The sequence below is a fragment of the Pinus tabuliformis genome, chromosome 3_1 (assembly GCF_031772625.1).
Source record: "Pinus tabuliformis cultivar Carrire ecotype Pingquan chromosome 3_1, CPIR1, whole genome shotgun sequence".
Lineage (NCBI taxonomy): Eukaryota > Viridiplantae > Streptophyta > Pinopsida > Pinales > Pinaceae > Pinus > Pinus tabuliformis.
In genome coordinates this window covers 760610117-760682205 of record NC_142301.1, presented here as the reverse complement: position 1 = coordinate 760682205, position 72089 = coordinate 760610117, and the positions used below count along the sequence as shown (strand labels likewise).

Below are 72089 nucleotides of genomic sequence, written 5' to 3'. Positions count from 1 at the left end.
GTTTGAACCCTCTTTTGAGCGCGAACTCAGTCATGGTATTTCCAGAAAAATATGAAGCATTATCAAATATTAAGGCCGTCGGCAATCCAAACCTAGTAATGATAAACTGATCTATGAATTCAACAATGTTTTCAGAATTAGCTGTCTTGAGCGGAACTGCCTCTACCCATTTAGTAAAATAGTCGGTTGCGGTGAGGATATACCTATGCTGTTTAGAGGAGTGAGGAACGATCTCACCTATTATGTCCAGGCCCCATTGGCTGAATGGCTGTTCGATGTTAACCGGCTGCAGTGGCATGGATGACTTCTTTTGTTTTCCTGCAGCAGTTTGGCAGACTTGGCATTTTCTCACGTGATTGTACGAGTCTTTGAACAGCGTGGGCCAGTAGTATCCCGCACGTAAGATCTTGTGTGCGGTGGCTTCTCCAGCATAGTGTCCACCTGCTGGTCCATCGTGGAGTTCCTGCAAAACCTTTTCGGCTTCAGTTTTCTCAAGACATCTAAGAAGCACAGAATCATAGTTTCTTTTAAATAAGACATCATTTACGAGTTGGTATTGTTTAGCTTTTAACCTCAGGGCTCTCTTTTTTATGTGACCCAGGTGAAATGGGGCATATCCGTTCTTTAGGAAATAAATGATGTCAGCATAAAATGATTCTGCGTCGTTTAGGCTTACCTCATACGCATGTACCTCTTCAGGTGACTCTTCGGGGATTTGCGATGCTCCAGCTAACATCTTGCAGAAGCCTTGGCCTCTTACGATGTGTGCCGGCTTGATTTCCAGGTCGTATTCTTGCAAGGCGGTGATCCAATTCGCTCTCTTTTCGCCCACGTCTTTCTGAATCAGGAGGTTTCTTACCGCCGGGAATGGTACTATGACCTTGGTATGGGCCTTTAGCAAGAAGGGTCTGAAATATTTGACTGCTTTAAAGACGGCATATGCCTGTTTTTCTACGTCCGAATATTTCAGCTCAGCACCTTGTAAGTTTGAGCTAAAGAATGCGATTGGGGCTTCTGCCTTTTCTTTGTTTGCCTGGGTCAAGATCGCAGCATAAGAATGCTCTGAGGCAAACGTGTATAAGACAAATGGTTCTGAAAAATTTGGGGTTGCTAGGGATGGAGCGTCGATGATGGCTTGTTTGATTAAGTTAAACGCTTCGTGCTCGTCTAGACCCCATTTAAAGTTTGAATTCTTTTTTATCATTTTTTGTAAAGGAGAAATAATACGTGAAAAATCTGGGACAAATCTTTTCACAAAATTGATCTGTCCTAGAAAAGATTGCATGGTCTTTTTGTTATGGGGCATGGATATCTCGGAAATTTCTTTGATTCTGGCAGATTCGATGTGAATGCCCGATTTGGACACTATGAATCCTAGCAATTTTCCTTCACTCAACGCGAAGAAAGATTTCTTCGGGTTAAGCGAGATTCCATACCTTAAACATCTTTGAAAGATTTGCTTTAAATCTCTGAGATGGTCGCTTCGTTTTTTGGAGTACACAGTTATATCATCCAGGTAAATCACTACTGATCTATTGATTAACCCTTTGAACGCAATATCCATAGCTCTTTGAAAAGTAGCGCCGGCGTTGATCAGACCGAACGGCATCTTTCGATACGCGTAGGTACCCCATTTAGTTCGGAAGGTGGTTTTTAGCTGATCGTCTGGGTGTACCAGCACTTGATTATATCCTGAAAATCCATCCAGGAAAGACATCAATTCTGAGCCTGCTACAGCCTGTAATATTTGCTCCATAGGTGGGAGGGGAAAATTGTCCTTCTGACAGGCTTTGTTGAGATTCCGGAAGTCAATGCAGATTCTAATATCTCCGTTTTTCTTCCTAACAGGTACCATATTGGATACCCATTTGGAATGTCTAACCGGGAAAATTATTCTGGCTCTCAACAACTTATTCAGCTCAGTTTTTATCTGATTTTCCAGGTTGGGGTGGATTTTTCTGAGCTTTTGTTGGACGGGTTTCTCGTTATCGATCATAGGGATAGTGTGCTGAATGATAGAAGTGTTATAAGTTTTCAGCTCATCGTAGTTCCAGGCAAAGACGTTCTTGTACTGTCGTAGAAGACGGATGTATGCTGATTTTTCTTCAGGAGATAGGCCTTGGCCTAGATTGACGTTTTGGGGTTTCTCGTTGGTTCCTAAGTTCACTGATTCGTAGTTCAGAGTTGAACTGTAAAGTTTGGCATTAGCTGACCTTTTGAACCGACTTTTTAAGTCATACAAATCTTCTAATTTGACCACTGATTTGGGTATAGCGTTATCAGTGCTACTTTGTTGTATTTGGTGGTCATGACAGTCCTCGTCGATTATCTGGTTTGAGTAGGATCCTTCGGAGGTAAGGAAACTTACGATGTCTGGGTCGTCGTTGAATACTCTCCAGTTGGTGATGTTGTCAGGAATAGACGGTTTAAAAATTAATTCTATCGAAAACCTATCTGGACTAAAGTCTTTGGAGGGAATGAGTCTGGAGGCTACGTTTGCTAGCAGGTCTGTGCTTGCATTGTGAAGTCTTGGGATTGATGAAATATTAAATGCTGTAAAATGCGCAGTGAGATCTTGCACTAAAGATTGGTAGTGCTTTAAACGACTAGACAGGCAATGTATGGTGTTACGTACCTGTTTGACGACGATCTCGGAATCTCCAAAGACTTGAAGATATTTGACGTTGGAGCCGATTGCTTTGTATAGGACTTGCACCAAGGCTTCGTATTCCGCTGTGTTGTTCGTGCAATCGAACTCTAGTCTGCATGTGAGCATGGTCTTATTTCCGTCTGGGCTAATCAAGACGCATCCTGCTCCCGCTCCCTCGTTGGACTTAGAGCCATCAAAATATAATTTCCAAAATAAAGAAGTATTTACAGGGTTATCTAAGAAACTAACACATTTTGAATCATCAGTCTGGGAAAAGTTTTCTACTTGGGACACGACTGAATTTTCTAAATATGGTGATATGTGAGCATTGAAATTTCCAAGGAAAGAGTCTACCGAATAGTTGCCTATGATGCTGCTGTTGTATGCTATGGCTTCGTTCTCTCCCTCCAGGTCCGTCACTATGTACTTTTGGTGCAGTTCTCGTTCAACCTTTATCTGATTTGGCTTCCCGTTGAAGGGTAACCACATGTGCGACCAGTCAGTCGAAAAATATCCGTGGAGCTTCTCGGACCAATCCCTGCTAAGAATTAGACCATAAAATTCAGGGATGTCAGCAACTAGAATATCGATGACCTGGCATACCTTGGGGTTGGACGATAGTCTTATATTCACTTGATTTAGTTCGCCTATCACTTCGACTTGTGATCGATCAAGTTGAACTATGCGTACTGCGGATTTTTGCGGTTGAACATTAAGTTTGGCACATATTGACTTGGGTAGAATATTGGTTGAAGCACCAGAATCAACCAAGCAGTTATGCACGTTTCTGTTAAAGATCTCGTAAGTGAGTAGGAAAGGGGGAGTGTGAGATCTAGACCTCCCTCCAATCAAGGCGATGTCATTTGGATCGACTTTATTGATCACGTTGATCGGGGGTCTTCCTACATTATGAGAAGCTATAGCTGTAGGTAGAGGCGCAGTAGGTACGGCGTGTAACTCTTTCATCATGATCTTCTGTTGGTGTTTCAATTTGCTCAGCTCGTACAGGGTGATATTAGCCCTAGTCTTCTTCATGTCGTCGATGATGTTATACTCCATTTCATCCGACACTATTAGTGTCTTTGATGGAGGCGATTGCTCTGATTGGACTGGGCTAAATGAGGTCGCTTTAGGGGTTGTCTTCTTTGTTGCGACCTTTTCTCTTGCTGGAGGGCTTGCGCCCTTCTGTTTTGGGGTAGTCTGGGGAGGATCAAGTTGATTTCTGCTTCTTGTACTAACGGGAAGTGCTTCTTGATCTTTCTCTTGTGGGAGGATGAAATCCCACATTCCTTGCAGTTCCACCACTTCTTCATCATCGGTATGCGTTTCAGCGATGTTCTCTTCTTCTTCTTCTTCAGATTCTACGTTAGAGACCACGCTAGGTGGCTTCGTCTCCATGGGAGGATTTCTCTTAAAACTCCTAAAAGACTTTCTTGGGGACGATTCTGCTACTTGTTTCCTGATATCAATCATCTCATTTGACATGGCCTTTAATACCTTTTGTAATCCTTCCATGTCGAAAGGATCTTTCGTTTGCTTCTTCTTGGTTTCTTCTTTGAAAGAGATTTTCTTAGATTTGCGCTCTTCGATTGTAGATCTCTTTTCTAGGGCTACTACGCGTCTTTCGACTGCTAATGCCTCAGCCAAATTTTCGACTAAGGTTGTCTTGCTTTCCCTATCTACGAAGATGGCCAAGTTTGAAGGTAAGGCAGTGATGTACCATTCGCATCTTACTTCCTCGCTGGGTTGGGAAGCAGCGGGGATTTTATTGAGGATCTTGTTGAACCGTAAGTTAAAATCTTTAATGGGTTCCCGAGCCTCAGCTTTAAGATTGGACAGATCATTGATCAGTGTCACTGTCGATCTATCATCGCCGAATTTAGTGAGAAATTGATTTTGAAAAATATCCCAGCTGGTGATAGATCCGGAGGGTAACGAGAAGTACCATGACCCGGCCGTCCCTTGCATCGTATAGGGGAAGAGTCGGACCACGGCGTCTTCGTTGGTAACTCCGTTGAGATTAACAGAAAGCATGAAATTATTGATATGTTCTTCAGCTAGCATTCCAGTTTCTGGATTGAACTTTGGTAACCACTTCTCGGGATGGGCAGGTATTGGACTCAGGGGTGGAGGCATTAGAACCGCCCCAGGGTTGTTCCATGGAGATTGTGCCATCGCTGAGTTGCTGGTTAGTAAAAGTGTAGAAGATGATCTTTGAGGTTGAGAAGATAGAGATTTTATGATCTTTGACGATTGTGGAGGAAGAGTTGCGGAAGATGGATGAGTGATTTGAGGTGGAGATGTGGGTGGTCGACTTCGCGGAGAGGGAGTTGAAATGGATGAGGTGGATGAAAGAGTCTCTCTGTCAGACTGTTGAAATGTTTTCCTTGCTCTTTTCCTAGTGGGGAGAGGGATTTCAGTTGGCTGAATGCCAAACTTTTCACTCTTCAATCGGGTCAGGGGATGAGCAGGGTTGTATTGCGAAGTCAAGCTGCTTTTAGATTTATCAGATTTCTGATTAAAAATAGAGAATCCCTGGAGTTTACGGATCAAGGTTTGAACTTCAGGGGGATCGACAATAAGTTGTTCTGATGTATCGGGATGTATAGCAGCGGTGGATGTCCGAGCGACTTCCAGTTCCGAGTTTAGTCGTACTGGGGAAGTCGGGGGAGTTGGTGAGGGTGATTTGCTCTTAGAATGGTATTTGGGTTTTGAATTATGTGCCATTCATAGCTGTGCCCTCCTTCTAGCGCCAGAAATGTTGAGGGCCCCGAGGTCGGGTCAACAACAAGGGGGATACCCACCCGGTCCGGAACTTGGTTGGCGGCTCCTTGCCCGTTTGGAGTAGCGGGTCCGACTGGGGGTAATGGGACCAGTTTCCCAATGTGATGGGTGTGTGTGTGTGCGTAGAGTCTGATGGTATTAATCTAAGGAAAGGGGGAAGGATTCTTCTAATCTAATCTTAATTCTAACTGCTAAATTAACTCTATGCTAATATAATCTAATGAAGAAAAATGCATCTAATCTACGCTAACCCGGGGTGTTTTTCTTTTGTTATGCGATCTAGAAAGATTTCTAACAGCAGCCGGTAATAAAGATCATTCAACTGATATCAGAATATAAATCAATAAAGATGAACCATTCTGCATAAGAAGTTAGGCAGAGTAGTTGTGAACAGCATATCGCATAATCAGTTTTCTATATGTTAAACATAAATAAATGACCCCACCGTACAGAAGTGCCAAATGGTAATACAGACATTCATGCAATAACATACAAAGAACTCAGCCACATATCACTTTAGGAATACTAGCAGAATCTAGCCAAGAGATAAAAGTACCATTTATGACTAAGTTCACTAATAAACTTCAAGTAACAATGATTTATTTCTACTTGTTCTAACATCTGCTAAGAGTACAGAAGTGCAACATCAGTAACAGATATTAAAATGCAAACATAAATAAATCTCGATCCATCCATTCATCAAAAACCTCCTCTGAGGGTGCAGAAGTGCATGTTCTGAGGATAAGTTTTTTGACAGATTTCCGGACCCTTCTCCAAAAACCATGAGAAGGGTTAAATACTACTAACTAATCAATATTAATTACATGAAATTAGGGAATCGGTCTCAAATGACCGCCCTTTTACTAAAAGCAACTTTATTTCTAAACTTAAAATCTAATTTCTGACCGTTTCTGTATATTCTCTTTAGTGCTGTCAACAGTGTAACGCTTTCCTGGGAAGAGTCGGCTAGCCGCCTTCTTGTTTCGCTCGGGAGATAAAAGTGGAAATAGCAGGAGCTGGCACTTCCTTCCGGCAGACCAGAAGATATTTTCGAAAACCTTTCTCTAGCTGGGTGTATTCGCCGCGTGTATACTTAGTGTGTCCCAGTTTCTTCTCGAACTGATTTTGCTGTTGCCGTTTTCGGTTTTCGGTCGTGCGGTGGATTGAGTGGGTCAAGAGTCGTGCTGTATGGGCAACTCCCTGTTTCGAGAATTTCTTCTGTTCTTTGTTCCAGGTTTCCCTGAAGCGTTCTCCTTCTCATGCGCTTCTTTCTCTGCTTCACTAAGTCTTAGCTTCAGGATCTTTTCTGAATATGCTGCTTTTGTGCGCCTTTGACTCTGAGTCCCGGATAGTCTAATTTCATCAGTGCCGGTTGGCTGATAGCCTGGAATCCGCGGTTCTGCTGCATGCGGCATCCATTTTGCGAAAGCATTCTCTCTTTGCTGATTGGCGCTTTCCTCTTTCCTTCAGATGTTTCCTGCATATAAACTTATATCAGTTGCGTGTCTTGCAGCCTACGCAAAGGAGAAGTGAAATGAAAAGACTTGACGTGAAAGCATTAATCTCTAATGAATGCATAATTCTGACATCCATCAGCACTTGACTCTTCGATAAATGTAACGCAATCATTCCTAGATACTTAAGCATGCGGTCATTAAATTCTTTCAAGGCGCGCGCTTAATGCATGGGTCTATCGTGTGGTAAGTCTTTTCAGATCGCAGGTCGCAGATCGCAGATCGCTTCCATCGTAGATCGCAGATCGCAAATATCGCAAGTTTTCGTTAAATGGTTACGTCGTATAGCGTAATGCTTGCGATTTGCGATATCGCATATCGGCGATCGCATTGCTCGAAGGTTTTTCTTTTAAGGGGCGCGTGTGAAGTATGCGATGCGATGAACTTCGCATCGCAATTTCGCAACATTTGTTTTTCGCGCTCGAGCTATGCTTTGGCTTTTCCTCGCGACGCGATTTGAGCCTTAGGGAGAGAAATACAAAAACTTTAGAAAAACTATATTTTTGGGATTTTCGTTCAGGGTCCCCTCTTCACTTGACGTTATTGCTAATGTCAAGTGAGAAAAGGGGGGTTGTTGGTGACCACAACAGGAAGTGACCATGAAGATGATGTAGGTATGTATTTTAAAAGGATAAGGAAAGGAAAGCAACATTTTTCTATTTTGGATGGAGATGAAACATCATTGCTTCATAAGTAAAGTCAAAATACACAAGCACAATTGCAAGGACATGTTGGTGAAGAGAACAAAGCAAGATTTGGTCATGAATATGAAGACAAAAAGAATCATTTAGGTGAAATGATCCTAAAATTTGAAGAAGAGATAAAATTTTTGGAGAGGATATTACAAGAACCTAAGAACACAATCTGAGAGGAGGAATGCTTAAAAATGCTTGGCATGGAAGGGGTGCTCATTGCATCCAAGGAAATGAAGGAGAATTTTTGTTTCCAAACTAATTATGTGCATGAAAGCACAAGACAAGTTGAATATGAAGATCCAATATATAGGATATGATTTTTGTTGTTGCAGGAAGAAAAAATATGATATAAGGAGAGAGGGGACAAGTCTGTCCCATAACAATGAAATCCCATTTTATTGCCAGTAGAAGAATACAAACTATGAAATTGTTTTGGAGTACAATCAAGATGTTATAAAAGGTGAACATGAGGATCGATCAAAATTTGATAAGCATGGTATCTTCTATAAATAAAGTGCAAGATATGAGAGTAAATATCTCATTAGGAAGCTAGGGAGAAAGCAATCAATTATTTTACATCTATTTGAAGGTGTGTATGACTGTGGATATGGCCAAATATGAATAGTAACCATGAATTTTTTATTAATGCAAATGCGCAATTTTAGCAATACATTCTAGCAAGGAGGCAAGTTGGATACTAAAACTGAGGAAATAAGGAGGGTGGTTAGTATCATGATCAAGCTAATTGCACAAATTCACATCAACGAATTTTATAGGAGGATGCAACATAAAGTGTGGAAGACTGAAAAAATGGAAGTTACAAAGGAAGAACCAATGTAGTAGTATCAAAGCATGGATGCTCAACTACAACATATAGTTTTGGATCTTGGCTAGTTGTAGACAACAAAAGAAATGCAACAAGAAAATTTAGTAAGGAGTTAACAATGACATAAAGTTTGGGATCTAGGAGGTAAATGACCAGGAGGTCATATTATTTTTCTACTTGGGGATTCTGATGCATGAGCCTCATCCCTGGTCAAAATAATTGATTTAGACCAAGGGTCATAAATATTTTCCAATTGTAAACTTGCGTAAATTAGAAATTAGTAGGATTTAGTCTAAATATAAGTGTCCAAACTCAGAAAGAATATGGGGAATGATACTTTGTTAATTAGTTTGATGAGAATTTTTTATGGCCAATTGGGCATTTACATATGTAAATAACATGTGATGATGGGTTAGATAGTTTTAGAGTGGGGATAGGTGTCCCATTTTTCCAAGGTCTTCTTGAGCTATTTTTCCTAGGTGTAAATATCGAAATATTTCTAGAGAAGAGATGAGAAGCTCAAGTAGCGAGTCTTTTTAAATATAGTATTCTGGCAAGGAGAGAATGGTACATTCCTCTTCCTCTGTAAATAGTATTTCAAAGTTAAATTAAGTTGCACAAGTTGAGAATATTTTAATTGAGAAAAGAAAAGGCTCCCAAGTGCATTGTGATAAATTCATCCAAGAAGCCTATAAGCGTCAATATATATAATTTAAAGGTAAGGAATGAGTACAAGTTTTTTTTTGAAATCTCTTTTGTGTGATTCTATTTGGTTCTTTATTATTCTCTATGTTGGTTGGAATTTTAATGATATCCCATTAATATACATGGGTATAAGGAAGTAAAGTGAAGGGTCCAAATATGAATGGAATCAATTTAATTCCAGTGTTAATAATAATTCAAGCAAGGAAGAAAATTCAATCTAAATCCTTTGCAACTCATTGACTCTATGTCAAGAAGAAAGTCCAGGTTATTAAGAGAGGCATGATGAATTGAGAAAGAGTATTCATGTACTGAGCCACTGAGAAACGTCTTCCCATATCACTATTCTAAGTTTAATTTTGTGGGTCTAATTTTCCAGTTTTCATTCATGTGGGACTTATCGATGGTTCCGCAATAATGAGGGTTGAGCATTGAGTGGAGCGTTCTTTTAAATACATTTCTTAGACTTGGGTGTTTTACCATTTGACAACGAGAGGTCACTGCTCCATGTAACGAGCCAAAGTTTCTTTCCCAACTAAGTCATCAGTGAAACTCCTTCCCTAAGCACTCAATGGAGTGAACCTTTGAAATAAATTTGGGGAATTGAATTTGATTAGGTCATGATATGAGTCGATGGGAAAGAAGAGGAAGTCAAGGAACAATCAAAGTTATATAGTTAGCAGGAGATAAGGTCGAGCCCATATTGCAGCTATACCGTGGGACAAGGAGCGACCTTTGACCCTGAGAAGCTGTGGGTCCAACCCAAATATACCAAGCCAATGTAGTGGGCCTTTGGTGTAGTCAACCTATAGTGTCTTTTCTTTTTGTGTGTATCTCTAAACCTGACCTTGATCTCCTAGTCAGTTCTTGGACAGGTTAGTAGTGTGAGAAAAATTCTCGAGGGAGAACATGATTGACTCTGACCTAATCTTGAGGGCCACGATACATTTTGTATGGAAATCAATTTTGGTGTTATCCTCATGAAAGGAATAAAATCAAGGTGTTAGACCTACACAATAATATATATGCATATGAGGTCTTGAATTGTAGATGCAAGAGGTCACACAGCTTTTGGAAGGGGAGGAAGGGATGTAATTAATTTGGAAATTGAGTCAAATGTCAAGAAGAGTTCAAATTGATAAGAACAAAGGTGAATGCAACTTGTGAAAGGGTCTTAGGTAATCAACATTTGTAGGTTTAGAAGTCTTGGGAAATTTTGGCAGGCCATTAAGGGGAGTTTCCATCATACAACATAGGGAGAAGGACTTAAAGAAAAGCTTAGTGTTTTACAAAAACACTCATAGATTTATCCACTTTTTCTATTTTTCTCCTTTAAACACATAAGTGACCAACAATATGGACTCTTCCACAATCATGTTGATAGGTCTATGGGATAAAACCAGCAAAAACATTATGAAATAAGGAGGGTAGGTTTGTCTTTGCTTTCGAATAAGGAGATGGCTTGTTTATTTTTAAAATTTCATGAATGTTTCATGATGATTCATTCAGGAAATAAATATGGAGCTAGAGATGGGAAGACAAACACAAGCAATGGTTTACGAAACTTTTAAATATTTTTTTTTAATTCCGTAAATATTTCATAATGAGTCATTCAAGAAATAAAGTTGGAGCTACAAATCTAAATACAAACAATGAAAAATAGTTGATGAGCATCAACAAAACCAGATTGAGACCAACAAACACGACTACCAACATACCCTTTTGGATTTAAAGTTGATAGTTGCAGACGTTTGGAAGTTAATTTTTCATATTGTTCTATGAGGTATCAATTACTTTAGCCCAATTCAATACTTCAATTTGAAATATTTTCAAATACAATTATTCTTTCCATTCATCAATAGTAATTGAAGATAAAAAAACAAATGCAACAATAAAGGAGACAATCAACACATCAACAAGAGACCTTGGATTTGGTCAAAGGCCAAGGGAAATTCCCACTACGGGGAAAACCCTTTGAAAATATTATCTTATTAGATTTTCATAAAATTTTCAGTAGAGAGTACAATGAGCCTAATACAATATCATGCAGCAAAAAAACATAACAATATTCATAAATATGTTTCCAGCATCAAAATCTACCAAAGATTTTTTTTTTCTATATGCGGTCAACTGCGGTCAATGGTAAAACATTAGTCAAACTTCTTGGTAGCATGGATCAGGAGCTGTGTGTGTGATTGAATGTTTCTTTTTTCTCCCTTGAGCCTGTCATTCTTGTGACTATGGTTGAATTTTCCCTTTGGCAAGCCAAAAACTGCAACTTAAAAACCCTTAAACATATGTAAGCCTCGGACCCTGTAATTTCAAACCTTTGTAAACCTTTGTTGTCGTCCCTACCTCTTACCCATGCGATCCAATAAATGAAGAAGAGAAGAAGAATATGTTTGGATATTTCCAAATGATCTTGATTTCACTTGTATTTATAGGCTTCCATGGGTGTCCAATCTGTGTAGGGGTTGACCTTGTCTGAATGTGCATATATGGGATTTCCTTCATAATTATACTTTCCCTTATTTGATTTGAGTGATATTTAGGTCGATTTTGGTCCTCTCGAAAATTGGAATTCAATGAAATCATAATATCCATAAAATTACCTATAGAAATTTGGATTTGTCTATAGTTTCATAATTTTAACACTCCCTCTCAACTAGGGAGAATTCCACCTGTCAATATTTGATTTTCAAACATCCTGCCATGTATATTATGTCCCATCTCTACTCAACTCTATCTGATGAAACATTCTCTAATCTAAAGAAGAAGAATCAAGTAGCATTAGATTCCACCCTTAATCATTTTGGAGAGAATATCTCAATCCCAAAATAATATCAGGAAGCACATCTCAACTTGAATCTACATCGGGGAGCACATCTCAACTTAGAATGTCATGGGGGAGCTAAACACCTACAACCCCATAGAGAGAAATAAGTGATATATGGCAGCGCATATCAACCCATCCCATTGCTCACTGACCTTCCCAACAATTACCCTCAAGATTCATGTGGTAGAACACCTGCATCATAATCAGCTTGGGTTGTACAACCTCAAGTACACTCTCAACCCATTAGCGAGACAGGAAGTGGTAATCCTAATAAGTCAAGCTTATGGGTATGATGCTAACTGGGGTATACTCTATAAATACCAAGATCGGGGAGCAACATCTCCAACCCAATAGGTAATAGATAGGGAAGAAACATCTATGATGTTATTGTCCAAAAATCCCTCAACCTTAGGAGCCCCCTATCTTAATTCCTCACCCTGGGAGCTCAGAGAGGAGGGAATAGTTGGCTCAATGTTCTTGATCAGTGATGCCCCTTGTCAGGAGGGGACACATCGATCAGTCCAATATTCTCTTTGAAGACCAAGTAATTCCCTTTCGAAAAATCCTTAGTGAGAATATCTACAATCTGCTCGTCTGTCGAATTGTGATGGAGTCAAATGACTCCTCTCTTCACCAAGTCTTGAATGAAGTTATATCGAATATCTATGTGCTTGCAATTTTTATGAAATACATGATTCTCTACTAGATGGATCCCACTCTTGTTGTTGCAATATCTCATTTCAGTATCTAGGACCTACTCAAATAGCTCCCCAAATAGCTTCCTCACCAAAATGCTTCGTAACTATCCATGCTAGCAAAAATATACTCTACTTTAGTGGTAATCAATACTATGGAATTTTGCATCCTTCTCATTCATGATATCAAGGAAAATCCAAGGCTGAAACAACACCTAGACATACTCTTCATGTTGGTAATGTTTCCTTCCTATTCAACATTGGTGTATCCGTGAAGTCGAACATCTCCGGAAAAGTATCTTAGACCTAGTGTGATTGTCCCATGAAAATGTGTCAAAATGTGTTTGGCAATGATCTAGTGTGCAGGGAGAGGCTCAACCATGAATTGGCTCAATGTAGTCACTGCATAGCATATGTCTGAATGTGTGTTCACTAGGAACATAAAATCCCAATCATCTGTCTATACTCATATGGATTCACCAAATTGGGTCCTACAACTTCTCCACATAAATTCTTGAAGTTCATTTCCATTGGTGTGGGTAGTGACTTGCATTTTGTCACTACAAGTATTTCCAACAACTTCACAATATATTTTCCTCGTGAAATGAAAATCTCACTGGGCCTTTTCCACATCTGAAGGCCTAGAATGTAGTGCATGAGTCTAAGGTCCCTCATCTCGAATTCAAAGACTAGCTCCATATTACACTTAATAATAAGGGGATCACTATTTGTCAAGAATAGGTAGTCAACATATAAAACCAAAATCAATGACGTACCTTGGACTACCTTGAAGTAGAGGTTAGGATTGACATTACTTCTTGTGAATCCCTTCTTAAACAAATAACTGTCCATGTGTGCGTAGCATGCTCTGGGGGCTTGTTTAAAACCATATAATTCCTTATTCACTCTACAAACATGTGTCTTATGGTCATCTACTTCAAATCCTTGTGGTTTTTCAGTGTACACTTCTTCTTGTAACATACCATGGAGAAATGTTATCTTTATGTCCATCTGATGAAGAGTACACACTTGACTTGTGGCAAGGGAAACTATCAAACAAATGATTTTATATTCAGTGATAATTGAAAATATATCATTGTAATCTCCTCCCTCTTCCAGGGATAATCCTGAGCCACAGACCTTGTCTTATATTTCTCAATGCTACCATGAACTCCATGCTTGATATTGAATAACCACTTCGAAGTCACCACATATTTTCCCTTTGATATAGGCACAACATCCCATACATAATTTTTCCTAATCGATTCATATTCTTCAGCCATAGCATATTTCCAAACATGTTCTTTTACGACTTCTTTGAATGTGGGAGGTTCAGCTTGAATCATAGCGCTCATGGTTGCAACATAGCCCTGGTACCTGCATGGATTCTTCCTCTCTCTAAATTATCTTCAAATGGGATCTCATTTCTCATCATCCTATAATGTGTCTTGAAGAAAAAGTCACATCCTCCTGGCGGGGGGATCACATGGAGGAGCATCTAAGGGATCCATGGGATCCATGGGATGATCTACAATATCTATCTTAGATTCGGGCATAGAAGGACCATCCAACATATCCATATGATAATTCTACTTAGGAGGAGGAGGCAAAGTAAGGTCCCTTTATTTTCCAAGGGAAGCATCTTCATTGAAATGTTACATCCTTGCTAATCCATGACTTTCGTTTGACAAAGAATATATATTCTAAATGCCTTAGAATTTTCACAATATCCAACAAACATAACTTTTCTTCCCATGGCTTCCAAGTTGTTTATTTTGTCCTTTAGAACATGAAAGTATTCAGGGAATCCAAAGATTCAAAGATGGATAACATAGGGATTGAAACCTGCAAACACTTCTTTGGAGGTCTTGTTGTCTAATTCTTGATGAGGCACCCTATTTTGAACATATACGATAAAATTTGTTGCTCCTCCCCAAAGAAACTTCGACAAATATTGATCATGGAGCATGGCACGAGTGGCTTCTACAATAGACTTGTTCTTCCTTTCAGCTACTCCATTTTGTTTTGGAGTATAGGGCACAATTGTTTCCTTCTTGCAAAAATCAATGAATTCATTCAAAGTATACTCTCTACCATTGGCATACCTGAATATCTTGATTTTTTTCCCTATTTGATTTTCTATCAAAGCTTTGAACTCCTTGAACATTTTGAAGGCTTCATCCTTGTGTTTCAAATAATATATCCACATATTTCTTAGAAAGTCATAAATGAAGGTGATATAATAGAGATGGCCACCAAGAGAGTGTATAGGAATTAGACCACCCAAGTCTGAATGAATGAGATGGAGGATGTCATTTGTCTTGTTCTCACTGGAGGGGAATGGTCTCCTTGTCTTCTTCGAACTGACACATCTTGTACATACTCCATCATGTTGGGCTTGAACCTTGGGAATCCTTGAGACCAATTTCTCCAATTTTGGAAGAGTGTCATAATGTAGACGGGCCAATCTTCGGTGCCATAGCTCACTCAGATGATTAGGATCATGGACCAATGTTAGAAGTGGTATTCCAGTAACCCTATGGAATCCTTCATATCTTGATCCTAATGTGAATGCATTTATCATAGGTGATCCAACATGTCAAGTAAGAACCTTTCCATTGCTGAAGGCAACCCTCATCCCTTTATATTCCAAAGAATATATTGATACAAAATTATTGTTTAACACTAGCACATACATCACATCGTTGAGCAAAATAGATTCTCTAGAATTGAAATGAAATTTGGCAAACCCAAAACCTTTAATGGGGTGAGTAGAGTTGTCTCAAAGAATTATGTTAGGTCCCTATAATACTAGTGTATTCTCCTTATTATTATTGTTAATGTAGTCCCCTATTGTTATTGTTGCACCCATGTAGCTCCCATATTGTTCCCCACAGAAGCACACTTGTTATTTTTTGTTCCCTTACATTATTATTGTCATGTAGGCTTTGATTATATTGTGACCCATTAGACTCCTATATATACCAAGGAGGTCTTATCATTTGTATCATCCAATAATTGTTCACTTATATAATGTAAAGGAGCTTTCCCCCTCAAAGAGGTGAATTTTTAAGTTGTTGATCTACTTATTCTTCCATTTTGTGAGTTCGTTGCATAACATTTGGGAATGGAGCCTTGGATTCTATGGTTTCGCTTCTTCAAATAGGTCATCATGGAATTGTCACTATAACTTTTTTTCTACGAGGATTCAAAAGATGAAATTTTGACTACGTGGAATCGAAATATTGGTGAACTTTATGTGCAAATTTCAGATCTTGGTTTGCTATATTTTTGGAGATATGATTGCTATCGGGTAAAATGCATGGTGTATGGAGAATGAAAACTACCCTCAAAGGCCTTCCTGGGACCTTCGACAGACTGTAAGATTATCTGCAAATGCTACCAAGTTATACACATGTTCATAGACAAATATCAATTAACAAAGTATGGGAAGAGGATTACCTCAAGTCTCCTTCTAGGTTTGTTTGGAGATCACAATGCAGCCAAGCAGAACTCCCTCAAAGTTGGCTCCAAATCAATTCCTACACAAAGGAAAGGAAAACACAATCATCACATACAACCTTGAAAACCAATATATGAATACACAATGAACATATATTTGCATACAAATAAGCTACTCATATAAACAAGTATTGACTAAACAACTTAATGAACTATGTTACTGACACCATAGAGTAGGGAACACAACCATTGTTTTGTATTAATAAAGGAAGAGTGATTACAACCATCTATTGTATCAGTCTTCCTTTGCCCCTTCTGCTTCTCTCTCTCTCTCCCTTCTTTCTTACCTCTTTAGATATGAGGCAGTTCCCAATAGCTAAGTAGGCTATCCTTTCAAATGCTCTGACCCCTTTCACAATGACCCTCACTTTGCTTATATAGCAATCAAGTTAGGGTTGCCAAGTTCCTCATGGAGTTCACTAGGGAAAAAGCAATGAACTTGCCCTGCTTTTCAGCTCTTTCCCATTTGCCTCCTTTTTTCAGATTAGAATTTCTCCAAATATGTTGATTTTGGATGTTTCCTTGGTTTTCTTGACTAAATTTGGGGACAAATATCTAGATATTTGTGAGTCAATTCGTTCCTTTGACCCTTGGAACTTCCCTTAGTTTCACTAACGTTGTCCCCTGACTAGCAACATGCTTTAGTAGGGTCACTAACGCACCTCCAGGCTTGGTAACAAGCTTTATAAAGCAGGTTGTTAGTGTACAACTAGCGTTAGTGTGGAATCAAGGCCTGTAATTGTGGTATTTGCTTCAGTCATCATGTCTTTCCCCTCTGAGTTGATGAGGAGGTCATTTTGTTGTATAATAGATGCCCCCTAAAGTATGAGATCAGAGGCTGTGACGATGGCCAAAATACTTTACTTAAACTATAATTTTTCTGTCAAAATGAGAGAGAGAGAAGCTTCGGGCGGCAAGGAAAACCTGATACAACACACACACACACAGATATATATATATATATATATATATATATATATATATATATATATATATATATATATATATATATATATAACTGCTAAAATCATGTCCTGAGTCGGGTATTCCCATGCTCAGTAGCTATGTCATAGTATTTTTCTACAAATATATATGGCAATACAGGCCGCCGATAAGCACAATGCGGGTCTAGTGTCATAATAGAATTATCCTGAAACAACTGTCTCCAAAAAACAATATCCGCAGCTTGGGAGAGGAAACAAGGCTGAATGATGCAAGCCTCTACCCAAGGTCTTGATTTCCGCTTCACCGAACAACGTAGATCGGTACATGTGAATATATGCATTGATGTCTAACATGCACAAAATCGTCTAATTACCAGTCGATAATGGAGACCTTTAACAGATGCAAGGAAGGCCACCAATAATGGTGATGGTCTCCAATATGCATAGTGCAATCTAACGAGTGTGAAAAATGTCTTTCGTCGAACACCCATAGAATCGCTTCACCAGGAGCCAATATTGAGAACAACTAATCAAACACAAGGAAACCTGCCACTAATTTTTGCAAGTACCAAGGAACTGAATGTGTTTCTGGGTTATCTTCCTAGATAGATTGTTGAAGTCGATAGGAAGAAACCTGTCGAAAGGTAGGAAATAATGTGTCCTACATCAATCGACACAAAACATGACAAGAATGATTTTTTTATTGAGAAATCTTTTGAGCATTTGGGTCTAAACAAAGGAGGGCATGATGAAAGGATATGTTTGATGGGTTGATGGAGGAAAAAAATGGTTAACCCTTGAACAATAGAAGGCACAACAACAGTTTTAACCAGATAACACTAGACTCATGAACACTACAGAGTGTTAGGATACAAAGATGCAATTACATCAGGGTATATAGGCTGAACTCATAGGATGGTAGGGTTCATATTGAGAGACATAAAAAGGAAGGTTTATCTGAGGGAGTGCCATGTTCAATGGAATGACTGCTGCCAAACCACGCTTTCTAATATATAATACAGTTGTATTGTCCACTTTCCCCGTCTGATTAATTTAATGAGTCTAGAAGGGTAAACTCATCGATCTTTTCATATTTTAAAGAGTCTGAAAAGGACTGTACAAAGAGCGACTCTCTTCCCTATCTAATTAGTTTAATGAGTCCAAATAGGCAAACTTGTCGATTTTTTCATGTTTGAAGAGTCTGAAAAGTATCATAAAAAGAACAACTCTATATCTTGTCTGTGTAATTTAAAGAGTCCAGACTAGATAACTCAGTGGTCTTTTCATATTTAGAGAGTCTAAAAAGATCATAAAGGGAAAATCCATGGTGGTCCCTTTGTCATAGTTGTTAAAAGGGTGCGACAAAAGGTTAATAGTATACCCAAATCAATTAATTTTCCGTTAGTTAATCTATTGAATCTGGATAAAGAGAAACCTATTTTCAATAGATGTCAACCTCATTTTGTTACCAGTATGAGGCAACGGACTAAACTCATTTTTCGTCGTGAATTTTTAATGAGTCATGCGATGACAAACTGAATATCTTCATCAAAATTTTTAATGAGTGAAATGAAGGAAACTCAGGGTATCTTTTTCAGTTTAGTGAGCGAGAAAAAGAGGGAAAAGAACTGCTCATTCCTTCTTCATAGATTTAATGATCTCGAAGGAGGAGAAAAACTCAGGGATTTTTCAATTTAAGAGCGAGAAATGGTCCCAAAAAAGAAAGTGCCCTGGTTGCTGCCGTATATTTTTAACAAGATCGGTAACAAAACCTCGGGGTTTTTCAGTTTAACAAGCGATAAAAGTACCTAAAAGAATGCTCGGGTCATCTTTATAAAGTTTAACGAGCCTAAAGACAAAGCTTGAGATGTTTTCAATTTAAAGAGTGAGAAAAAAGTGCCTAAAAAGAATGCTCCATTGGTCTTTTCAGTTTAATGAGCTGGAAAAAGAGTAAAAAAGTGTTGGTCTGACCATCATCGTATAGATTTAACGAGCTCAACAATGAAAACTCAGAGATGTTTATATTTTTTAAAGAGCAATAAAGTATCGCAAAAAGTGCTCTATTGGGAATTGCATGGAGCTTTTATTGCTTTTCATTCTTAAAGGTACTTTCATCAAAAAGCGGTAAAAAGTATAAAAAGGCAACAATTCATATCATATGGGTTCATGCATGATAAAAAATCATGTACTTCCTCTTTAATGATTTCATAAAGTCATGTCTCCAAAACAAATATAAGGAAATTTTTTGAGCTTTCACCTGTATTATTTTCACTATTTTGAGATTTGTGAGAGCATTTTGGAGCTAAAGAGGAGCAGATTTTCCACAGACCATTGCAGGAGATTCGGGCGACCATTCAATGTGCCGTCAGTCCCAGGTGAAGGCTAAAACCTTGCTATATGCATTTATTAACCTTTTTGGATAGTTTTATGGGTGGAATTTTTCAGATCTGAGGTGCCTTAAAGCCCTGTTTGCGCACTAACACCCTCCAGATGGCCTGTAGGGAGCGTTAAACGCTCTGTACGACCACTAGAGGGTGTTAATCCTCTATGTGCAGCACTGGGGGTAGCGTTAGAGCTGAAGGGCGTAGATAAAACCCTCATGCATGGATTCCTGAAGTGTTTTTGCCCCATTTTGACTGTTTTTAGGGTTATTTTGTGCAGGGTTCAAGCTAAAATGACTCACCTATGGAGAGAACGGGCCCATGATAGCCAGGAATTGCTGATGCGAAATGATCCAACATGCATACATGCATTGTGTCATTGTGGTTTACTGAAGTATTCAAATTTGGAGTTGATGAAAGGGTAGGAGGATTTATTGAGATGGATTATACAGTGTTGGGATGAACACGAGCAAGTGTTCAGGATTGGAGATCAGGAGTTGGCTATTTACTGTGATGACATCTATTTTTTGACTAGTTTGTCATGCCGTGGGGCATAGGCAAACCTCAGCATGGGTAGGCCAGATCCACGATCTACCTCGGAGCTGGTGCAATCCTACTGCATCCTTGAGAGTGGACTAGTCAGCAACAGAGTCCCCATAGAGAGGATAAGGTCTAGGTCTATGAGGGTAGTTTTATGGTTGATTGTGTAGTTGGTGGGGTCAAAGAGTCCGCACGTTGTGACAAAGGCCCAACTGTTGCTTGCAGTTGACTGTGTCTAGCCACAGATGTTCAACTTGTGTGAAGCAATGCTTCGCCAGTTGAAGGCAGAATTAACAGCATGCGAGACTCGTTCCCAACACAGTTTTGGGTACGGTACTATCATAGTCTCATTCTTCCTTGAGATGGTACCTGTTATGCGCCCAAGGATGATCTTAGGTCCCCTTGATCCAAGGGAGCCAAGGCAGGGTCGTTGGTCATCACTCGATCCTCGTACAGGAGGAGGACCGATCCGACATTTCTTCGACAAAGATTTCTTCTAGTGGCTGCGTAGCCAAATTGTGATTATTGATGACTATGCTTATGAGGGCATGGACTTTACTAGTGACCCAGACTTGATGCTACTGCCCGGGACCAACAGGGGTCCTCTAGGTGAGAATTATTTTTCACAATACTTTAAGTATTTTTAGCTTTTGAATGTTTATGTAATGTTTTTATAGGAAAAATAAGTATTGACATGAAACTTTATGCTTAACAGAGATGTGGCGCCATTACGACCTATAGGCGAACCTCACCATATGCGATGAGGAGGCCAACTACCTACTGGAGGGGGCAATGCCGATAGTATCTGCGAAGTTCTGAGGAACCTGAAGGTTTTGACCATGGGTGTCCCCCCCTTCTTATGAGGGAGATTCCTGCTTAGTTGCAGCAGCACACAGTTGGTGTACCTGAGAGTTCTCTTGTTACTCTTTGGAGGGTAGCTAGAGAGGTTTTAGCATTTTTGGAGCAATAGGCTCTTTTTAGCAGGTGTTTTGGTGTAGCCACATGAGTGTTTGTAGATAGGATTTTATAGCCATTTTGTACTTAAAACATCCACGTTTTGGAATATTTTGATGTAAAAGACTGGATTTTGATCTCTCTCTCTCTCTCTCTCTCTCTCTCTCTCTCTCTCTCTCTCTCTCTCTATATATATATATATATATATAGACATTTTTGGTATTTTGATGGTGTAAATGTGTTTTTAAATTTTTTTGTAAAATTTTTAACTCAGTAAATGTTTTACTTTTCATGCATGCTTCTATAAAGAATGAGACAAATGCCAATCTAATACATAGTTAGCTAATGAATCAACAACTATATTTAATTCTCGAGGAACATGTTCATATGTGATTATTTCAAATCGACATTCCAGGAGTTGTACCCTTAGATAATGATGCAACAAGGTTGGATTACGAATGTGATAACAGTTTGTCAATTGCATAACAACTAGCTGGGAGTCTAACCTAACCACCAGATTGGAGATGTCCCTTGATGATGCTTCCATGAGAAGTGAAACGACGGACATGTACTCAGCAATATTGTTGGTGGTGGTGCCAAGAAAGACCCCCCAGAGCAAAATAGTTCCGAATCGGGTGTGTAGATGACCCAAACAGCTGATGCAGTGTGCCGCGTGTGACGATTGGCAGCATCCACATATCCTACATATGCTAAAGGTAATGACGACACTTGCATTGTGAGAAGAATGCATGAGACAAGTACTCGAGTAAATAACAAAACAATCCAATCACACCAAAAAGGGAAGCGAAACTTATGAATACATAAAATTACAAAGCACATGCCCGGTATAATACTAGGCATAATACCTTTTTAGATAGAGCCCATATTTGGACTTCGTAAGCGGGACTCCTTCCTGGTCCCCAGTTCATATGCCCCTGTGGGAGGACTTTATTTATGACATAGGGACCTAGCCAGATGGGTTGAAGCATCCATGCCTCGAAGAGGTAATCTTTTGGATGATAGAGCAACACAAGGTCACCCTCTTGGTAAGAACAAAGCTTAACCTCTTTTACAAATTGGGATTGTGCCCGCTGCTTGTGAGCCTCGAGTGCCAAGTCGGCATCTCGATGGGTTTTATCCAGCTATTTAAGGGATAATAAGCGTTCTTCTTTGGTAGTAGTGCCGCGTAAGGGTTCAACGACTATTTCCAGAGAATGGATCTGACACTGAATAGGTTTTTCATCGTAATAAAGATGGATCTCATGTGCAAAAATAGATGGATGAATGTCAGGCATTTCCTCATGAGACGCACTGAATGCATCATGGGATTCCTTAAATAGGCAAGTGGAGCTCGCAATTTCCTCAGGATTGCAATCCACTCTCATCTGAATGTTTTCCATGATTCCTTTCTTGACAAAAATATTGATGGGCAATGATTTGGAACTGTCGCCCATGTTTCCTTCCACATCCAAAGTTTGGATGGTCATATAGGGTGAGGAAACGATTTTTGGTATGTCAGGGGAAAGGATTTGAAGAGGCATCATGTAGGAGTCAGATATCAAAACATGATGGTGCCAATCCTCCCAATGTTGCTCTCTAAAACTCATGATTTCTTAAACAGCTCGTCCATAGGTAGGAGTTGATTCAGTGGATCTAAAGGAGGAGTGCTTATGGGAAGGGTGGTGGTACCGTCGGTAGTAACCAACATGACCGGAGATACGGATGTGGATTGAATGGCTTGGAAGGCCAATTCAGCTGGTGACAGTAGCATCTGGTCTCCGAATGTGTCAAGGCATGAAGGAGCCGATAGGATCCATGGTTTGGTTAGTTCATGAGGAATAGATGAAAGCATGTTAACTGTCTGTGAAACCTTGGGTGGCGAAAGAGGAAAAAAACCCATGAGGGAAGAAGCCTTCAGTAGATTGATACCTAAACTGACATAGCAGTCAGTACCACCTCCTACTAGGGGTATGGAGCCACTTGGTAATGGTGAATAATCAAGGGTGAAAAAAGACAACTTATCTACTATAATAGCCTTTCCATCCAATGGAAATAGGATGATGCAAAAGACAATAGATACGACAACCATCATGGCATATGTCCAATTGCGACCCAGCAAGAGATTATAGCTGATTTTTTTGTCTACGACTTCTATGTTCACCGTTACGGTTTTCCCATACAAAGTGATGGGGAAAATGGCTAGGTATCCTTTTGGGATAAAGGTGTGGCCGTCAAAAGCTTTAAGGGAGTTCAACGGCGGGGATATGGTTGGAGAACCTAGGGCGAGCCAACATGAAGTTGACACGATGTAGGTAGAAGCACCTTCATCGATGACAGTTTTGTTTATACCTTTACCTTTCAAAGTTATATGCACCTGGAATGAAAGGTGGTGAGAAAGGGGAGGTTTACACTTGTCCATGTCAAAAATATCAAGCATGGAATCCTTTGGGTCCATACCACCAATAGCTGAAAGTAAAGTTTTCCATTATGTTGGGCATGTTTGTAATACTTCAAGCGCCGACATAGATGGTGGCGCTTGTGTCAAAATCTTCTACAATGTTGTAGTGTTGGGCAGCACGTGCAAGTGTATTGTGCATTGTGCATCGAAGTGCTCCTCTCGGGGGTCAAATTACAAGGTCCTCAACCGGCCTTTCGATATGCAAATCGTTGAGCGGCGGTGGGTTTTGACCCTAGGAAACTTTTGCTCTAGGAGTGACAGGATCTCCATAAGGTTTGGCTCCTGTGGCAAGTTCTACCATTCCAAATGTGTAAATGGTAGAAGATCCTTCACCAGCAGAAGGATGTTGTAAACCATCGCTGCCCCCTTGCAGGGGTTGCAGTTGGTTTGCAATAAGATTTTGTTGCTGCTGAGCGGGAAAGGGATTCTTAAGGACAGTGGGGGTCTTACAAGTATCCCTTTTGGCAAGGTATTCGGTGCATTCCTGAAGATGCAGACAACGCCAGGTCTTGTGGCCTTCAACACAGAGTTTGCATGGATATCTGGTGGGGTTATCCTTTTCCTAGTCATTAGGCGCAACAACCTTGTGTTTTAGGTTTGGCTTCTTCGTTGACTGCTCTTCAAAAAGAGTGGCATTTTTCTTATTCTTCTTGTTCTTGCCACTAGATTTTTGCGTAGACTGCACAGAGTTTATCGTAGTGGCAAGAAGAGTAGTCGCATTGGTAGAGGGGTCCACTATAATCTTGGCAATGTGACCACTGATTTGTTTTACAACAGCCCCAGAGGTTGCGCCGACAATGCTATCGGTGTGCATTCCAGGGTACTAAATGGCGGAAGCATTGGGGTTACCAGGGACATTGGGGATTATGTCGTAAAGAGCGCCAAATTGTGAAAATATTAGATCTAAGTGTTGGGCACGATGTATGGATTGGTATTTTGTGACCGCACCACCTAGAGCGACATCTCTAGTGATTTGCAGGAGTAAGGACCTGCAGGACCAATCCATTAAGAGAAAGTTTGGGATGGGAGCATTGACTAACCTCCGCCTACGTCTCCATTCATGTATATGATCAGAGATGTGGGTGGTGATATCCTAACGAAATGAAGTGAGGAGCTTTGTCCCAGTCTCATAGCAGATGGGTAGCTGGAAGTGCTTTAGGAATTCCATCACTAAAGCGTCAAAGGTGTTTACTGATGTGCGTGGTAACTCAATATACCATTTCGCTGCATTGCCAGTGAGGGTGCGGGGAAAAAGATGTAACAGGACACTATCATCCACCATAGAATTTGAAACACACCAGAGATGGTAGGTGGTGATATGGGTGCCCGGATCCTCCCCATTGAACTTTGGGATGTCTGTTGGTATCTTATGTGGGATCAGTGGCCATTGTAAGTTGTGATAGATGGGTTCATTCGCTAGTTTGTATAAGTCAGGTATATCTAACGTTGCCAAGAAAGGTAGAGAGTTGGGTGCTCCCGACTCAGACCATGGTGATGATGGATTACTTGAGGATCTTTGTGCTCCTCCCATCGTTTGGTTCCCCATATTATACATGGGTTTTGGTGTAGCAGTTGATTTGAGGTATGGTGTTATAGAGTGGATTTCCATGAGGATTTTGATACTGGGGTATAAATTTTCCCTAGTATAAGCAGTGCCCCCTTGACTCATTTGAATATGTGAGTAGGGTGCCCCCATGGATTGGTTTGGAACCCCTTGAGGATCCCCACCCAACACAGAACTAACAATTTGTCCTTGATTGACAGAGGGAATTCTCATGTCAATTAGCGACTGACCATGCATGCCTAAGAATGGAGGGGGAACTATTACGTTCCCTACTGGCATGTGCATTTTGGGAACCCCCCAGGTATATGAATCTGGGGGTTTTAACTATACATTGGCGGTCAATCATATTGTTGGTAAATGGGAACTGTGCACATAGTGCCACATTGAGTGTTATAGGGAGCCCTGTATGTGGCACTTGTCTAAGGTATGTAGTTTGACACTATTGGGGTGGAACCCAGCATCGGCTAGGTTCCACTCGTAGAGGGTGTAATATGAGTGGTTGTACCTGGGACAAATGGGACAGCGGGATTCGCCATTACCGGTGTTGTGGTGACTGTCGACCGGGGAAATGGTGAAGGACCAAAAGTGTCCCTAATGTTCCACAACCTATTAGTCGTCAACGAGATAGATGGAAATGTTCCAACTATCGAAGCAAGAAGTACAGGTACCATGGGAGCCAAGACAGGCTCCAATGGATTCGTGAGTGGAGGGTTAAAGGGAGGAAGAAATCCTTTGGTATAGGAATCCTCTAGCAAACTTGAATCATCGGTTGTCCAAACAGATCCCATGTGAGCTCTAGGAGATTGATCCCCCGAAAATGGGGAATCTGGTTTAGTGGAACTCGACAGATCTTCCAAAATGAATGGAGGAAGCCCTAACAATTGTCTGGAGTGACGACGAGTGCTAGATGTAGCCACAGTGACCGTTAATTTTTATCAATAAATTTTATCGTGATATTCGTTAAAGTCTCAAATGATAGCACTCAAGTACCTAAAAAATATAAAAAAATACACTAAATGGATCAATCAACAAATAGAGGGAAATTACCTTGTCTGATAAGTACTGATCACCAGAGATGAAACCCAGTATCTCAATGAATAACAAAAAAGAATGGCCAAATGTATGGTTATGGTTACTCTAGAGCTTTGCCCGAGCCTCAGATTGAGGGTCCAAGTACTCTCATGAAGATGAGAACCCTCCAAAAAACTAAATATAGAGTAGATCCGTCCATGTTAGGTAGCAGGACAGCCCGTCCCAGTCACCTTGTGTAAGTCCCTATAAGTTTGGCCTCTAAAGATACCTCAAATCATAGACACCACCAAGGGGGACATAGTCATAGATAACACGGTGTGTGGGTAGGATACCTGAGTCCCCGACTTAGTTCCAAAATCCCTGAAGGGACCCCCAATACACAGAATACCCAAAGGATTTGTAAGAGAAGGTAGGCTACCTTCACTTACAGTCCGATGTTGTCTCGTATTTTTCTCCGCTTTTACTGGAGTGGTCCCGGTAGTATAAGTGCAAAAGGAATTTTTCTCTTGTTTAATGACACTAGTTTGGTTTTCAACCTTGGGTAGTTCACTCACATTCTTATCACAAGATCCTAGCCTAACTAATGTTTGTTTGCTCAAATAAAGAGTTACTGATTAATTTTAGGTAATTTTTATGTGTACTTGATTATTGTCTTCGGTAGGGGAGTTGACATATGAAATGTGATGAGACTCTTGACTCAATAAATCATGCAAAAACAATGCTTTGAAAAAAAAAATCAATTTGATGCAAACAAGATGTATTCTACATATTCATATTTTTCACATATTCATAGTTTCTTCCATGCATCTTTAGTCTTTCAACACATGCATAACCAAAATATTCTTTTCCAATGTTTCCTAACAACTACTTGAAACCAAAATGAAGCAACTTATAACCAGTTAAACAGAAGGATGAATAAAAATTGTGAGTCTTTCTTTCAGAAAAAATGTTTTTAAGAGAGAAAAAATCAAACTTTTTTCCTAAAAATAAATTTCTAGGACACCAATTTTGCTGACAAAATACAGTTACAGATCTTATTTCAGCCCATGAGAAGATTTCCTATCCCTTTTGGTCCACAGACACAGCTAAAAATCAAGGTATTGGGAGACTAACGCTCTGTAATAGTGGCTACAGAGAGTTAGTAGGCCCACTAACGCTCCCTGTGAATAGGCACAGTGCTTTATAAAGCTCTGTGTAGCCTACTAACCTGTGTTAGTGTGGGAAATCAGTCAAAAAGAGGGCTTTCAAGATCAGATTCTGAGATGAATGTATACAAGCAAGATGCAACAAGATTCTTAGGGGGTCAAAATGGGATTGCAGAAGTATAGGGAGCTCTTAGAAGTAGAGAACCGAGAAGAGTCTGGGTAAACTAGGAACTAGATGTATAGTCCCCAGCGCAGTCGCCAATTCTTCTATAGGGTAAAATGCATGGTGTATGGAAAATGAAAACTACCCTCAAAGGCCTTCCAGGGACCTTCGACAGACTGTAATATTATCTGTAGATGCTACCAAGTTATACACATGTTCATAGACAAATATCAATTAACAAAGTATGGGAAGAGGATTACCTCAAGTCTCCTTCTAGATTTGTTTGGAGATCACAATGCAGCCAAGCGGAACTCCCTCAAAGCCAGCTCCAAATCAATTCCTGCACAAAGGAAAGGCAAACACAATCACCACATACAACCTTGAAAACCAATATATGAATACACAATGAACATATATTTGCATACAACTAAGCTACTCATATAAACAAGTATCGACTGAACAACTTAATGAACTATGTTACCGACACCATAGAGTAGGGAACACAACTGCAGTTCTGTATTAATAACGAAAGAGTGATTACAACCATCTGTTGTATCAGTCTTCCTTTTCCCCTTCCACTTCTCTCTCTCTCTCTCCCTTCTTGCTCACTTCTTTAGATATGAGATAGTTCTCAACAGTTAAGTAGGCTATCCTTTAAAATGCTCTGACCCCTTTCACAATGACCCTCACTTTGCTTGTGTAGAAATCAAGTTAGGGTCTCCAAGTTCCTCATGGAGTTCACTAGGTCAAAAGCAATGAACTTGCCCTGCTTTTGAGCTCTTTCCCATTTGCCTCCTTTTTTCATATTAGAGTTTCTCCAAATAGGTTTATTTTGGATGTTTCCTTGCTTTTCTTGAGTAAATTTAGGGACAAAGATCTAGATATTTGTGAGTCAATTCATTCCTTTGACCCTTGGAACTTCCTTTAGTTTCACTAACACTATCCCCTAACTAGCAGCATGCTTTAGTAGGGTCATTAACGCACCTCCAAGCTTTGTAAAAAGCTTTATAAAGCAGGTTGTTAGTGTACAACTAGCGTTAGTTTGGAATCAAGGCCTGTAATTGTGGTCTTTGCTTCAGTCATCATGTCTTTCCCCTCTGAGTTGATGAGGAGGTCATTTTGTTGTATAATAATGATCCAAGGAAGTTAGCGTTTTTGCAGGTTCCAGAATTCAATCTCAAACAGATAACCTAGGGAAAATAGTCATATATTTCTCTTTGAGGATCAGATTTGAATTTCGTAAAAAGTGGCTAAAATTGAAATAAATTTTTTTTTCATGTATCATTTTAAGGGTCGAAGGTGGAAATGGTGACACGTGGTAGTGAATACGAGTTTTATCTGTTGAACCAATTGATAATCACGACATCATGGTTGATTGAGCATAACTCTTTCTTGAAGAATCCAATCTTAGTTTGACTTGTTGGATTAGAGACCAGACTTAGAGGGAGACCACAATATGAAATTTCAGACCTCAGAGATTCAAAAATACAGAGATGCAACAATTTCAATATCAATCTCTTAGAAAGAAAGAAACATCTGTGTATTTTTTAATTTTGCGTATCTTTTGCTTCAAAAATTAGTTTGAATTGATTCAAAGGCAATATTGAAGCATATAAATCAATATTTGGTTCTAATATTCCTCCCAAAAAAATTAATTCTACAATCATTCCACCCTTAGAAAGCTCTACTATGACACATGAAGAGGAAGAATTGCAACATGGTATATCAAAATTACAAGACCAAGTGCAACAAATTTCGCTCTTACAAAGAGCAACCAAATATAATATGGGTGGCCTAAAATGGGATATGGATGGTATAAAAGGAAACATGGAGGTTTTTAGAGTAGACATCAATGTGATGAATGTCAAGCTGGAAGGGTTCACAAACTTGTTGCAAGAAAGGATCCCTAGCGGTTACAAGGGAATTGATTAAAATCATGATAATGGAAAAAGGAATATGAATTATGATTTTATAGACTCCAAAGTTTGGTTTAGGAACCACCACATTCCAAAGGTAGATATGAGGAAGTTTTATGGCAAGGATCCAATAACATGGATACTACAGATGGAACAATATTTTGATCTAAATGATGTGCAACCCTCGAAAAGGGTATGTATTACATATTTATATTTAGAACCCAATCAATTTGTATGATATAGATAGATTTGTTCTTGTAAACCAATTGTCACTTGGTCAATTTTTATGGAGGAAATGATAGCACGTGATGAAGATACAAAGAGAAACAACTTATTTATCCAATTGATAAATCTCAAATAAAAGGGTACAATAGCGAAGCACATTGAAAACTTCTTAAAATTGAATCTTAGGGTAATCACTATTCCAAAGGAGCATAGGACTAATGTATTCATAGGGAGTTTAAAATATAACATCCAACATGAGGTTCCCCTTTGGGAACCTGAATCATCGAAGAAGGAATCTAGGGTGACAAGAAAAGTTTAAAGAAAAATTATGGAAACAAGGAAATCTATCATTGACAACTATAATGATGGAAGTGTTTTTTCTCCTAGTCTTCCACAACCTACAAGGTTGACACCAAAACAATTGAAGGGAAAAAGAGAAAAAGGGATTTTTTGTAGTTGTGATAGAAAATACACTAAATGCCATAAGTGTGATGAGAAGAAATTATTCTGCATAGATTGTGAAGAGGAGGAAGTAAAAGGAACAATAAACATCAAAAGAGGAGGATATACGCTAGGAACCAACCCCAAAGAAATAAGAAATGAATTCGACCATATCTTGTAATGATTTGGTAGGAATTACCACTGCTCAAACTCTAAAGATAAAAGGATATATTAAGAAGAAAAAGGTAACAATTATGATTGATTCAGGTAGTACCCATATTTTTATTCATTGTAAGATAGCCAAGGAATTGAATTTCTTCCTATATCCAACAGAAGAGTGTTATTGATGGTTACAAATGAAGGAACTATAAATTATTCTAGAAAGTGCCATAATATCAAGATAACCATGGGAGAATATGTATTGAATAGTCAAATTCTTTCCATTCCAATGGGTGGTGTTGATGTTTTACTAGGAATCCAATGGTTACAATCTTTGAGGATGATAACTTTTAGTTTTCAAGAACTCTTCTTGAAATATTTTTGGGAAGAAAAGGAAGTTGAATTAAGGGGTATCACAGGGAAAATAAGAAACATAATAAACTCTAATGGGATGAAAAATCTTTTGAAGAAATATCAAAGGGGTGTAATTGCACAATTATGCTGATTAGAGATTCAAACATCGAAATCATCTATTTCTTCAAATCTATAAAAAGTCTTGGACAATCATTCCAAGGTATTTGAGACTCCTAAAGGCCTCAATCCTATTTGTGATCAGGATCATTCTGTTCATTTGATTCTAGGAAGTGTTCCTCAAAACATAAGACCTTATAGATATCCCTATGCCAAAAAGAGTGAAATTGAACACATGGGGGAAGAAATGTTGGAGGCTGGTATAATTCAAGCTAGTAAAAGCTCTTTCTCTGGTCCAGTAGTATTGGTACACAAGAAGGATGGATCATGGCATATGTGTCAAGATTATAGGGAGCTCAACAAGATCATTATTAAAGATAAATTTCCCATTCCTATCATTGTGAATTCTTGGGTGAATTACATACATAAATTTACTCACCAAGTTGGATCTTCATTAAGGATATCATCAAATTAGAATGAAGACTGAAGACATTATGAAAATAACATTCAGAACTCATGAGGGTCATTATGATTTTTTGGTCATGCCTTTTGGCCTTACTGATGCACCTTCCACATTTCAAGGTTTGATGAATTCCATTTTCAAAACCTTCCTTAGAAAATTTGTGTTAGTATTTTTTGATGATATACTGATCTACAACAAGTCTTGGAAGGATCATGTGCAACATGTTGAGAGGGTGCTCAAACTATTGGAGGATAAACAATTATACGAAAAGACATCGAAATGTTTCTTGGAGTAAAAGAGGTGGAATATTTGGATCATATTGTACCTCATGAGGGTGTTAATGTAGACCATAACAAAACCAAAGCCACTAAGTAGTGGAAAATCCCCACAAAAATAAAGCATATTTGAGTATTTCTTGGGTTGACATGGTATTTTCACAAGTTTTTTAAGAATTATAGGAGAATGGGAACACCTCTAAGAATATTACTCAAGAAAGATGCATTTTCTTAGACTCCAGAAGAAACTAAAGCCTTTAAACATCTTATAGAGGCAATGTGCCAATCACCAGTCTGAGTTATGATAGAATTCACAAAAACATTTATTGTGGAATGTGATTCCTCAGGAAATGGAATTGTTGTTGTTTTAATGCAAGAAGGAAGACCCATCTCTTTTAAAAGTCGTCCAATCAAAAGAAAGTATTTAAAAAAACCTATTTATAAGAAGGATATGTTGGAAATACTACATGTACTAAAGCAATGGCAACGTTACCTAATGGGGAGAGACTTCAAGGTAAAAATAGATGATGGCAGTATTAAATACTTTATGTAACAAAGATTATCTTCAAAAGAGAAACAAAAATGGGTCACAAATATGTTGGGTTCTGAAGTTGAAATAATCTACAAAAAAGGGAAGAAAAATGTTGTTGTAGATGGACTCTCAAGAAATGGTGAGGATGTGGAAGCATTTCTTTGTTCCATTTTTATTATCCATTCTTATTGGATAACCAAGAAAAGGGATAAATGGAAGAATGAAAAAGAGGTGTAGACACTCATTCAAACATTGTAACAAGATCCTAGTAAATTTGATATATGTTGGCTCACTAAGATGTCTTTTTACAGGCAATCTTAATCCCTACATTAGTTGTCAACCCGAGGTAAGTCTTTTTATCTCAAGAGTGCCAACACAATATATGTAGTGAATCTAGAGGTTATCTAATGATGAATTGTTGCAATCACTAAAGGCTAATTCTTCAATTCAATTCACACAATTATGAAAAGAACTATCTATGGAAGAAATACTCTCAACACACTCTGCAATTCTATGCAACTTGTTCCGAAATCAATTGAAACTGAATGCAAATAAGAATTACACTTAGAATCATTCAAATAAGCTTAAGACTAATCACACTTAATCAAGTAAAGAAACTATAACCACTGAAAAACACTACCAATCTATAACAACCCAAATCAATCTGCATTACTCAATTGAACAACAACAATAAGTGAACAGCAATCAACAATCGGTAATTGAACAACAAATAGCAATAAAAGATTCCTAAATGGAAAATGTTCTATATTGCAATCTATAGAAGTTAATCAGTCTTGTCTTTCAAGATCTATGATAACATCTATTCAAATGAACAACAATATGCTATCAACACGAATTCACTCATTCTAATCAAAGCGCTACTTAAGTATATCTCACGACTTCACTCTGAATCTAATTGAACAACAATATAAATCAATATCACAAATCTTCACGATAAATGAAATAACTGAACATTAAATCAATTTCAAAGAATGAATATAAAACTATAAAAACAAAGGAGCAGTGAAACTTCTTGTGTCTGGGCCTAGAGTCGCCAGAAGCCTATGCTTAATGAAATCTCAGAATACGAAGATGTATCAAACGCAACCTTCTTTCATTAATATCAAGTAACAACTGATAGAGTCACTGATATAACAACGTATATGTTTCAAAAATAATAATTGCAAATTAAAATTTTGAACTGTATCTAATTGCCTTTTGGCCCTATATATAACATAAAAGAGAAACTTGGATAAAAGCGAATCCTCTGGATCAGGGATCCTGAGGATTTCGCAATATAAAATCTAATCATGTGACAAAATAGGAATGTTCGAACTGATCTTCCACTTCCTTGTCTGCCCAAGATGTCATGGATTTTACCTTTTATGGCCTCGTGCTGTTCTGCCAATTGAACAACTTTTTCCCAATCCGCATCTCTGCATATAAAGATAGCAAAGAATAACTTTTTTGTACTAGATTTTCCTATTCTATCACGAAATAGTTTCATCCAACTTTAGCCAATATTTTTCTCATTTTAATTTATAAATAGATATAATCGTATAAGGATGAATGATAAATGAAGCAATTTATGAAGAGAAATCATACCTTTTTCCTGTCCCAACATACTCCCCAGCTTACCTTGTTGCACATCCTCGTGAAATTGTATAGTTCAAATGCAATTGAGTGAGGGAATAAGCAAGATATACTTCTTCCTTATAATTCCTAAAACCATTATTTTGCTTAAGGACAACAAAATCTCGGGTTACCTCATGATCCTTTAAGTTATAGTCACTACGGTATTGATCAGGAGGTACCATATGATTGGGGTTATATAATGACATCCTATCGTATCTAGCCCAATTGTTAAAATCATATTTCTATATTTATCAAAATGGGAAGAGGCAGCTTGGACGTTTCGATATCTGAATGGCTCTCAGCCTATCACAGTGTTACTGGAAACTTCCCACCTCTGCCTTGATGTAGCCAAGGCTTCTTCTTTAATGTCCTAAAAGTATTCCTTTCTGGCCTGAATGATATCAGTATGGAGTGGCCCCAATTTTCCTACAACACCGTCTTTTTTCATAAATTGTTTATGCCAGACAGGTAGGAGTAATGGCTATGTAGGCTCTCCTCTGACCCATAGGTCAATGCCATACTCATGCCTTTTGAATTTGTTGTGAGCCTTGGCCCATTTTAGCTGATTACCAGCAAATGAGAGGAACGCCTGAAATTGAATATCTCCTATAAAAGGGGCAGGGTGGTTGTCCTTGTCATCCTCTAAAACAAAATTATGCATATAGAGTTCACAAAGGAGGCATTGAACCTTCTCATCGTGATCTCTAAAGAATTTGATAAATTCAAGATTGGTTTTGATTTCTACCAGTTTACCAGCCTTAACGGCCTTAACTTTTAACCGGAGGTATCTTTCCATGAGAAATAAAGCATAATTTGTGGCGGGGGCTCGGCAAGATAGAATGTCTGAATAGAGAGGACAGACAATCTCCATTTTCTTTCTAGCTTTTTACAATTGACCCTCTAATTTTTCAATCTTATTTTTCTCAGCCTTATATTGAGAAAAGATCTCATCTTCAGTCCTGGTAAGTGCTTCAAACTTCTTCTTTAACCCTTGATGTTCATGCAGAGGAACCACCTTTTCCTTATGCTGAGCCAGTTCTTGGTGAACTATCAGTAGCTCATTCTATAATTTTCTGATAATGGCCTCTCTTACCAAGGGGGTGTAAAGGGGTGTTTCATCTGTTTGGACCTCTGCATCCTAGGTCTCCGCAGGGTCAGTCTGCATAGTAGCTTCAACTGCTTCCTAAATTATACAATCAACTTGAACATTTTCTTCAACATCTGTTTGGACAACAATGTCTACAGTGGGGTAGGCCGTTTGAGTTCCTTGTGAAAAGATACAGGGCTCCTCAGTTTGTATGGCAATATCTTCTCTCATAGCTGGCTCAATCTAGGTTTATTTTGGAAAAACCTCAAGAAACTCTATCTGAGTCTCAACATCCTTCGTAGAACATCGTTCTGTTTGCGTTCTTGTAGTTTCCATTTCCACTTTCAATTTCCTAGTTTTGGTTGCTTCGTTTAACCAATATTTCAACTGCCTGATTACTTGCTTCTGTTTCCTGTACTTTTTGAGCACCTTTTTAAGCCTAGCTCTATAGGGCTTCTCTACTCTAGGGCCTCCATCTGAAGCTGCGATATTCTCTACTACCTGTACAGGGTATACTATGTCATCATTAGGAATGTTCCTAATTGGAACTATGTTTTCTGGTGGAATTTCACCTTCCAACTCGTAATTATTATGAATTTCGTTTCCAAGGGATCCTAAAGCAATGGTATCTCCCGAACAATTATCATTCTTGTGATCTTCTCCTTGGTAGGCCTCATCGACAAGGGAATTTGAAAAGGGAATATCACTTGGTTGATTGGCATCTTTCAACTTTTCATCTTCAGGGTTGCCTTCTAATGGGGGGTCCACTGGACTAGTGCCTACTACTTGAGTTTCATTTCTGCTGGCTATTCCTTCATGCTCCTTAGCTTCGAGGGGTGTTTCCATAAGAGTAATTGAGTCCCTCTATTCTTCCATGGCATCCGTGCATGGCTGGGTTTATTCATGACCGGAATTTTCAGCAGGGGCCGACCGGTCAGGGGTGCAATTCTGGTTTCCAATGTTCCCTGGTTGTTCCCTACCTTTGGTAAACACTCCCATTCTTCCCAAAACCCTTGCCACTTCCTCCTCATAGTCTTGCAAAGGAGGGTTTTGCGGACTAAGAGGAGGTGTGTGAGATGGTCCGACTTCCTCCGCTTGGATTGGGATGCGCCACTTGGGTGTTACTCACACAGATCATTTACAATTAGCTGATTCTAGGGTTGTAGAGGGGCTCTTTTGCTTTAGTATTTTCTTTGGGCCTAGGGTTTTTGGCCTTGCTGCTTTGTTTCCTCATTTTCCAAGGGTGGAGCCAAGGTAGGATTTATGATACTGTCCCATGTTAATTGTTGTTGTGCCAATCTATTTGTGATAATTAACTTAATTAACCCATGATGGCTCACTACACTATGTGGGTCTTTGGTTGTCCTTACCCATCGGGCAACATCATGTAACAGGGAATTTAGATAAAATGGTAAATTAACTGAAATTATTTTCTTTAAAATGGATAGAAAGTTCAGCTGTTGCGGCTTTACCACATCATTCCAACCATCACAGGTGATATATATTTGGATGATGACCTCTAGCACTTGCTAGGGTTGCTACAACGATGAAGGATGGATTCCTTTCCCTGTTTGTACCAACCGCTCGCCTGGGTCCTGGAATGCTTCAATTGCACTGTATAAGAGGACGTGTTTGTCTGCCCATTTCGCCGCTTCTGCCGGAAGTTGGGTGACTTCTTCCAGGACTTCTTCAGAAACCATCATGCTTAAGCCTTTGATGACTATACTACTATTCTACAGATTTTGCAGAAATTCCAATGTTAGCTCTTCAGGGAATCCCTGCAATTTTTTTAAATACTGTAGCATGTTCAAGGATTTTATGAGCTTGTCCGACACGATCAGTATTGGAGGTTCACTCCAGATTACTCTTCCACCCATAGTTGCTGCACTTGAGGCTGGTTATTCTGTATAAAACTATGTTTTAGCCTTGTAATGCAACATATTAGCAATGTAAATTACAAAAACTATAAAGGAAATGATGTTGCTTGGATAATTATTATCATTTTTAGTTAAGTCGGTCATCCTGTCAACCATACTTAACGCAGAATCATAAGTTCGCATGCCTGCCATAATTGTTTCCATTCTTCGACTAATCATAATTTTCTTCTAATTATTACACATTCATGCTCATCATGCAGTTCGTACTCCAGAGGTAATCCAGATGATTGTCACATAGTTACCCATAACTAGAATATGTGCCATTCATTTGAAGGCCATCACCCCTTTGATGAGAAAAGGGTGTCCACGTCCTTTCAACACACAAAAAATAGGCAAATAAATGCGAAATAAATGTTGGCAACCAATCTAAAAAACACAACACACAAATCAGTAAAGAATTTAAGAAATATTTGTTGTCAGACGTGAATTGGCTAAGTCAAATAAAAACAACAATTTTAAGTCATTATGTCAAAGATTTTTACCGTGTGTGGAATTAATCACATCATCATAATTGGCGGTTTATGTTTAATGATTGTCATTTAATGCTCAGACATATGGAATATAATAAATATAGATTAAATTCACCATGTTATTCAGCTTGTAAAAGTGCTACCAAATGGAAATTTTCATTAGAAATAAAGTCATAGGTGATAAGAGGTAGATGTCATATGGAAATATAAGATGATACTCCAATACCACAAGTAGAGCCACTGCTACCAGCAAGCATTCATAGCCTCGGAAGGGTTTCCTTTTAACCCCCCCCCCAAATGAGCCAGAGTCCTTATTATAGTTAATTTTTCTTTCTTTTGTTGCAAAGAGACCACTATGCTAGCATGGTGACTAGATAACCATAGTTCCACTCACCAGGGTGTAACAAAAATGATCAGGTTGGCTCGTGATGAGACCCCCTGTTCTTAAGACAAATTAACTATCAAGAAGGTCATTGCCTTGGTTTGGTAGCCAAATTGGAATGTCACATGTTACATCCTTATGATCATGGTAGGCTGGCTCGTGATGAGACCCCCTATCCTCTTTGGATAATGTTTTAAGCATTTTTCTATTTTATTTTCTTTTGGAATCTTTCTTGTAGAAAAAGGGAGGCTCATTTGCTCCTTAAGAGTCAGGGATGGTGTAAGAAGTAAGAAGATGTGAACGGAAGTGTTATAATCTTATCATCGATATAACATTATATCGATGATTTTTATCCATTTGGAAGTATAAACGTAAGCCAGCATGGATTAAGAATAATGAATCATTTCATGATGTGTCCAAAAGAAAAGATTTTCAGACAGTCATTATAAAGATACATCGTATTAACTTATGGATAAAAATAATCCAAAAAAGGCTTTTAGAAGTCATAATGATATTTTTAGTACCATTTTTCTTTAGAAGAGGCAAAAATCAAAGAAAATGGTGCTTATTTGCAATACAAAAGAAGAAGAAAATGGCATAATAATCAAGAGAAAAATGAGAAAAATTCACAATTTAGCTCTTAAAAGGTGCGATTCAATCGATTGAACAAAAATCGTTCAATCATTTGAACGACAAAATCAAAATAGAAAATAAAAAGTGTTTTTCAATTGATTGAATGACAATCGTTCAATCATTTGCACAACGAAATCAATCAAAAATTAAAAAAAATGTTGTTCAAACAATTAAATGGCAATCGTTTAGTTGCTCAAATGACAAAATCGAAATAAAATAAAAAAATGTTGTTCAATCAATTGAACGGTATGCATTCAATGGTTTGAACAACGAAAAACAACAAGGAAAGTATGATGTTCAATCAATTGAACGCCAATCGTTCAGTTGTTTGGGCAGTGAAAAAAAATAAGAATTTTTTTTTTTGTTTAATCAATTGAATGTTAGTCGTTCAATAGTTTGAACAATGAAAACAAATAAGAAAATTACATGTTCACTCAATTGAATGGCAATCATTCAATAGTTTGAACAACAAAAAAATAAGGAAAATTGCATTGTTCAATCAATTGAACAACAATTGTTCAATAATTTGAACAACGACAACAAATAAGAAAAAATTGCGTTGTTTAATCAATTGAATGGCAATCGTTCAATAGTTTAAACAATGAAAACAAATGAAAATAAAATGTGTTGTTCAATCAATTGAATGGAAAACGTTCACTTGTTTGAACAACGGATAATGAAAAGGAACATGTGTTGTTCAGTCAATTGAACTACAAACGTTCAATTGTTTAAACATGGTAAAACAAAAAATGTGCTTGTTCAATCAATTGAACAACAAACGTTCAATTGTTTGAACAATGAAAAACAATAAAGGAAAATGTGATGTTCAGTCAATTCAACGATAAATGTTCAGTTGTTTGAACAAGGAATTACAAAAACAAAAATGTGTTGTCCAATCAATTGAATGACAAACGTTCAATTGTTTGAACAACGAGAAACAACAAAGGAAAATGTGTTGTTCAATCAATTTCACGACAAATGTTCAATTGTTTTAACAATGAATTACAAAAATAAAAATGTGTTGTTTAAACAATTGAACAACAAACGCTCAATTGTTTGAACAACGAAAAACAAAAAATGAAAAATGTGTTGTTCAATCAATTGAATGTAAAAAGTTCAAATGTTTGAATAACAAATTACAAAAAGAAAAATGTGTTGTTCAATCAATTGAATGGCAAACGTTCAATTGTTTGAACAACGAAAAAAGAAAAAAGAAAAATGTGTTGTTCAATCAACTGAATGACAAGCATTCCATTGTTTGAACAACAAAATGCAACAAAAGAAAACTGCATTGTTCAATCAATTGAATGGCAAACGTTCAATTTTTTGAACAACAAAAACAAAGAAGAAAAAAATGAAACTTAAAAAAAAATCATATTTCCTTGGTGACGCCTACAAGGTATGTACATTACTTACAATTTTTCAAGCAATTTCAATTTTTTAAAGAAAAAGTTGTTGGGTTATCATTCCCTCCAGCTAGAATTTGCATGGAGGGGTCCTTGCATACGTTCTTGCATAAATACTCCTTGGTAAGCTGTTGATGATAGAGGCACACTTGATGCCTGTTTACCTTAAAAAAATGATCTGATCCGTCTATGGTAGTCAAGCTAAGGGTACCATTTTTATGTACTTCTTGAATCTCATAAGGGCTGAGCCATCTTGTTTGCAACTTGTCCGGGAAGTCCTGCAATCTGGAATCGTACAAAAGTGCCCAATCCCCTTTTTGAAACTTTTTCTTCTTGATAATATTGTCATGCCATTTTTCCCTTTGCTACTATATTATTGCAGTTTTTTGCAAAGCAAGAAATCAAGCCTCATCTAGTTCGTTAATCTGTTGAAGACGCTTGGTTTGGGCTTTTGTTAAATCCAGACCCACTTCCTAGGCCGTCCTTAGAGTCTTTATTTTGAATTTGATTGGAAAAATTGGTTCTTTACTAAACACAAGCTGGTAGGGAGAGTATCCAGACGTATTTTTCGAAGTCGTACGATAGGACGACAAGGCCTCTGGCAGTCTACCAACCCAATCTCACTGATGCGTTGAGACTGTCTTGGTCAGAATTGCTTCTATAACCTTATTGGTGTATTCAACCTACCCGTTCACCTGCAGGTGATACAGAGAAGTGATCCTGTGCGTGATATGATGGTTTTTGAGAGTGGCAGTAATTTTGTGCCATGTGAATTGCTTCCCTCCATCTGTGATCACCTCTTGCGGTAATCCATACCGCACAAATAGCCCAAAAAGGAAGTTAATCACTGCTTCCTCTATGGCTCTTAGTAAATCTATTGTTTCCACCCATTTTGTCACATAATCCATGTCTACCAATATGTAGGCCTTCTGATTAGATGGCGGATGGAACCCTACGAAGTCCAATGCCCAACGCTCGCATTTCATCAGATTGGCTAGGCTAGCCCATCCTTTGGCAACTATCGTAGGCCTCGGCATATTTTTTATCGTCCTTAAAAATAGTGAGCCAATAATAGCCCATATGTAATACCATATATCCTATCCTTCAGTCTCTAAAATGTCCCCCATAGGGTTCATCATGGCAATCCTTCTGGATGTCATGTATCTCATCCTCGCAGATACATCTTCATATACACATGTCAGCCCTTGTATGAAAAGGATATCTGTTGTTATAGAACCATTTACGACTCTTTGTATATATGATTCTTTTTTTATGGCCTAGGGCAACCCCTCCTTCCTGACTTGGTCCAAATATATAAAAAACAGTGTTTTATTCCATGTATGCTACTTTGCCCTAAGCTAAAAGCGTGTACACATGAGTCGGTCAATACCCAACCTATTTATATGTATTAAAACACTTAAAAAATTAAATTTCCTTAATTTTGGGTGGAGTTCATGGGTTTTCCCTGTTGATTACCTCCTATTTCCCATGGCCCAAATGTTTCCCAACTAAAAAACTAATTGGCAGAGGTATAAATAGACCTCTATGGGAAGGCCTTAAGGAGGGGAGAAGAGATAGAGTTATTATACTGAGATTATCCTTGACTGAGTCTGATGAATCCCTGTGCCTCATGCACCTCCCCAAGCTTCAGGAAACCCTTGTTTCCTTGATTATAGATATCATTCCTTTTGCTTGAGGTATCATGGTGTTGGTGATGGAAGAAGATTGTTGAAGGCTGGGATAGGATGAATCTAGAGGACGGTTATGCTTGGAGCGAGAGAAAGACTCAGGTGAATTATCTCCATGTTATTTATAGCTTATTGCAATAAAATACATGTTGTCTTATTTTCAAAATTAACTATGTCTATGCATCAAATTATGTTTTAATTCAGATATGAATGTCGTTTTGATGTATGATCAATCATTTCTTTATGTGATATAATGTCAATATCATGAATATGCTTTACTTCTGTACTACTATGTATGTTCGAATTGAATGATTTTTAGGTTTGAAGAACATCAGGGGTTGCAGAGGGTCTCAACCCTACGGGACCTACTCGAATGAAGGAAAGCCGGGTACGGTCACTCCTACATAGTTTTATGATATAAGCATCTTGCCTAAGCTATTTGAGTAGTTCTTATTGTAGTTTTCTTCTGCTCTGTTGGGGTTCTAACCCAAAGCCCTACGGTGATTTCACCCAAAACAAAATTGGCGACTCCGCTGGGGATAAAAATCTTTTTATTCCTGGTTTGGGTTGTTCATTCTCAATCACAGCTTAGTATTTGGTTTGCTTGCAATTACAGTCTTATTTGGTCTACTAGAGTCCCAGGCCTCAAGTCTGATCTTTTGGATCAGACTTTGTTTTTTATTTTTTCTTGCAAAGCTTTGTATATGCTCTTTACTTTGCTTGCAGTCACGTATACACGGTTTTTTATGTAAATTGAACTCTTGTATATGCGAATTTCCTGTGTTAGAAGCGCGTGTGCACGCCTCTGTGTTTGCACACAATCGCGTATGCAATTTTTTGCATTGTTTTTTCAAATCTTTCAGCCCAGATAGATTTGTTTCTTGGACTTATTAGTCTCTGTGTGACCAATTATTGTCTGAAGAATTTAATTATTATGCAAGCTTACTGTTTCGAATTCTCTTCCTGATTGAAAAGATTTGGCCTAGGTTTGCTTCGTTAGTGAGTTTGTAATTTGTGTTTTGGCACACAAGACTTCGCCCTGAAGTTCTTGATTGTTTTGGTCCTCCAGAACACGAGATTGTTTTCAGTTTTAGTGTCAAGCCCAGATTTCAAATCTACTTTCTTTTCTCTCCTTTGTTTTGTGGCCTCATAGCTTTTTTTGCTTTTTGAAAGTCTTTATGATGAATTTGGAAGTATTTCTTTCTTGGCTTCTTTATCAGTTTGTCAAACTCTTTGCTGCAATTTGGGTCGCTTTGTATAAGTTGAAGTCTTTTTGCTCAATTTTTCGTTCATTTTCGAGTTTGTAACTTGCAAAGACTCCTTGTGCTCTTTTTTCGATCTTTTGAGTTTTAGTAGCATTTTGGTGATTTCAAAAATTTGTTTTGGTTGCTTCTTTAAAAAAGAAAAGATCTTAGAAAACTTTGTTTTTGTTTTTCTTTTTCCAAGTTTGGTTTATCGTTTCTTTTTGTTGTTGAAAGTGAATTGCAATCTTTTACAATTTGTCCTTCTTGTTTGGAGACAATTTTGTGTTCAAAATTTGCATCCTCTTCAATACTTAAGTTGGCTCATTGTTAGTTATAAACAATTTCTTTTGCTTTTTGAGTGTTATTTAGGATCTTGCATCTCCATTATATCTTGCATTAGGGTAGTTTGCGTTGTTAAAGCATTCATAGTCTTTTAGTTTTTGGGTGTGTGAAGTGTGTTTCAAGAAAAGAAGAGAAAAGTACTTTGCTTTGTAGAAGTTTCGTAGAACCCGTGTAGAGATATCTTTTCATCAAAGAAAAAATGACTACATTCATGTAGTTATTTTTTCATTGATTTATGTTGTGTCATGCAAATATCATTGGTTTCACTCCGATATTTACCCTTGACTTAAAGAACAGCCATTAAAATCAAGCAATTAATTAAAATAATATAGAACTTTTATGTTGTCATCGGAATACACCGACAAGTTTAAGTTTATTAGGGCCTTCGATTAGGCAAGAGAAGAGTTAATTCTCCAAGGCCGCTCAAAATTACAAAACATAGAAGTTTCGTTAATGAGCGAAATCCAATAGCATTAGGGAGACCAAGAAAGCTCTGTAACTAGGAGTAAAGCACGAAGGAGAGTGAAGATAAGGATAAGAGATACCCCCTCTCTTACTTGTCAGATCCTGCCTCATGACTTTTCTACCTGGCTTCTGATATGAGTTGGTGACCATAGTTGCCTATCCTAGGCATCACACATGTGGCTGCGGAGGGGAATCCCGTGGCACCTGAGGTTGACATTGTATCACGTTCAACAGTACTTCTGGAGGGTACCCTTGCGAAGCTTGGGTGCTTGCACCAGTAAAGGTTATTGTCTGGAGGTCAGTGTAACTGCCTCTAATACCTTTGCTAGTAGGTTTGGGGCGTAATTACCCCAGTGTATTTTCGGAAGGACCTTGTTATTAACTTTCTTGTATTTTCGTGTCCAATCCTAATCACTTGGAGTGGAAATACTCAAGAGTTGTTTGATTGATGATATCTTTAGGGACCTTTTAGGGAGTGTTCTTTGCTCCTAGTCAGCCTAGATTTATAATTTTTTGAGTCTTTAAGTAGATCTTTTAAATAATTCAAAGTGGCTAATTGACCATCTCCACGGTCTAGGAGACTTTGTGGGCTATCACCTATGAGTCCCGAGCCTTCTCCTAGAAGGTGTAGCAGAAATTTTGCCAATGATTTTTAACCAGTGGCCGTAGGCACATCAGAGATTGATCCTCTGCTTGGGATCATTAATTCACAAGATAGACCTAGCACCAGTACAGAGTTAGAGAGGAACACACTAGTTCTCTCTCGAGTAATTTTTCAGTCGGAAGATAATATCAAAGTTGAAGAGAATTCAGAGTTGGTTGCAGCTCCGAATTCTCCTCTTCCTCCTGATCATCCAAAATTTCTAATATACGTTAGAACCCCGACTCATAGGCCTTCGAGCCTAGGCTTACACCCATCTATTCCTGCAATGACCACTGCTGGAATCATGACATCTACGACGAGTGTTGAGAGTGTGCAAACTCCAATATCTATACAAGGAGGAGGAACTATTTCCATACCTTCTATTGTAACTCCTAGCACGACTATATTTGGGTCTACTTCCCTTCCGTCAACGAGTGTAATTTCTCAGGCTACTGCATCCAGTTTTGGATTTATCCCTTATGGAATGTTGCCTCATGTGATTCCTTCAATTCCTTTGAACATACCATTGACCACCCCCACATCCATGATGAGTGGATCGACTTATTTTCAAGGTTTCCCATTTGGAAGTGGTCATATACCACACTCCAATCAAATAGTAGGGTCAATGCCTTTTTCCTTTACAGGTCAAGGTAATAACCCATTCCAGAGTTGGACAAACCCTACGGTTAGTGGGATAGGAGTTGGGAATCAATTTTATTCCGGCCAATAAGGGAATGTTTCGTATTCTTCAGTTAATTCATTTCAAAATTTTCCACCCTTTGCTAACACATGGAATCCTTATCAGGGGCTATCAACTCCTTTTAACACTTCGTTAGGGGGTAACTTCACTGGTTACAGAGGATTTTCGGCAGGAGTTGGTCAAACTCTGAATTTTTCTCAACTACAAGGAGCACCTTTTGGTTCAGTAGGCTCTATGAGTTACTTCAGGAAACCGGGTGTTTTTCAAAGTCCAAGTCATTCTTTTTAGACCTTTTGGAACCCCTCCCGCACTGGAGGGAATTCCCAAGGTCTGGCACGACTCCCTTTTCTGGCCATGGTGAACTTGCCAAACTTAACTAAATTGACAAATGATCTGATTCAGTACAATTTGGCTTGGCCTCTGGTCCCAACTAAACTTCCCTTGGATATCCCAAAATTTGAAGGGAAGAATGGTGAAGATCCGGGAGACCACGTAACCACATTTCACTTTTGGTGCTCATCCAACTCTTTGATAGATGATTTTATCAAGTTGAGGTTATTTCGGTGCACCCTAACCAGAAATGCAGCAAAATGGTATATAGAGTTTCCATGGGGAACCTATACTTCCTTTTGTGATTTGGATAATGTATTTTTTAACAATTTTCAATTTCATGTCCGATATGAAGCCGGAACTGAACTTTTGGCTAACTTTCAGCAAGACACCACAACTCACATTTCGGATCACATCCAGGAATGGAGGAGGAGGAAAAGGCTGATCAAAGCTAAAATTCCACTAGAGTTCCTTCTTGAATGGTTTCTCAAATCATTACAACCTGAGATCTCAAAGGATGTGTCTCTCTCCGGTGTTTATATGGAAGAGTAGGCCATTTTCAGAGCCCAACAATTAGAACTGATATATTCTCAGTCTAGGGTTCTTCAGAAAATTCTACCTGATGCTCCTAGATCTAAGGTCAATTTATCCAAACTGAAACCAAGTCCCCATGGTGATGGTATAGTTGGATTGATTGATGTTAATGCGGTGAACTTATTGAATCAATTACAGCAGTTGTCTCTACAAACTGCTTCTTCTACCCAGGAAGCACCGTCTGTACGTACACCTTCCCGACCTACCTCTATAAATGCCATCTAAACCACTAACCCCAAAAGAAATCAACAATTCGATGGGAAGAGGAAGGGATGAGGTAATAAAAAGGACCAGGAAGGAAAAGGCAGTGCAAACAAACTCGGAAATGATGCCAGATAGGGTATGAAAGAGTCTAAGAAAAAGGTAAAATCTCCATGCAAGTTATGCCTCTAGCTTGCAAGCTGTTCTGACTAACCCTTTTCCCCAAGGGCAACAATTGCTTGTTGGCATGAATTCTAATGCTAGTACCTTCGCCGGGGGTAACCAGGAAGGGGAAAATTTGTCAAATGTTTATATGATAAGCTCTCATATTGACGTCGCCACGGGAGCACGCAATTATGGTGAATCAGAAACATCTAAGGCTAAATCTATTCCCAAAGCCACATAACCACTTCATATTGAGTGGCCCTCTGTTGATTCTATACCTCGGATACTGAAAAGCTTCACAAAGCACTTGGCTATTAATCCTAATGCTAGGACAGCCTAGAACTACTCGATTGTAGAAGATTTGGCCCAAAGTCCTTGTGCTATGTCAGCATTCTAGGTACTCCAGTCGTGTCGTGCTTAGAGAAGTACTTTTCTTTCAGCAATCGGTGAAGTAGACCCAAAGAATTCTTTAGTGCTCACATTTGATATGTTGAATGTCAAAAAGAGACTTCCTCACCATATGGCTTTCCGGATAAAGTCCACATAACGAAAGACCAATATTTTTTGGACTATTAGAGATGAGGGAGCTTCCACATGTGAAATGCCTATGTCATGTTGGAAGGCCATTCGATCACCTTTAGTTGTTCCTTTACCGACTCTTTTGAAGGCATTTGATGGACATTGTCATAGGCCGCACGGGATTTTCCCAGCCTTTCCTTTTTGTGTTGGGGGAAAGGTAGTGAATATTGAGGTAGAAATTGCTGATGCAGACTTGGATTATAACCTCCTCTTAGGAAAGAATTGGATTTACGAGATGGATGCCATAGTTTCATCATTATTTCGCATCCTATATTTTCCTCATGAGGGGAGGATTGTTAGAGTTGATTAGTTAGATTATTCTCCAGGTGGCTCTCACGCAACTTTGGATTCTACCATTCCATTGGTGGACAAGCCTTGTCAACCTATTGAGAATTTAGGAGTTGGGATGTACTCTTTGTTAATGGGTATATTCGACCTCCCTACTCCTACAGCTAGAATTAATGTGATTTCATGCTCTAGGGGACCTTCTCGGAAAGAGTTCTTTCGAACTCATTATTTTTCAAACCCTTGGCCCTTATCTTCATCTACCACCACATTAGATGCAGGGAAAGTAGGTGGAATGTCATTTCCCATGTTTGCAGTGGAACTCGCTTATCAATCTATCGTTAACTCTGTAGACAACCGTCCTCCTTTTTCACTAGAGGAGTTAGATGGTAGTGTGGCTCTGACTTGGACCCTCGATTCTACTTCAGTTCTGGATTGCTTTGATATAGTCTTACCATCTGAAGAAGCAATTTTGGAAGAAATGATGGGTGTGAATCGACCATTGAATGATTTACAACATCATTCATATTTTCTCCCTCCATTGCATGAAGTTGAATCTAGTTTGTCCAATATGTCTACTAGTGATGTTTATACAGTTTCAAACCCTTTGAATCCAGCACAATTTTCTGCCAAAGGTAATATGTCGGTTATCTCACGAAATTTACCTGTGAACATCTACAGGAATCCTAACATAATCGAAAATGTCTTCATTGAAGCTGACTGTTACCATAAAGAAACTCAAATCTACACCGATCTCTTCAAAGAATTTCGAGATGTGTTCACTTGGTCTTATGAAGAAATTCCTGGAATTGATCCATCTATAGTCCAGCATGAGATTAATACATACGAAAACACCAACCTTACTCATCAAAAACTTCGACCGTTCAATCCTTAGAAAGCAGTAGCTATTAAAGCTGAAGTTGAAAAGTTGCTTAAAGCAGGTTTCATATACCCTGTTTCTCTAACTGAGTGGGTTTCGAACCCAGTCCTGTTATATAAGAAGCAAGGAATGATATGAGTATGTATCGACTTTAGGGATTTAAATAAAGCTTGTTCAAAAGGAAATTACCCCACTCCTTTTATTAATCAAATTTTTGATGAATGTGTGGGTAATAAAATTTTTTCGTTCATGGATGGATTCTATGGTTATAATCAAATTACTATCCATCCGAAGGATCAGTGCAAGATAGCCTTTATTTGTCCTTGGGGCACGTTTGCATCCAAGAAGATGCCTTTTCGCCTTAAAAATGCTGGAGCTACTTTTTAGTGGGCCATGTCTTATGCTTTCCACGACATCAAACATGTTATCAAAGCATACTTGGATGACTTAGCTACTCATTCTCACAAGAAAATTTATCATCCCAGACACCTTCGGTTAGTCTTTGAGAGATGTTGTTTTTATAAAATCCAGTTGAATCCAAATAAGTGTGTTTTTGCAGTCACATCTTTTTGGCTGTTAGGATTCATTGTATCGAATAAAGGGATTCAAGTTGATCCTTTCAAGGTTGAGGCAATAATTCAGTTGCCTCCCCTGTCTTCCATTCGTCAACTTCAAAGTCTCGAAGGAAAGGAAAATTCCTTCAAGAGATTTATAACAAATTACGCTGAGATTATCAAAGGATTCATGCGTTTGCTTAAGAAAGGAGTTCCATTTTTATGGGATGATTTCACGCAAAGATCTTTTGATGCTTTGAAAAAATCATTAACCTCTACTCCATTATTGAGTCCACCAGATTATGGTAGAGATTTCCTTTTGTATCTCGCTGCGGAAGAATCAACCATCGGTATGGTTCTAGTTTAGGAGGATGCTGATCTCAATGAGCATGTAATTTACTAATTGAGTCGAGGCTTAGTAGGACCTGAGCTACACTATTCTCCCATCGATAAATTGGCCTTGGTGGCTGTCCATGTTCTTCAATGGATTTCTCATTACATTCTGCTTCGCAAAATGTTTTTCTTAGTAGCTATCAATCGTTTTTAGTCTGTACTCAGTAGGCAAGTGATTGGGGGCAAGTATATTGTTATTTTGCAAGAGTTTGATCTTGAATTCTTGTCATCTAAATCTAAGAAGTCATTAGTTTTTGTGGAATTGATTTCGGAGTTGCCTTGTGAGGAAGCTAATGTTTATGAGGAAAATTTTCCCGACGAACATTTATTCCTCATATCTTCACAAGATCCTTGGTACAGACATATCATTATATATCTCCAGACTTCGAAGTTTCCACCTGCTTCTCCAAAGATGAGCGTTGAAAGTTACGTCACCTTGCCAAAGACTATGTTATTATTGGCGATACATTATATCACAGAGGGGTTGACTCAATCCTTAGGCATTGCTTAACTTTGGAAGAAGCCAAGTCATTACTTAATGATTGCCACAGTGGAGCTTGTGGTGGTCATCTATTAGGGGTTGCAACAACCCAGAAAATTTTGCGAGTAGGCTACTTTTGGCCTTCAATTTTCAAATACTGCATTGAAGCAGTTAAACGTTGCCATACTTGTCAAGTTTATACTCTAAAAATGCACATGCATCTAGCTCCACTTTTTCCTGTTATCATTGTCGGTCCATTTATGAAGTGGGGCATTTATTGTACTACTCGTAATCCACCTTCGGCAGGGAATCACAAGCACATCATTATGGTTGTAGACTACTTTACGAAGTGGGTTGAGGCCATGCCTACTTTCAAAAATGATAGTGAGACAACAACCTTGTTTCTCTTCAACCAGGTTATTTCACGATTTGGTATCCCAAGAGAGATTGTCACTAACTATGGTAGTCACTTCCAAAATCAAGTAATAATCGAATTGGTTCTAAATTTGGGCTTCTAGTAGGAGCATTCATCTCCATATGATCCTTAGGCCAATGGGTAGGTTGAATCCATGAACAAGTCCCTTAAGACCATCCTAAAAAGGATAATTGATAAAAATCGATCCAATTGGCACATCATGTTGTATCTGGCACTTTGGGCATACCGAACCTCAGTTAAGACTCCCATTGGTTTTACTCCTTTTCAACTAGTTTACAGGTTGGAATCTATCTTCCCTATCGAATGTGAAATTCCATCCCTTAAGCTAGTTGTAGAACTTCTTCCGCAGACATCTAGTCTCAAAGAATGCCTTGTTCATCTGGAACATCTTGATGAGCAACGTCGAGATGCAGCCATAATAAACAAAGCCCATAAGAAGAGGATTAAAACTTAATATGATAACGTTGTCTATCCTCGGGTTTTTTCTGAAGGTGACCTTGTCTTAGTCTATGACCAAGACAAAGACGCCCTGGGGGTAGGCAAGTTCAAATCTATGTGGTATGGTCCCTTTATAGTCAAGCATGTTTTGAAAAAATGGGCATATTTATTAATTGAATTTGAAGGGAACAAGCTCGGGGAGCCCATAAATGGGCTCTACCTTAAGAAGTATTTTTCTTAGGCTTCGATCGAGCAATTTCTTGTTTGTATATATTATATATTTGTAAATATCTATCCGGCGTTTTGTGATATCGATGCTTTTTTATTTGCTTTGGCAGGTATTGATGGACGATTCAATATATTTCGGATTTGCCAATGGTGCAAGTAGGCACACACATAATCTTGCTTCCTCTACTTGGGTGATTTATTATCCATCTGGCCAGTTGATGGTGTCGAGGGGTGTATGTATTGGCCCTACTTCGAACAACATTTTTGAATATACTGTCATTCTTAATCTAATATCTGAAGCAATATCTTATGGGATTGATTTGTTGGTAGTTTATCTAGACTCACAACTGGTGATGTTGCAATTAAATAACACTTATCGGGTTCATGATCCTTATTTATATCGCCAATTTTTTAGAGTGAGAGTATTGCAAAAATCATTTATTTATATCACATATGTTCACATTCCACGATTTGAGAATTCATTAGCAGACTCTATTGCTAATCAAGCATTAGATTGGCACATTAATCATTCATCAAATTAAATAACATCAAAAAAATTGAATATGTATATATATCATAAAATCGCTTATATATAGATGGAATGTTCAAAAATAATATACAAAATTGGGATAGGATGCCCTCAAAATTTGGGTTGATGCCAATAATCATGTGCAATCATACATAGATCTATCTATCGAGCTAGCTCAGGATGAGCAATTAAAAAGTTAACCACAGCGTTGGCTACACACTGGAGTATCCATACCTAGTCTTGTGGTACCCCTACCACACGGCGCTGCATCTCCTTAGGTAGAACCTATACAACTATCATATGTACCTAGTGAGTTAGTCTCACCAAGTTTTTTTGAACAGCATAAAGGACTCTCTCTATCTCAGCTGTCGTCTCTTCGACCCCTCCTTCATGACGCCTATGCCTTAGAAACCCATCAGGTCTCACTAGACCCACATCTAGAACATGGTCATTATATTTTGTAAGTATTTTGTCTCATCATTTTTTTTAAGTTAATTTCATATTGAAAAATCCAAATTTAAAAATAAAACTCACAAAAACTTAAAAATTGTTACCCATGTCCCCCCATGCTACACTTGGTGGTAACACAAAGTCTACATCTCATCGGAAATCCATGTTGGCATATGGGTAGTCATCGACCACGATGATCTGTTGATCCCAGCAGGTGAAAAAATCATCATCAAAGGTCATTCTGGGCACGTCACCGCCCCCAAGGTGCTTCATTAGGTCCGCCCATATACCCATTCATGGATTTCTAGGGTTGCTGATGGACACTAATACTTTGGGACGTACCTCAGGTACCTTCTTGAAGAAGAATGAACACAAGATGGTTCCATATCCAAAATTCTTCGTTTGACCCTTATGTATAGTGGTCAATTGACCCTTCATGTTTGTCAGAAGAGGCATGCACCAGTCAAATACTGTGGTAAGACATTCCACTGCCAGGCTCATAGATACTCGTGATGCCTAATGCAGGGAAGCTGACCCATTTACCCATGCAATGGTAAATAGAAAAATCCTCAAGGATAGACTTTCCACATGTTTGATTAGAATTTGACTCCCAATCTTCTCCAGATGTCCAGGACAATATATATGGACATAGTCTTCCATCGAAAGACTACCTCTCGTCCAATCTGTTGAGTGCACGACCTCCCCTCTTCAGGAGAGACCGATAATGAAATGATATCTTTGACCTCAATCCATAGAGGCATCTAGTCGATCATGAAAGTTTCGTCCTCTGTGCTCCAATAGTAGATCAAAATTTCTAGCAAGCACGTATTGGCTTTCATATTGGGCATTTTGAAGAATTTGGGTAAGCCACAGCCTCTCAGAGCATCCAATGCATTTTAATCATTCATTACCTCATTATCTATGGCGGTATGCTCTCTTTCCCTCCAAGTGATGGTCATCCTACAAAAAATTGAAGTTTCAACTATTAATTTATATGTTAAAACTTGAACTTGTGTACACGTGGGTTCCCTTTACGTACAGTCACGTGTAGGGTTGTCATATACGTGGGTTACTCACATCCAACCCACATGTATGCAGAGTTGAATTTTTGGGCATAGTTTCCCATGGTCAAAACTTTGAAAAAACTTTTAAAAACTATTATAAGGCATTACAAGTAGGATTTGAAGATTACCTAGAGACTTTGGGGTGATTCAAACCGTCCAATTGTTCAGAGGAAAGCTTGCTTAGTTTTGCTCCACAACGCTTTGCTCCAAATATAAATGAAAAAACCATGAGTCCAAAAGTCATTATATCACTTTAAAATTGAAAAATATTTCTTCAAAAATTAATTTTTGTCGCGTGGATTTTTTGACCTATGGGCTTGAATTGTCGAGAGTGGTTTGTTTTTACAGGAAATTTTGGATACTTCTTCGAGATTCTGTTTCGGTCCCATGACCGTTGACCCATCATGGTAGGGATCATTCTCTCATTGGAATTTAGGTTAGGGAAAACCATTTTCCACTGCATCTTTCCTGAGTTGTTTGAGTATTTCTTGTTGTAGTTTTCTTTTGCTCTGCTGGGGTTCTAAACCAAAGCCCTACGGTGCTTTCACCTGAAACAAATTAGCGACTCCACTGGGGATCAAACCCAGAATCTCTAGTTATAGCACCATTTACCACTCTTGGTATATATGATGCTTTGTTTATGGCCTAGAGCAACCCCTCCTTCTAGAAATGTTCCAAATATATAAAAAACAGTGTTTTATTCCCTATATGCTACTTTTTCCTGATCTAAAAGCATGTACACATGGTTCAGTCAATACCCAACCCGCGTATATGTATTAAAACACTTAAAAAAATAAATTTCCTTAATTTTGGGCGAAGTTCATGGGTTTTACCTGTTGATTACCTCCTATTGCCCATGGCACAACTATTTCCCAACTAAAAAAATAATTGGGAGAGGTATATATAGACCTCTATGGGAAGGCCTTAAGGAGGGGAGAAGAGATAGAGTTATTATACTGAGATTATCCCTGACTGAGTCTGATGAATCCCTGTGCCTCATGCACTTCCCCAAGCTTCACGAAACCCTTTTTTCCTTGATTATAGATATCCTTCCTTTTGCTTGAGATGTCATGGTGTTGGTGATGGAAGAAGATTGTTGAAGGCTGGGATAGGATGAATCTGGAGGACGGTTCTGCTTGGAGCCAGAGAAAGACTCAGGTGAATACTCTCCATGTTATTTATATTTTACTACAATAAAAGACATGTTGTCTTGTTTCCAAAATTAACTATGTCTATGCATCAAATTATGTTTTAATTTAGATACGAATGTCATTTTGATGTATGATCAATCATTTTTTTATGTGATATAAAGTCAATTTCGTGAATATGCTTTACTTCTATACTACTATATATGTTCGAATTGAATGATTTTTACGTTTGAAGAACATCAAGAGTTATGGAGGGTCTCAAACCTGCGGGACCTACTCAAATGAAGGAAATTTGGGTACGGTCACTCTTACGTAGTTTTATAATATAAGAATCTTGCCTGAGCTGTTTGAGTATTTCTTATTGTAGTTTTCTTCTGCTCTATTGAGGTTCTAACCCAAAGCCCTAGGGTGATTTCACCCGAAACATAATTTGCGACTCCATTGGGGATAACAATGTTGTTATTCCTGGTTTGGTTTGTTCATACTCAATCATGGCTCAGTATTTGGTTTGCTTGCAGTTACAATCTTATTTGGTCTACTAGAGTCCTAGGCCTCAAGTTTGATCTTTTGGATCAGACTTTGTTTTTTATTTTTTCTTGCAAAGCTTTATATATGCTCTTTATTTTGTTTACAGTCACATATACACACTTTTATATGTAAAGTGAACTCACGTATACATGAGTTTCCTATGTTAGGAGCATGTGTGCATGCCTCTGTGTTTGCACACAGTCGCGTATGAAAAATTTTGCATTGTTTTTTCAAATCTTTCAGTCAGATAGATTTGTCTTGTTTCCAAGATTAACTATGTCTATGTATCAAATTATGTTTTAATTCATATATGAATGTCATTTTGATGTATGATCAATTATTTTTTTATGTGATATAAAGTCAATTTCGTGAATATGCTTTACTTCTATACTGCTATGTATGTTCGAATTGAATGATTTTCAGGTTTGAAGAACATCGGGAGTTGCAGAGGGTCTGAACCTTGCGGGACCTACTTGAACGAAGGAAATCCGAGTACGATCACTCTTATGTAGTTTGATAATATAAGAATCTTTCATACTAGCCTCCATTTAGGAATATATTAGTCATAGGGTCGACCCCATTTTATCTTGGTCAGCAAAACATTTTCACTTGCCGATTTTTTTAAAATCATGATGTGATGGTAGAGCCATCCTTTACATGGGAATCTTAGTTAGATCCTCGTTGAAATTGGTTGTCCATGCTTCTATACTGAGTAGGATTGGATTCCTCTTTAGTTTTGCCATGACTGATGCATTTAAGGCACATTCTCCTCTCTTCTACGCTAATTCCTGGCCATATACTCTAGAGGCTCCTTTGTGTTGAGTTGTACTACTGCATTGAATTTTGATTATTTGCACCTTTTGGGCTTGCGTCAGCTTCACTTGGACTCGTGTTTAAGCCACTTATTTGACCATGTATTCTGCAAATTCAACAATGCAATCACTCAGCTTCTACAACTTGACGCATCCTTTTACCCGTGGAAAGAGAATCCCTTTGAGTGTCCTTGACTAGTTTCATCTCCTTGCATTGAGCATAGGAATGTTCCCCTCCCAGGAAATAGATCATCTGTTTCTCTGGAATTCATTATTTCCACTGTACTATAGAATTCTTTTATTCTTTTTCCATCTTAAATAAAAAGACAAAAAAACCAAAAAGAGCGGGAACGGGATGAAATTTCCATATTTTGTTGGCAGCTAGAGTCAGTCGTGTCACCCTTGAACAAAGAACTTAAAGGAAAGTCTCTCCTCCATTGGGGTGGGATTTAATTTGAGTTAGGAGTGCCTTAACCTTGTTATTGATTCAGTACTCCTCTCATTGGTTACCTCTTCCGATCATATAGAGAGTTTTCTTATGTCTCTTGCATGACAAACTTATACAAAGTTATCATATGTTGCCATATAGTCTTCATTGAGTCATGCTTTTGTTCAAAGGAAGTAAACCTAAGTCAGCCTAGTTAGACTCCGTCTGGTCAGCTCGCGCAGTCGAATTCACCAAGTTGAAGAGGCTAGTTCTCCTTGCCAAAGTTCAATATTAATTATCCCTGCAAACAGACAAAGGAAAAGCCCTCATTCAAAATCAGCAAATTTAAAAAAAGGGAATTAGAAAACAGAGTTTGTAATAATGTGTTGGAAGTCCTGTATGAGCAGTATACACAATATTTGACTTACTGCAAGTATTTGATTTATCTCAAAACACATGGAAATACTACAGAACTATACTGTTCATGTTTCCATCTAGTAATCATTTCCCTTTAGCTTGGCATGAGAATCAACAGATCGGAGAACCGGTAACTATGACTGTGACTCTGAGGTCATCCCTTAACATGCTCGAAGGAGGCATAGGCTGTTGTATTTGGCCAGCAAGTTTGTTTCTATTTGAGTTTTCGCTCCCTCATCCACAACTTTTTTCTAATAAATATTGTTTTGAGGTGGGATCCGGTGTTGGTTTAGTTGGCATATGTCTCGCTAATGTTAAAGCTTCTAAGGTTATACTGAGTGATGGAGACTTGTCAAGTTTATCCAATATGAAGTTTAAATTAGAAACAAATCAGATGAACTTCAAAACTGTGGTGCAGAAGTAATATTGGAAGCAGATGTAATTTATGACCCATCATCTGTGCCACACCTTGTACGGGTTTTGGTTCATTGGGGAGCCACGATGGAACACCAGTTCCAGAGCCACCAGTTAATGAGAATAGATCCATGTTTGGTTCGATTGAGCTAGAAAAGCTTGATAAGAATCACAAGGACAATAAAGGTCCTAACAACGCATACCTTTGTAGTTATTTCTTGCAGATTCTATCCAGACTTAGAGTTAAAAAAAAAATCCAACAGGCACACATATACTACAAATTGGACCAATTACAAAGGAATGAGGTCACGGGGATCCTCCAGCTTTAAAGTCACTAGCACGCATGGTCCACTTTAGTAGAATGACAGGGATTTCTTTCTTGTCATCTGAAAAAGATGAATGTATCAAATTGGAACGCAATTCTGTCTTCAATTGAAGTATTGAAGAATGTGTGGAGCTGTTAGAACTTTTGGGAATGCCAGTTTTAAGAGCAAAGGGTGAGGCTGAAGCACTTTGTGCACAGATAAATAGAGAAGGTTGGGTGGATGCTTGTATTACAGTTGATAGTGATGCATTTCTTCATGGAGCTAAATGCATAATAAAGTGTCTCCAAGCAGATTGTAAAGAGCCCATTATAGAATGCTATAGGGCATCTGATATTGATATGATTCTTGGTTTGACGACGAAGCATCCAATAGCCCTGGCATTATTGGTAGGTTGTGACTATAATGCACGCAGTGTACCAGGAATAGTCTGCTTATTCAAGGAGGATGAGATTCTGAACAAACTTTGTGATTTAGGCAAGGGGAATGCATCATCACCTTCAGAGATGGATACATCAGTATTGAACTGTTTTGAACCAGAACTTCCTGGTGACATGCACACTAAAAGAGAGCACCATTGTTCTCATTGTGGGCACTTGGGGAAGAAAGGAGATCGTAGGAGGCTTGGTTGTGAGGCTTGCAAGACCCTATACAATGAAGAAAGGTGTGTAGAAAAATCTCAAGGATTCAAGTGTGAATGTTCAGGCTGTCTGCAGGAGAAGAAGAGAAAGGAACATAAGAAATCCCTGGACTGGCAAACAATTTTTTTTTCTAAAATTCGTGCCACTGATGGATTTCCAAATGAAGAAATTGTTGATATATTTCTTGGTCAAGAAACCACAGGCCTTCCTGATCAGCAAAAGTTTGTGAATTTTGTTCTTGGAAAGCCCCTCAAATGGAACTTCTTGAAGACTTCTTATAACATCATTTGTACTGGCGTCGATCATACACACGCCAAAAAAAAAAAAAAAAATCCTCCCTCTATGCTCTATGTTTCTTCTGAGGGATATGGCGGCAAGTAAGGCAGGGTCGAATGCACAAGAAAAAAAAAACTGGACTTTGTATAATAGATACACTCCACATTCCAGTGAACGTGTTAAATTCCGTTACTCCCAATCCTTTTATGTGCTGAAATGGAAATATGTAAATTCAGAGTTCAGTGATGATGATTGGTTAGGCTTGAAGGCTAAAGCATTCCAGCAGCAGAAGAAAAAGGTCCATGAGGTTCATAAAACTCATGGTGAATTAGATGAAGATGACAATGCAATGGAGGTTGAGGCACTTGAAGGATCTCTATTCATAACTACAATGAAGACATCAAGCTTCTTAGGTCTGCATGTCCTGAGATGGTGGATAAATTTCAGCATGAAAAGACTGTAAAGGGAAGGAATAAGTCAGTATCCAAAGGAAAGAAGAGGAAAGCAACCTCGAAAGCGACCTCCACTGGAAAGAAACTCAATATTACATCATATTTTAAATCTACGAAAGGGCCATTTATGTCAAAACATCAGGAAAATGGTCTATTCGCATTAGATAGTTGATGGCCGCATTAAGTTGTTTATATATAAGTCATTGTTTTATGATAGAACCTTCTGCAGATGAATTAAAGATATCAGTAACGTGGCATCGTAAAGGTATCAGATGAATTTAGCACATGGAAAATGTAACGTGGCAATCGTTGCAATATGTGGGCATTCAATTCATCTAAAAGAGCATATGTGGTAGTTTGACCCATATTTTAGCAATTTCCGTAAAGTGGCAAAGCGTATCTCCAGAAATTTGAGAGCAGTTGCAAAGTGGCATTCAAAGGTTCGATTGCCAATTTCCGTCTTCACGCTGGAAAAATGGAAGGCTTTTCTATCTTTAAGAACAGATGGAGGATTCTTTTCTATTTTCATGGCTTTAGTTGAAACAACGCCCCTGTTTTTGGGTCGATCTGTTTTCTCTTAGAATAGTTTATTTAATGTATTAAAAAATAATTTGTAAAAGGTGAGAGAGGAGAGAGAGTTCTGAGCGCTGGTGGAGGAGAGAGAACAGAGCTTTCATTATACAGATTTTGACAGAGATTTTAATTAAAAATGCAGCTCTAACCCCTGAGATTCCTATGGTATGAAATTTAACATCTGTGTCCTCTTTTGTTTCATATGTAGCCTATTATGTGTTCATGTCATTTCATGATCGTTTCCATTTGAATAAATGAAGTGTTAAGGTAGAATTCATAATTTATATGCTCTGCCTTTAAGTTTGTTCATATTTAATGTTTTCTTCTGTTTGACAAGGATTCATCCTCTATGACCTTGTCAGCTCCTCAGTAGTCTTGCCATTCCATTTAATCTCAATTTGATGTTAAACTTTCTTTCCTACCTTGCCCCAGGAGATAATCTGTGTTGTTGATTATATTTCTCTGTTCAAGCTATTTCTTTGCCCCATGCAGCCCAGAAAAACCCCATCATTTATTAAAAACCCCTTTTTATCAATTTAATAGCCTAAAATCAGTATTCATATCGGTCATCTCAGCCCTTTGAAGACCTTTTGCCGAGATAGACCCGAAGAGAGCCCTCTCCTGTCCTCGTAGGGCTAGCTACGAGGCTAAGTGGTTTGATGTTGCCTTGGATTTTGCCTTCCTCAGCCTAAGGCCAAATTTGAGCGCTAACATATTGGCGACCATACTGGGGAGAACATCGACTTGTTGATTGTCTTGTCCCAGTACATGAAATCAAATTGCATATCTAATGCTGATGGTGGACAACAGTCAGACACATATGCAGGCTGAACCATTCACCTGGCGACTCCAATTCGATCCAGACATTCCAGTGCTTGTTGATTCACTCATGCGATGGTGGGGTATGTGGCAAACCCTGCATGGCGAGAAGAAGTAAGAAATGAGTTAGCATATTCTGAAATTGATGAAGATTTTTTCAGTGCCTTGCTTCATTGGTTGAAATCTCCAAAGTTCCCTTTTGAAACTAAAACTAGATTTTGTGAGTTAGTTGTTGAAAGAATCGAAAAGGAGATTCAATGTTTAGATGAGCAAATCCAGTCATATGATTTCCAAGACCCTAAAAAGTTCTTGGAAATTGAAACAAGAAATAACAGACTTGCCTACAGATGTTTGCATTGACAGTGTGCAGCTGGAGGTATGTATTGCAGAGTTGGGGTAGCCAACAGAGTCCGGCTTCCGCGATCCAATGGCAACATACATGGACACGTTTTTCATTTTGATTGATAGATCAGGCTATCTTGTACATGACCAGGCTCATTACGTGCATGAAGGGCTGCCAGCAATTACATCTGTGTCCTGGTGGAAGCATTCTCAAGCGGCATCATTCTCAGGTTTACTTGAATGGTTGATCTGGCACTTCAGTATTACCTGAGCTAGTGTTTTTACAACAAAGTAGGGTAGATTTTGTAAATAAATAAGTAGCCAAAAGGCATCATTTTGTTCCAGTTTCATTATAGTTTAGTTTGAAGTTTGCCGAATTAGTCTTTCAATCAATTCAGTCATTTTCCAGTTAATAAGTTGAGTCTTCAGTTGTGTTGATTTGTTGAAATAATGGACTCCATTGCCAAATGGATGGAGGCACTGTCTGCTCTCCCAAAGTTCTGCGGTTCTTGGCACCTCCACGAAGCGGCAGCTGCCATCCCAATTGGAGCCGATGTTAGACTCCATCTGGTCAGCTCGCGCAGTCGAATTCACCAAGTTGAAGAGGCTAGTTCTCCTTGCCAAAGTTCAATATTAGTTATCCCTGCAAACACAGAAAGGAAAAGCCCTCATTCAAAATCAGCAAATTTAAAAAAAGGGAATTAGAAAACAGAGTTTGTAATAATGTGTTGGAAGTCCTGTATGAGAAGTATACACAATATTTGACTTACTGCAAGTATTCTGATTTATCTCAAAACACAGGGAAATACTACAGAACTATACTGTTCATGTTTCCATCTAGTAATCATTTCCATTTAGCTTGGCATGAGAATCAACAGATCGGAGAACTGGTAACTATGACTGTGACTCTGAGGTCATCTCTTAACATGCTCGAAGGAGGCACAGGCTGTTGTATTTGGCCAGCAAGTTTGTTCCTATTTGAGTTTTCGTTCTCTCATCCACAACTTTTTTCTAATAAATCTTGTTTTGAGGTGGGATCCGGTGTTGGTTTAGTTGGCATATGTCTCGCTAATGTTAAAGCTTCTAAGGTCATACTGAGTGATGGAGACTTGTCTAGTTTATCCAATATGAAGTTTAAATTAGAAACAAATCAGATGAAATTCAAAACTGTGGTGCAGAAGTAATATTGGGAGCAGATGTAATTTATGACCCATCATCTGTGCCACACCTTGTACGGGTTTTGGTTGCACTTTTGGGGACCAAAAAGGGTTCATTGGGGAGCCACGATGGAACACCAGTTCCAGAGCCACCAATTAATGAGAATAGATCCATGTTTGGTTCGATTGAGCTAGAAAAGCCTGATAAGAGTCACAAGGACAATAAAGGTCCTAACAACGCATACCTTTGTAGTTATTTCTCGCAGATTTTATCCAGACTTAGAGTTAAAAACATCCAACAGGCACACATATACTACAAATTGGACCAATTACAAAGGAATGAGATCACGAGGATCCTCCAGCTTTAAAGTCACTAGCACACATGGTCCGCTTTAGTAGAATGACAGGGATTGCTTTCTTGTCATCTGAAAAAGCTGAATGTATCAAATTAGAATGCAATTCTGTCTTCAATTGAAGTATTGAAGAATGTGTGGAGTTGTTAGAACTTATGGGAATGCCAGTTTTAAGAGCAAAGGGTGAGGCCGAAGCACTTTGTGCATAGATAAATAGAGAAGGCTGGGTGGATGCTTGTATTACAGTTGATAGTGATGCATTTCTTCATGGAGCTAAATGCATAATAAAGTGTCTCCAATCAGATTGTAAAGAGCCCATTATAGAATGCTATAGGGCATCTGATATTGATAGGATTCTTGGTTTGACGAGGAAGCATCTAATAGCCCTGGCATTATTGGTAGGTTGTGACTATAATGCACGCAGTGTTCCAGGAATAGTCCGCTTATTCAAGGTGGATGAGATTCTGAACAAGCTTTGTGATTTAGGCAAGGGGAATGCATCATCACCTTCAAAGATGGATACATCAGTATTGAACTGTGTTGAACCAGAACTTCCTGGTGACATGCACACTAAAAGAGAGCACCATTGTTCTCATTGTGGGCACTTGGGGAAGAAAGGAGATCATAGGAGGCTTGGTTGTGAGGCTTGCAAGACCCTTTACAATGAAGAAAGGTGTGTAGAAAAATCTCAAGGATTCAAGTGTGAATGTTCAGGCTGTCTGCAGGAGAAGAAGAGAAAGGAACATAAGAAATCCCTGGACTGGCAAACAATTTTTTTTTCTAAAATTCGTGCCACTGATGGATTTCCAAATGAAGAAATTGTTGATATATTTCTTGGTCAAGAAACCACAGGCCTTCCTGATCAACAAAAGTTTGTGAATTTTGTTCTTGGAAAGCCCCTCAAATGGAACTTCTTGAAAACTTCTTAGAACATCATTTGTACTGGCGTCGATCATACACACGCCAAAAAAAATAAAAAAATCCTCCCTCTATGCTCTATGTTGCTTCTGAGGGATATGGCGGCAAGTAAGGCAGGGTCGAATGCACAAGAAAAAACTGGACTTTGTATAATAGATACACTCCACATTCCATTGAACGTGTTAAATTCCGTTACTCCCAATCCTTTTATGTGCTGAAATGGAAATATGTAAATTCAGAGTCCAGTGATGATGACTGGTTAGGCTTGAAGGCTAAAGCATTCCAGCAGCAGAAGAAAAAGGTCTCTGAGGTTCAGAAAACTCATGGTGAATTAGATGAAGATGACAGTGCAATGGAGGTTGAGGCACTTGAAGGATCTCTATTCATAACTACAGATGAAGACATCAAGCTTCTTAGGTCTGCATGTCCTGAGCTGGTGGATAAATTTCAGCATGAAAAGACTGTAAAGGGAAGGAACAAGTCAGTATCCAAAGGAAAGAAGAGGAAAGCGACCTCCACTGGAAAGCAACTCAATATTACATCATATTTTAAATCTACGAAAGGGCCAGTTATGTCAAAACATCAGGAAAATGGTCTATTCGCATCAGATAGTTGATGGCCGCATTAAGTTGTTTATATATAAGTCGTTGTTTTATGATAGAACCTTCTGCAGATGAATTAAAGATATCAGTAACGTGGCATCGTAAAGGTATCAGATGAATTTAGCACATGGAAAATGTAACGTGGCAATCATTGCAATGTGTGGGCATTCGATTCATCTAAAAGAGCATATGTGGCAGTTTGACCCATATTTTAGTAATTTCCGTAAAGTGGCAAAGCGTATCTCCAGAAATTTGAGAGCAGTTGCAAAGTGGCATTCAAAGGTTCGATTGCCAATTTCCATCTTCACGCTGGAAATAAGGAAGGCTTTTCTATCTTTAAGAGCAGATGGAGGATTCTTTTCTATTTTCATGGCTTTAGTTGAAACAGCGCCCCTGTTTTTGGGTCGATCTGTTTTCTCTTAGAATAGTTTATTTAATGTATTAAAAAATCATTTGTAAAAGGTGAGAGAGGAGAGAGAGTTCTGAGCACTGGTGGAGGAGAGAGAACAGAGCTTTCATTGTACAGATTTCTATAGAGATTTTAATTAAAAAATGCAGCTCTGACCCCTGAGATTCCTGTGGTATGAAATTTAACATCTATTTCCTCTTTTGTTTCATATGTAGCCTGTTATGTGTTCATGTCATTTCATGATCGTTTCCATTTGAACAAATGAAGTGTTAAGGTAGAATTCATAATTTATATGCTTTGCCTTTAAGTTTGTTCATATTTAATGTTTTCTTCTGTTTGACAAGGATTCATCCTCTATGCCCTTGTCAGCTCCTCAACAGTCTTGCCATTCCATTTAATCTCAATTTGATGTTAAACTTTCTTGCCTACCTTGCCTCAGGAGATAATCTGTGTTGTTGATTATATTTCTCTGTTCAAGATGTTTCTTTGCCCCATGCAGCCCAGAAAAACCCCATCATTTATTAAAAACCCCTTTTTATCAATTTACTAGCCTAAAATCAGTATTCATATCGGTCATCTCAGCCCTTTGAAGACCTTTTGCCGAGATAGACCCGGAGAGAGCCCTCTCCTGTCCTCGTAGGGCTAGCTACGAGGCTAAGTGGTTTGATGTTGCCTTGGATTTTGCCTTCCTCAGCCTAAGGCCAAATTTGAGCGCTAACAGGCCTCTTTGCGATGTCTCTTGACCTATTTTTCAGTCAGCCATCCCTGGTTTTCAGTGTCATGTTTGTCATCTCATCAGTTATATCGATCCTTTGCTCATGCCAATTTGAGAAGGTCTCCATTGATTTCTTGGTAGCGGGTCTTGTCCTTATCGACTACGACAAATTGCTTTGAGGGCAGATCTAGAGCCACATGTTGGCCCTATTTTCATTGTTGATAGGTCACCTTGTGCTCAACATTGATCAGTATCATGGGTCTTTGACTGAGTGTTTTCCCTTGTGTTCAACATCATCTTTCATTATCACACATTAGGATTCGTGCAATGCCTTGGTTTCCATTTGACCCTATTGGTGGATTCCTCGCCTCTATGTCAGCTTTCATTATTGGTTGGTTCAAAGGGTTTCTATCGTGCGCTAGCCACATCTTGTGTACATTAGAAACGTGATTCAGTTGGGTTACTACATCTTTTTCATCCGATTCCTTCCACATTATTGGCCTACAGGTTACACTCACACTAGATTGATGAAGGATGCTTTAATGTCTTCCTTCTAGCGGATCTTTTCCTATCGAATACAACTCATTTTATCTAGGAAAAAGATCTAGAGTCCATTTGGCAGTACCTTGGGGTTTGTAGTCATCAGTGGTAGATTCCTTTTCTATTGATAGTGGGAAGCCATCATTGTCTCCTGATTGATAGATTCTTTCAAGTGTTGTACTTCAGCTCATTCATTCGCACTTGTTAGATTGTACTGGGTACCTTGACTCTCATTATCATTATCAGTGAGTAGTCTCACATTTGTTAACATTATACATCAATGGCTGGTTATCAAATGATTTCTCACATGGTCGACCTCAAATCATTCATTCCCATTATGTAGAAATGTACCGGGGCGGTTGATGAAGACCTCACGTTGCATCAACATGTTTTGGTTCACTTGTCAGTAGCTCATGTTGCTGCTAGTTGACACCATCCACCTTATATGTTGTAGTTCTTAGCAGCGACATCTTATATGCTAGCATCCAAGTTGCAATGTAGTATCATTTTATTCCATCATGTTCATTTGGTACTAATGGGATCAGTTTTTGACATCAGTGATCAGCTTCATCCTTCAGCATCATTGATCGTCTTCTTATGTGTGATATTTAGACATGTACTTTTTCAATCATGATCAGATGATCCATTATGTACTTTCAGTTCCTTTATACTAGTATACATATTGGATCTTTTTTTACTTGATATGTGGACATGCTTTACTTTCTTTGAACATGGGTATGCCCACCTCAGATAGTAGTTTCTTTGTGATCTCTTTTGATGGCTTGGCAGGCTGAAATCTGGTGAAGTCCTTCTCAGTCTTGGCATGATTCTTTCCATACACTTAATACATTTTGGCCATCATGTACTCCTTATGACCTCATATATCAGGGCGCATATGTTATAGCACCATTTAACACTCTCGGTATTTATGATGCTTTGTTTATGGCCTAGGGAATCCCTTCCTTCTAGACTTGGTCCAAATATATAAAAAACAGTGTTTTATTCTCTGTATGCTACTTTGCACTGAGCTAAAAGCGTGTACATGTGGGTCAATCAATACCCAACCCACGTATATGTATTAAAACACTTGAAAAATTAAATTTCCTTCATTTTGGGTGGAGTTCACAGGTTTTACCTGTTAATTACCTTCTATTGCCCATGGCCAACTGTTTCCCAACTAAAAAACTAATTGGGAAAGGTATAAATAGACCTCTATGGGAAGGCCTTAAGGAGGGGAGAAGAGATAGAGTTATTATACTGAGATTATCCCTGACTGAGTCTAATTAATCCCTGTGCCTCATGCACTTCCCCAAGCTTCAGTAAACCCTTGTTTCCTTGATTATAGATATCCTTCCTTTTGCTTGAGATATGATGGTGTTGGTGATGGAAGAAGATTTTTGAAGGCTGGGATAGGAAGAATTCGGAGGACAGTTCTGCTTGGAGGCAAAGAAAGACTGAGGTGAATTCTCTCCATGTTACTTATAGATTATTGCAATAAAAGAAATGTTGTCTTGTTTCCAAAATTAACTATGTCTATGCATCAAATTATGTTTTAATTCATATATGAATGTCATTTTGATGTATGATCAATCATTTGTTTATGTGATATAAAGTCAATTTCGTGAATATGCTTTACTTTTATACTGCTATGTATGTTCAAATTGAGTGATTTTTAGGTTTTAAGAACATCAGGAGTTGCAAAGGGTCTGAACCCTACGAGACCTACTTGAACAAAGGAAATCCAGGTACGGTCACTCTTATGTAGTTTGATAATATAAGCATCTTTCCTGAGCTGTTTGAGTATCTATTGTTGTAGTTTGCTTCTACTCTGTTGGGGTTCTAACCCAAAGCCCTAGGGTGCTTTCACTATAAACATCTGCCTATCCAAGAGAACCGAGCACTGCGCTAAAAAATCAGTTTTCTTTATGTTATCATTAAATGTTTAAGTAGCTTCCCTATTGCCAGATAATTTTCCACATCTGCGTACCATGGAATCTTAAATTCCACGACAAACAGGTGTTCATATGGGAATTGGTCATCTATCACCAGTGGATCATTAACCTTTGGGATTCGAGATAGAAAATTAGCAACCAGATTTTCCTTTCTTGGACGATCTTTGATAATAATGTCGAACTCCTGCAAAAGCAATAACCACCTATTACTTGATCATTTGTGATTGGTTTATTAGCTAGACACCGAATGGCAGAGTGATCAGTGTAAAGAAAGAGTTGGTAGCCAGTTATATAGTTTCTAAATTTTTTATTGCATAAATAACAGCTAAGAATTCTTTTTCTGTCACTGTGTAATTGAGTTCTACAGGAGTGAGATTTTTTCTAATATAATATATAGCATAAGGTTTCTTTTCCTCCTCCTCGCCAATGACAATGCCTATAGCTACATCTGATGCGTCCATGGAGATGTGGAAAGGCAACTCCTAGTTTTGTCCACATAATACTGGTGTTGTTGAGACTAGTTTCTTTAAGCCTGCATAATCTATGTCACTCTTGTCAGATCAACTGAAATCAACATTTCCAGGTAGAGCGTATAAGGGTGCTGTAATATGTGAAAAAATCTTGATAAACCTACGATAATAACCTGCATATCCTAGGAAACTACGTACCTCCGTTAGGGTGCAGGTGTAGGTAGTAAAATAATTACCTGTATTTTTTCTGGATCTACCTGTATTCCTACTACAGAGATGTAATGTCCCAGGATCACGCCCTTGATCATCATCATGTGACAATTGACATTGCTTAAACATAACCTGGTAGCAATGCATCATTCTAAGACCTTTTCTAGCATTTGCAATGCTTGATCAAAATCATCCCCATATGGAGTAAAGTCATCCATATATACCTCCAGTCCTTCATTTATTAGATCAGCAAAGATGCTTAGTATAGCTCTCTGAAACGTGGTTGGGGCATTGCATAAGCCAAATGGTAATACCCTATATGTGAATGTGCCCCAGGGACAGGTGAAGATTGTTTTGTCCTTGTCTTCAGGGGAAATCTGAATTTGATTATAACCACTGAAGCCGTCTAAAAAGGAGAAGAATTGTTTCCCTGCCAATGTATCGAGGACCTGATCAATGAATGGGAGGGGGAAATGATCTTTCTGTGTTTCCTTGTTTAGCTCTCGATAATCTACACAAATATGCCACTTCCCATTTTTCTTAGGGACGACCACCAATGGAGAGACCCATTTACTATCCAAGATAGGATAAATAATGTTTACATCCAATAGCTTTTGCAATTCCTCTTTAACGATATCCTTCGGGTGTGGGTCCAACCTCCATTGAGGCTGCCAGATGTGTTGCACATCCTTATATGTATAAACATGGTGTGTACATAGCTGTGGGTCTATCCCTTTCATATCAGGATAATCCCAGGCAAAAGCCCCTTTATTTTTCTACAATACCTGGATAAGCATTTTCTATTGTTTGCTATCAAGATCAACATTAATATTTAGAAATTTTCCTGGTTTGATCTCAACTAGTTTGCTGTTATGAACAATAGTAGTCTGAATATGCTGGTCGTCTATATCCTTCAGGGGATCTTCCATGGCTTCGTTATCAAGGATTGCTTTCAACATTAGACACTGTATATTACTCACATTAGCTCGCTGATTTATAAAATTATTGTTAACATCATCTTCAGTCTGATCTTTAAATTCCAATGCTTCTGCTACTACGAGTGGTGAATAGATGCTCTCTTCCAGGTATGCTAGTGGCTGCTTACATATTTTTACAATGGGAAATCTTGGCCTGGCAGGAGGATATAGCACCAGAATTTTTACATCATCTCCCTTTGTAATAGTCATGTTGCCTTCTCGGTAGCCAATATATGCATCGACTGTTGCTAGCCAAGGTCAACCTAGAATCAAAGGATGCACATCCAACCTACTCCTTGGGTTTATAACCAAGAAATCTACTGGATATTCCCATGAGTCAACAGAAACTGTGATATCTTATAAGGTCCCTATTGGTATCACCACCGATCGATTAGCAAGTTCTAATAAAGTGGTGGTTGGTTCTAAGGCCATAATACGAAGTGCTTGACAAGTTTCTATTGTTAATATGTTAATGGCAGTTCCTAGGTCAACTAGTGTATTTGGAAAATAGTGGCCATATATCTAAACTATTACTATGGGGTTTCTAGGATCTTCGTACTTTATTGGAGTTTCCTCTCCCAAGAGTAGATTGAATAAGGTTCCTATAACATGGATAGTGGGTGAGGTTTTTACCTTCCTCACAAGCTTCCTTACACATAATTCTTTGATTGTTTTGGCATAGATGGGAATGTCTTGAATAGCCTCAAGGAGAGGAATCTTAATACACAATTTTTTTTCCCCTATAAGGTCAAAATCAGGATAGGCAATCAGTTTAGGTATTGTTATCCTTTTGGGGAACGGAGGAGAAGTGACTATAAGTTTTTTAGGGTCATCATGATGATCTATTTCTTCCCCTTGCTTTGATTCGGTATTATTTACAAGTGGTGGAACATGTACAGGTTATGGAATATGTACAGGTGGAGTTACATTTTCAATTGAAGGTTGGTCCCTATTTTCCTTAGGGGTAGTGACATGTCTTGGCCTCAATCTAAGCTCATTTCATTCTTTCTGCGAAATCTCATACTTTGGGTTCAATAATATGTACCAACTGGACTGGTCTATTATTAAGATTCGGGTTTACCTGAGCTGGTAACTGTGGCCACAAAGGAGGTTGAGAATTTTGTTGTAATGTATAAGGAGCTGACAATGTGGGTTGAGGCTGAGGGTCTGTCCCCATAGGTATATTAGATATCCCCAGAGGTCACTGGCAGTTTTCAGACCAATTTGGATTTTGAGAGGTGGAGGCAGGCCACTAGGATTGATAGGGATTTCCTTGTCAAATAGGAGTAAAAGGAGAATTCGGCCAGCCATTTCCTGGAAAAGATTGTGCTGGCCAAGATGTCATAGGGAATAGTAGGATTTACCAATTTGGGTAGGGTGATTGGCCTTTCCATGCTTCCCCAAGGTTCTGTTGTTGATTAAACTGCGAGGAAGGAAAGAATTGGGATGTGTCTTATGACATAACTATAGGTTTAGCTTGCCATTGTCGACATTGGTTCATCAAATATACTGATTTTGTTTCTTCCTTTGCTTCTTTGAATACTTCTTACAGCCTAGGTAATGATGGAAAATTTTCAATATAGTGATCTTTATTATAGATGATGCACATCTGAACCATGTCTAATGGTCATTCCCATTGGTTGTGCTTCTTTCGACAACGTGGGAAGAAGATGGCCAAATTTTGTTCTGCTAAAGCCTATTTTTGTTTAGCCTATAGGACGTTCAACTGTGTTGTAAGAGTGCCCAAGATGTCCATCTTAAAATCTTACAGGAGGTTTCCAATCTCCATCTATGGTACACCTCCACTATGTGGTTTTCTTCCTCTGCTCATTGGATCTCGGCTAGCTTCTCCAGTACGTGTGCTTTCCCGCCAACACCTGATACACAAACGAATAATTTCATCATAATATTCCTTAGAAATATTTCATTTTCCCATTAATTTTAGAGTTTCTACCCATTCCTATTTCATTCCTTTAATCAAGATAGCTCTTAGGAATTATTTTGGTAGGGAAGTGTGGAGACCTCTGCAAATTATAATTAAATCATTCTACATATTCTTCTAGTGTTTCATTATCTTCTGCAATTATCTTAAAATCACATCTTTTAATTCCCTAGTTTTCCAAAAGTCCTGGTATCTTTTAAGGCAGGAGGTTTTCATTTTGTCCCAAGAATTGATGGTTCTCCCACCTATACCCATAAATCATCTCAAAGTTGCCCCTTTCAGAGTAAAAGAGAACAATTTCAGCTTTTGGGGGTCAGTGGTATAGTCATACCCTCTACAGAGGATATCAAACTCAAATAGGAAAGCGCCAGGATCCTCTCTGATTATCCCATGGAATATTGGGATGCTCTACAGAGGAATAGCCTTCATAGGGGCATTGGCCACTCGGTCGACTATGGGGTACTCTAATGTCAAGGTTTGACCTTGGGGTGGCTGATCTACCATTTGATCAAAGATATGCCAATAATATTTGGGGATTTCAAGGGGTGATTCTGGAGTAAGGAGAAAGTTAGCAACCCGAGGTGGCTTTACAACACTTCCTAGGTCTGGAATCTCAGGAGATCCTTCTTCAGACAACTGTGGTTCTACTTTAGCAACCCCACTAGTTTCTCCTTTTATTTCTCTTAAGTTACAAGATTTTCCCTTGTATGGAGAATGAGAGTATAAGCTTACTGTAGCTTCAAAACTATGTTTGATCCTCCTACTTGGCTTTGAATCTCAGCATGAGTTATAGATGGTGAGTCTGCTGCTTGAGGGATAGCAGTAGAACTTTTTTTAGGTATAGCCTGGAAGCCTACTGATGCTTGAGACTTTTCTCTTCTTATTATTTCATCTATAAAGGTCGTTCTCCGAAGGATCACCAATCCGTTGGGTTTTGTGGGTTTTGGTGGAGGATTTTGCACTTTTTCTATCTTTTTATTTCGAGTTATTCATAAAAAAAAATCCTATTTAACCTCTAAGGTTCTATTGTAAAAGGGTAGGTAAGCAAGCACTTTACTTGCTAGGTATGCAGGTTCTTACCTTCTGTTTTTAAAACCCAATTCTCCTACAACAAAGAAATAAAAGCAATCACTTGAAACACTCTCCCCGGCAACATCGCGAAAATTTTGGATCACTAAGATGTCTTTTTACATGAAATCTTAATCCCTACATTAGTTGTCAACCCAAGGTAAGTCTTTTTATCTCAAGAGTGCCAACACAGTATGTGATCATTCTTCAATCCTGATGATGGATCCCACTTGGGATTTGAAACGTTGGTATAAAAATGTTCATACTGTGGATTCTCTGGTCTCTGATTCAAAAGATACAAACCACAGATCTCTTAAATCCAAAATCTAGAGGTTATCTAATGACGAAGTTGTAATCACTGAAGCCTAATTCTTCAATTCAATTCACGCAAATATGAAAAGAACTATCTATGGAAGAAATACTCTCAACACACTTTTCAATTCTATGCAACTTGTTCCGAAATCAATTGAAACTGAATGCAAATAAGAATTACACTTAGAATCGTTCAAATAAGCTTAAGGCTAATCACACTTAATCAATTAAAGAAACTATAACCACTGAACAACACTTCTAATCTATAACAACCCAAATCAATCTTCATTACTCAATTGAATAACAATAGTAAGTGAACAACAATCAACAATTGGCAATTGAACAACAAATAACGATAAAAGATAAATGACAAACTTCTATATTGCAATCTGTAGAAGTTAATCAGTTTTGTCTTTCAATATCTATGATAACATCTATTCAAATGAACATCAATATGTTATCAACACGAATTCACTCATTCTAATCGAAGCACTACTTAAGTATATCTCACAATTTCACTCTGAATCTAATTGAACAACAATATAAATCAATATCACAAATCTTCATGATAAATGAAATAACTAAACATTAAATCAATTGAAAAGACTAAATATAAAACTATAACACAAAGGAGTAATGGAACATCTTGTGACTGGGCCCAAAGTCACCAGAAGCCTCTGCTTAATAAAAACTTAGAATACGAAGAGGTATCAAACGCAACCTTCTTTCATTAATATTGAGTAACAGTTGACAGAGTCACTGATATAACAATGTATATGTTTCAAAAAGAATAATTACAAATTAAAAGTCTAAATAGTATCTAATTACCTTTCGGCCCTATATATATCATAAAAGAGAAACTTGGATAAAAGTGAATCGTCAGGATCAGGGGATCCTGAGTATTTCGCAATATAAAATCTGATCATGTGATAAAATAGGAATGTTTGAACTGATATTCCGCTTCCTTGTCTGCCCAAGATGTTATGGTTTTTCCCTTTTATGGCCTCGTGTTGTTCTTCCAACTAACCAACTTTTGCCCAATCTGCATCTCTAAATATAAATATAGCAAAGAATAAGTTTTTCACACTAGATTTTCCTTTTCTGTCATCAAATAGTTTCATCCAACTTTAGCTGATATTTTCCTCATTTTAATTTATAAATAGAGA

The 72089-nt window shown here is 38.4% G+C and overlaps 4 pseudogenes; all 4 read left to right on the top strand.

Annotated features, from left to right (window-relative positions):
- The first annotated feature begins 36155 nt into the window (after nt 1-36155).
- On the top strand, nt 36156-56201 carry LOC149189609 (uncharacterized; annotated as a pseudogene).
- Nucleotides 56202-56233: 32 nt separating this feature from the next.
- On the top strand, nt 56234-57736 carry LOC149189608 (flap endonuclease GEN-like 1; annotated as a pseudogene).
- A 1295-nt stretch (nt 57737-59031) lies between these two features.
- On the top strand, nt 59032-60823 carry LOC149189607 (uncharacterized; annotated as a pseudogene).
- Nucleotides 60824-60855: 32 nt separating this feature from the next.
- Nucleotides 60856-62342, top strand: LOC149189606 (flap endonuclease GEN-like 1 pseudogene; annotated as a pseudogene).
- Nucleotides 62343-72089: the final 9747 nt, after the last annotated feature.